Source organism: Phocoena phocoena, chromosome 5, assembly GCF_963924675.1.
Source record: "Phocoena phocoena chromosome 5, mPhoPho1.1, whole genome shotgun sequence".
NCBI classification, from domain to species: Eukaryota; Metazoa; Chordata; class Mammalia; order Artiodactyla; family Phocoenidae; genus Phocoena; species Phocoena phocoena.
Genome location: NC_089223.1, coordinates 2268529 through 2340617, shown reverse-complemented (window position 1 = coordinate 2340617; position 72089 = coordinate 2268529). Strand labels below are relative to the sequence as shown.

General features: G+C 41.6%; 1 protein-coding gene across 1 annotated transcript; it reads left to right on the top strand.

Annotated features, from left to right (window-relative positions):
• Positions 1-29963: 29963 nt before the first annotated feature.
• On the top strand, positions 29964-70964 carry GASK1B (golgi associated kinase 1B). Its single transcript, XM_065878166.1, has 4 exons — positions 29964-30873; positions 50687-50901; positions 67329-67555; positions 70757-70964. Exons 1-4 carry the CDS (start codon positions 29964-29966, stop codon positions 70962-70964), a joined length of 1560 nt encoding a protein of 519 aa, XP_065734238.1.
• The last annotated feature ends 1125 nt before the right edge of the window (positions 70965-72089 follow it).

The following is a 72089-nucleotide window of genomic DNA, read 5'->3' as shown; positions in this document are numbered from 1 at the left end:
CAAACCTGTGTACCAACTAAGTCAGCTTTTCTGACTCATTGCCATGTGGGAGACTGCACATCCAAGGAACCATGGGGAGTTTCACCAAAGAAAGGAAAAAAAAAAGAGTTACTATGGGATTTTGCAAGAGTGGCCTTTAGGTGCATTGTAAATGAAGTGGTGTTTTGATGGGCTCCAAGCAAAGTCAGGCTGTGTGTAAAGGGGCCACCATCAATTCTGGCCTGTGAAGTGAACCCACAGTTACGTTTTTCTTGGAAACAAAGTTAACGTAGATGTCAAATGCTGTGTCCAAGACCTGTTTGCTGAAGCTCTGCACATGGACTGCAAATCAAGGCTGCTTCAGAGTATCACAATGATTAAACTCCTCCAGACCAGACTCTGGTGTTTTATCTTTACTGAAATAATGCCAGACAGAAATGTTTCTGATAGTCCATGATTTCAGAGAATAAGAATGCTCAGTATGAAATCCATGGTCACCCCAAGAATTGGGCTGTTACTGCCTTTTAGGGCTGCAGCTTGTATTTGGGAGAATTACTGTTTTCCAATAAATTCTCACCTGGCTTTACTTGCAGTTCTGATTCTGCATTGGCGAATGGTAAGGAAGATATTTACTCTCTAAATTCAAACCAATTTTTAGTTTTTTACTCTATATTATTATAACATACTATAGCTCAAAATCTTGATGCATACGTCCTTCTCCCTTCCTGGGTAATCTTGGTCAAGACACTTAAGGAGTTTGTACCTCATGTTTTTAATTCATAATATAAGGAGGTTGAAAGAAGTCCTCACCAGTCGGTTTATATAAAATTTGACCTCTTTTATTTTTAAAGCTGAAATTACAATGCCTCCTGCAGTATGTTTACAAGACCTCAGCATCCAAGTTCCCACAATTACGTCTGCCAGTCCCCAAAGGGGAAGCCTCCCAGGTGATCATGGGGCCCGTGTGACATTTTCCTCTTCTTCTTTTCCTGTCCTAGTTTCCCTAGGTTACCAGCTACCAGCATCACAGTCGTCAGAAGAAGACCTCTTGCTGCTGTGACTGATGGATGTGGCACCACCGCTGTGCTCACAACGCTGCAGCTCCTGAGGTGCAGGGCACCGTTAGTTCTAGAAGAAGCTCGGAGGAAGTCTCTCCTCACCATGATGTCCTCTGGGCCTTGAAGTGGTTCTGCTCCTGCTGGGTGTCTCAGCAGAGCAGCTTCTGCCCTCTGGGCTTCATCACCTGCACGTGATTCTCAATGCTTCAAACAAGCAAGCAAACAAAACAGAATCAAATAAACCAATCAACCAATAATAACAATAAACAAAGGATGTCAATATTCTCAGAGATGGAGTTCATTCTACCTTACATGGTGACTGATCAAACCACAACACCTGACTTCAGCCTACAGGTCACTGCAACTTTGTCACAGACAAAGGACTTGTCTTAAGTGTGTGTAGTCAAAGGGCTCATTTGTTGATTTTCTAAAAATGAGGTAATTTAAACTCTCTGTCTTTGGAGACCAAAAACTTCTCCTAGTATCACATTTAATTATACTTGATTTTACTCATCAAAAATATAAAAGCTCTTGAGTCCAGGGCTTAGCCGTGATACCTGTTGTGTACATAATCTTTACCATGCCCGCCAGTGAACCTACATGGCCTCTCCACTTGCTTGTTGGTGTGAACGTGTGGTTTTTCTTCAACAGTGTTTCCAGTTGATGGATTCACGGGGTAAGAGGGAGGCAACACAACACCTGTGGTGGAAGGACAGTGGGGCAAGGTCAGGGGGGTGCTGATGGGTACTCTGACGAGAGCCGGCAGGTGCTTGGGAGGGTAGAAACAAGTCAGGAGAGAAGGTCACTAGTAGGGCCCTAAAATGAAGACTTCTGGATGGAGGATAATGATACTAATGATAAATAATAACTATGGAGTGTTTACCATAGGCAGGGACTGCATGGAGACCCTTCTCTGCATTATTTTGTTCAGTTCTTAGACCAACTGTGTGCGTTACACGCTATTATTACCTCCATCTGATGGGTGACGAGGCTGAGCAAGGTTCAAGGGGTGATTTGCTCAGATCCACACGGCACATCAGTTCTTAAGTCAAAATGTCTCTGATTTCAGTGATTTGGTTATTCATTGTTAATATACTTTCTAAAGTATTATGAGATCCATGTCTCATTCTGACCTCTGTGAAGATACCTGAAATGTGCATTCAAGTACCTGAAGCAGGTAAAAAACTATAATGTATCTATACACTTTGACATGTATGTTCAAAAATTCTCTAAGCCTGCTTCATCCACTGCTGATCACCTACAACCTTACTTGTTTTGTTCCTGACCTCTGAGTCCTTCTAATTTGACTCTGTTCCCACTATCTTTATACTTTTCAGGTGGATTCCTATTTTCAAACTTAACTTATGAATTCTCCCTTTAGGATCTCACTTGGGGGTTACTCAGTTTGGGGGGTCAAAACCAACAGTAAGAGACAGCTTTACAGTTGCCACATAATCACAAGAAAAAGAGTAGGTATGTTTGAAAAGAATTGTCAACAATAAGCTATGGATCTAAAAATTCTGCTATCGAGAGATTAGCTCAAGATGGTGGAGTAAAATGACGTGCACTCTTAGAGAACACCAAAATTACAACTGCTGAACAACAATAGACAAAAAAATGCTGGAACCTATCAAAAAAGATAACTTACATCCAAAGACAAAGAGGAAGCCACAATGAGATGGGAGGAGGAGTGCAATCACAGTAAAATAAAATCCCTTACCCACCGGGTGGGCAACCCACAAACTGGAAAAAAATTATACCACAGAAGTTCTCCCACTGGAGTGAAAGTTCTGAACCCCATGTCCAGCTTCCCAGCCTAGGATTCTGGCAACAGGAGGAGGAATGTTCAGAGAACCTGGCTTTGAAAGTCAGTGGGGTTTGATTGCAGGAATTACATAGGACTGGGGGAAACAGAACCACCACTCTTGGAGGGCACGCACCAGGACCCAGGTGAAAAAAAACAATGACCCCATAAAAGACTGGGCCAGGCCTACCTGCTAGTATTAAAGAGTCTCCTGTGGAGGTGGGGGGTGGCTGTGGCTCACTGAGGGGACAAAGACACTGGCAGCAGCAGTTCTAAGAAGAGCTCATTGCAATGAGAACTCCTGGAGGCTGCTATTAGCCCCATCCAATGGCCTGTAGGCACCAATGCTGGGCCTAACAATGAACCAAACAATGAACAGGGTGGGAACACAGTCCCACCCATCAGCAGATGAGTGGCTTAAAGTCTTATTGAGCATGGCCCTGCTCACCAGAGGGAAAAGACCCAGCTCCCCACACCAGTGGGCAGGAACCAGGCCTTCCCAACAGGAAGCAGGCACAAACCTCTTAGACAACCTCATCCACCAGAGGGTAGACAGCAGAAGCAAGAAAAACTATAACCCTGTGGCCTGAGGAATGCAAACCACAATCACAGAAAGTTAGACAAGAAGAGACAGCAGAGGAATATGTCCCAGATGAAGGAACAAGATAAAACCCCAGAATAACAACTAAGTGAAGTGGAGGTAGGCAAAATCCTGGAACAAGAATTCAGAATAATGATAGTGAAGGTGACCCAGGATCTAGGGAAAAGAATGAAGGCAAGTATCAAGAAGATGCAAGAAATGTTTAACAAAGACCTAGAAGAACTAAAGAACAAACAGAGATGAACAGTTCAATATCTGAAATGAAAAATACACTAGAAGGAATCAATGGCAGAATAACTGAGGTGGAAGAATGGATAAGTGACCTGGAAGACAGAATGGTGGAAATCACTGCCATGGAACAGAATAAAGAAAAAAATGAAAAGAAATGAAGACAGTCTAAGAGACCTCTGGGACAACATTAAATGCACCAACATGTGCATTATAGGGGTCCCAGAAGGAGAATAGAGAGAGAAAGGACTTGAGAAAATATTTGAAGAGATAATAGCTGAAAACTTCCTTAACATGGGAAAGGAAACAGTCACCCAAGTCCAGAAGTCAGAATAAACAAAAGAAGGAACACACCAAGACTCATAGTAATCAAATTGACAAAAATTAAAGGCAAATAAAAAACATTAAAAGCAATAAAGGAAAAGCAACAAATAACATACAAAAGAACTCCCATAATGTTATCAGCAGATTTCTCAGCAGAAACTCTGCAGGCCAGAAGGGAGTGGCACGATATATTTAAAATGATGAAAGGGAAGAACCTACAACCAAGAATACTCTACCCAGCAAGGCTTTCATTCAGATTCGACAGAGAAATCAAAAGCTTTACAGAAAAACAAAAGCTAAGAGAATTCAGCACCACCAGACCAGCTTTTTGACAAATACTAAAGGAACTTCAGTAAGCGGAAATAAAGGCCACAACTAGAAACAAGAAAATTATGAATGGAAAAGCTCACCAATAAAGGCAAACACACAGTAAAGGTAGGAAATCATCCACACACAAATATGATATCAAAACCAGCAACTGTGAGAACACAAATGCTGGATATTGGTAATGCATTTGAAATTAAAAGGCCAGCAACTTATGACAATCTTTTTTATATATAGACTGCTATATCAAATCCTCATGGTAACTGCAAAGTGAAAACCTACAGTACATACACACACACAAAAGAAAAAGGAATCAAAACACAACATTAAAGTTAGTTGTCAAATAACAAGAGAACAAAAGAGGAAGGGAAGAAAAAAGACCTACAAAAATAAATCCAAAACAATTAACAAAATAGCAACAAGAACATATATTGATAATTACCTTAAATGTAAATGGATTAAATGCTCCAACCAAAAGACAGAGACTGGCTGAATGGAAACAAAAACAAGACCTGTATATATGTTGTCTACAAGAGACCCACTTCAGACAGACTGAAAGTGAGGGGATTAGAAAAATTATTCCATGCAAATGGAAATGAAAAGAAAGCTGGAGTAGAAATACTCATATGAGACAAAAAGACTTTAAAATAAAGACTGTTATAAGAGACAAAGAAGGACACTACATAATGATCAAGGGATCAGTCCAAGAAGAAATATAACAATTGTAAATATATATGCACCCAACATAGGAGCACCTAATATATAAGGTAAATGCTAACAGCCATAAAAGGGGAAATTGACAGTAACACAATAATAGTGGAGGACTGTAACACCTCACTTTTATCAATAGACAGTTCATCCAGACAGAAAATCAATAAGGAAGTGTAAGCTTTAAGTGACACATTAGACCAGATGGACTTAACTGATATTTGTAGAGCATTCCATCCAAAATCAGCAGAATACACATTCTTCTCAATGTGCACATAGAACATTCTCCAGGATTGACCACATGTTAGGCCACAAAGCATGCCTTAATAAATTTAAGAAAATTGAAATCATATCAAGTATCTTTTCTGATCACAACACCATGAGATTAGAAATCAACTACAAGGAAAAAAACTCTAAAAAACACAAACATGTGGAGGCTAAACTATATGCTACTAAAGAACAAATGGATCACTGAAGATATCAAAGAGGAAATAAAAAATACCTAGAGACAAATGATAACAAGAGAACAATGATCCAAAACCTATGGGATGCAGCAAAAGCTGTTCTAAGAGGGAATTTTATAGCAATACAATCTTACCTCAGAAAACAAGAAAAATTACAAATAAACAACCTAACCTTACATCTAAAGCAACTAGAGAAAGAAGAAAAAACAAAACCGAAAGTTAGCAGAAGGAAAGAAACCATAAAGATCAGCACAGAAATAAATGAAATAGAGACAAAGAAGACAATAGAAACGATCAATGAAACTAAAAGCTGGTTCTTTGAAAAGATAAGCAAAATTGATAAACATTTAGCTAGACTCATCAAGAAAAAAAACGGAGAGAGCTCAAATCAATAAAATTAGAAATGAAAAAGAAGTTACAATGGACACCACAGAAATACAAAACATCATAACAGACTACTACAAGCAACTATATGTCAATAAAATGGACAACCTGGAATAAATGGACAAATTCTTACAAATGTACAATCTCCCAAGACTGAACCAGGAAGCAATAGAAAGTATGAACAGACCAATCACAAGGACTGAAATTGAAAGTGTGATTTAAAAATTCCCAACAAACAAAAATCCAGGATCAGATGGCTTCAAAGGCAAATTCTAACAATCATTTAGTGGACAGTTAATGCCTATCCTTCTGAACTATTCCAAAAAATTGGAGAGGAAGGAATACTCCCAGATATATTCTATGAGGCCACCACCACCCTGATATTGAAAGATATCACACACAAAAAAATTATAGGCCAATATCACTGAGGAACATAGACGTAAAAATCCTCAACAAAATACTAGCCATCCGAAATCAACTGCATATTAAAAGTACCATACACTATGAACAAGCAGGATTTATCCGAGGGATGCAAGGCTTTTTCAATATCCAGAAATGAATTAGTGTGATACATCAACAAATTGTAGAATAAAATCCATATGATCATCGCAATAGATGCAGAAAAATTTTGACATCATTCAACATCCATTTATGATTAAACACTCTCCAGAAAGTGGGCATACCTCAACATAATAAAGGCTATATACAACAAACCCACAACAAACATATTCTCAATGGTGAAAAATTGAAAGCTTTTCCTCTAAGATCAGGAACAAGACAAGGGTGTCCACTCTCACCACTTTTATTCAACAGAGTTTTGGAAGTCCTAGCCGTGGCAATCAGAGAAGAAAAAGAAATAAATGGAATCCGAATTGCAAAGGAAGAAGTAAAACTGTCACTGTTTGCAGATGACATGATACTATATAAAGAAAATCCTAAAGATGCTACCAGAAAGCTACTAGAGCTAATCAACGAATTTGGTAAAGTTGCAGGGTACAAAATTAATACACAGAAATCTGTTGCATTGCTATACAGTAACAATGAAAAATCAGAAGGAGAAATTAAGGAAACACTCCCACTTACCATTGCAACAAAAAAAATAAAATACCTAGGGATAAACCTACCTAAGGAGGCAAAAGACCTGTACTCTGAAAACTATAAGATGCTGATGAAAGGAATTGAAGACAACACAAACAGATGGAAATATATACCATGTTTTTGGATTGGCAGAATCAATATTGTGAAAATGACTATACTACCCAAAGCAATCTATAGATTCAATGCAATCCCCATCAAATTATCAATGGCATTTTTCACAGAACTAGAACAAAAAAATCTTAAAATTTGTATGGAGACATGTAAGACCCCAAATAGCCAAAGCAATCTTGAGAAAGAAAAATGGAGCTGGAGGAACCAGGCTCCCTGACTTCAGACTATACTACAAAGTTACAATCATCAAAAAAAAATATGGTACTGGCACAAAAACAGACATATAGATCAGTGGAACAGGATAGAAAGCCCAGAAATGAACCCACACACCTATGGTCAGTTAATCTATGACAAAGGAGGCAAGATGATACAATGATGGAAAGACAGTCTCTTCAATACATGATGCTTGGAAAACTGTACAGGTACATGTAAATAAATGAAATTTGAACACTCTTTAGCATCACACACAAAAATAAACTCAAAATGGATTAAAGACCTAAATGTAAGGCTGGATACTAAAAACTCTCAGAGAAAAACATAGGCAGAACATTCTCTGACATAAATCGCAGCAATATGTTTTTCAATCCGTTTCCCAGAGTAATGGAAATAGAAACAAAAATAAACAATTGGGACCTAATTAAACTCAAAAGCTTTTGCACAGTAAAGGAAACCATAAACATAATCAAAAGAACACACAGAATGGGAGAAAATTTTTGCAAATAATGTTACTGACAAAGGATTAGTAACCAAAATTTACAAACAGCTCATGCAGCTCAATACCATAAAAACAAGCAACCCAATCAAAATGTAGGCAGAAGACCTAAATAGACATCTCTCCAAAGAATACATACAGGTGGCCAAGAAGCACGTGAAAAGATGCTTGACATCACTAATTATTAGAGAAATGCAAATCAAAACAACATTGAGGTATCACCTCACACTGGTCAGAATGGCCATCAGAAAAAATCTACAAACAATAAATGCTGGAGAGGGTGTGGAGAAAAGGGAACCCTTCTGCGCTATTGTTGGGAATGTAAATTGGTGCAGCCACTATGGAGAACAGTATGGAGTTTCCTTAAAAAACTAACAGTAGAGCTACCATATGCTCCAGCAATCCGACTCCTGGTCATATACCCAGGGAACACCATAATTCAAAAAGATACATGCATCCCAGTGTTCACTGCAGCACTATTTACAATAGCCAGGACTTGGAAGCAACCTAAACGTCCATCAACAGATGAATGGATAAAGAAGATGTAGTACATATATACATTGGAATATTACTCGGCCATTAAAAAGGATAAAATAATGACATTTGCAGCAACATGGATGGACCTAGAGATTATCATGCTGAGTGAAGTAAGTCAGACAGAGAAAGAGAAATATCATACGATATCCCTTATATGTGGAATCTGGAAAAAAATGATACAAATTAATTTATTACAAAACAGAAACAGACTCACAGACTTAGAGAACGAACTTGTGGTTTCCAGGGGGGAAGGATGGGGGGAAGGGATAGTCAGGGAGTTTGGGCACAACATGTACACACTGTTACATTTTAAATGGATAACCAACAAGGACCTACTGTAGAGTACAGGGCACTCTGCTCAGTGTTATGTGGATGGGAGGGGAGTTGGGGAGACAATAGATACGTGTATATGGATGGCTGAGTCCCTTTGCTGTGCACCTGAAACTACTACAATATTGTTAATCATCTATGCTCCAATATAAAATAAAAAGTTAAAAAAGAAAGAATGAAATAAGGCCATTTGCAGCAACATGGATGGACCTGGAGATTATCATACCCAGTGAAGTAAGTTAAACAGAGAAAGACAAATATCATATATAACTTATATGTGGACTCTTTAAAAAATGGTACAAATGACCTTATGTACAAAACAGAAACAGAGTCACAGACTTAGAGAAAGAACTTATGGTTACCAGGGGGGAGGGTTGGAGGAGGGATAGACTGGGAATTTGGGATTGACATGTACACACTGCTATATTTAAAATGGATAACCAATAAGGACCTACTGTATAGAGGGAACTCTGCTCAATATTCTGTAATCACCTAAGTGGGAAAAGAATTTCAAAAAGAATAGATATATGTATATGTATAAAAATAAATAAATGAATAAAATTAACAAAATAAACTATGGATCTGATATGGGAAGTTTATTAATGAAAATTCATAATGGATCTAGCAATCCAATTTCTAGTATATTTCCAAAGAAAATGAAATCAGTACCTCAAAGAGATACCTGACCTACCATGCTCATCGCGGCACAACCAAGATTCGGAGACAACCTAAGTGCCCATTGACTGATGAGTAGATAAAGAAAATGTGATATTTAATGAAATGTTACTATATATACATTATAATGGAATAGTATCATCCATAAAAAAGAAGGAAATCCTGAAATTCGAGACAACATGCATGAACCTGGAGGACATTATGCAAAGTTAGATAAGCCACAGTCGCAGCAAGAAATAAAGGCATGATCTCACTTATATGTGGAATCTAAGAGTCAAGCTCGTAGAAGCAGAGAGTAGAATGGTGTTTGCCCAGGGCTGGGGGTGGGTGGGGAGAGTGAGGGGATGCTGGTCAAAGGGCACAAACTTTCAGTTATGAGTAAGTTCTGGGCGTCTAATGTATAGCACTGTGACTATCCTTTATAATATTGTATATTTGAAATTTGCTGAAAGAGTAGATCTGATCCATTCTCACCACACACAAAGAGGTAACCATGGAAGGTGACGGATGTGTTAATTAGCTTGATTGTGGTGATAATTTCACAACGTATGTGTGTAATCAACTCATCACAATGCAAACTTTAAATATGCACAATTCTATTTATACCTCCATAAAGCTGAAAAAAATTATAATGAAACTTTAATCCAATTAGGGTCAAAAACTTATTAACACAGGTGACAAATCCAACACGAGGATAAATAACGTAGTTCTTTCAGTTTTTTTCTGTAGCTGATTTGGTCCTTTTCCCCAACGGCTGGTAGGAAGGAAAAACATGAACTTTTATTTAAGGCTTAGTGTGATCTGCTCATTTAAGCAGACGTTTTATTTAACACTCAAATTCTCTTAATGAAATAGAAACAACACAAACATCGTTCAGTTATCAGGACCCTCCCAGCCCTGCTCATCTCCCTCAGGGGGTAGCCCTGTGCGTGGGGGAGGGGTGTGGCTTACGAGGCGTTATGAACGTGGCTGAGTCAGAGCCCGAAGGTGCTGTGTTGTAGGAATCCTGGTCCACTCCCCAAAGTCAAATATGAAAAACAGAGAAATCCCACAAAAAACCAATAATTCAATCAGAAATAGGAGACTGCCCAGATTGCTTTTCTGAAACCCAGTCCTATGTTTCTAATAGCTTCCTTGACCTCTCCACATAAACGTCTGAGAGAAAACTCAAACTTACCCAGCCCTGCCCTGCTCATAATCCTCTCCTCTGTCAATGGCAACCCCATTTTTCTAATTGCTCAGACCAAAAACCTTGGAGTCCCGAGGCTCTGCTAGCTTGTGATCTTGTTTCCAAGAGGGGAGAAACACAGATCCGGATTTTTTGCTCATGAGGTCTTGCCTCTTTGTGACTCACACCCCTTTCTTCTCTCTTACTATACAAGGTCCACTCTACTAAATCCCATAACCATTTGAGAGTGAGCAAAATTGTTTTGGAGACTAGAGTTCCAGGTAATCTTGGGGTAAAATTACACCCAGTTTACAGTTTGAATTTGAAGTTTAGTCTGAGACGACCTGTTTCATCAGAATCAATTACATGCATAAATTGTCTCCTACAGACGTGAGTAATAACGTTGACCATCCATACTTTCTTGTCACCCTCCATGGGGCTTCAACGTATTTAAAACATTATCCTTTCGGTAAGGAACACCTACGGCTATGTTTGCCCTTCTTCCGGGAATTGTACTGCTGTTCTTCTTGGAATTATTCCTCTCCTTCCTTTAACTTTGTGGTTTCCACGAGCATGGCTGTTTTCTTACGTGAGTCTGCCCCACTGGCCTCATTTGATGGGTTCAGGGATATCATCCTGGCCCAACCTAAGCCAGCGATAGGATTGCAATATCCTTGTGGTGATTGCTTGATCTATGACATGACATGAGGCAAGTCAATCAGAATCCTCCCTTAAAAATTTTGAACTTGGAAGTAAAGAGAGTAGGCAGAGAGTAAAACTGCCTGCCTTGTACTCTCTGCAGGTTCAAGTTCAAATACAGAGATAGAACCAAGTTCAAAAATAGAGACAGAACCTATGAAGAATAAACCCAGGGAGATGTTTGGTGGCCACAGGGCCAATGATGTAAATGAAAGTAGTCTGTAGTGGGAGACAATGACACCAGCATCCAGAGAGAGGTGCCGATGAACGGTGGGCCAGATTCTGCAGACAGGTCAGTCCCCAAATAGAGTTTTTCCTGAGGCCCAGTTGTAGCTCTGGCCTTCCAGCAGGTATTCGTGGAGAACCTAATACTTTAGATTCCAGAGACCCTTTGCTAACTAGCCAAAGGGAGAAAGAGGAATTTATTTCCTCATATGATTGGGAAGGATATTGAAATAGCTAATATGATCAAAGAAATACTGCATTACCCCGGCCTCTACTTATGCCTGGAACTCACACTGTCCATCTTTCACCTCCTCTTCTCTCAGCTTTTGAGTTGGTCTCAACTGAACTTCACGCAGTTAGACTCTTTTCTAGGTTGCTGAGGAAGGGGGTTGCAGGCTGCTCCAATTATTCATCCTGCCTGAACATTACCCCAAAGACAACAGCTGCAGGAGAAAAGTCTCTGCGGGCTTTACTGGAGAAGCTTCATGAATTGAGACTGATTGGCAAGCTCAGGTCTTACGACCACCTCTGAGCTGGTCACTCTGGCCAAAAGTGTGGAGCACTCTGACCGGCCAGTCTTTGCTCATCCACTTCTCCTGTGTCTGTGAGTACGTCAGATGTAGCTGTACTTGAAACCTGGAGACTGTGATTAGAAGGGATATGAAAATGCATTCTGAGAAGACAGCATAGTAGCTACCACAGTTCACGACATGGTTGCTGGTTCAAGCCTTTCTTTGATTCCATGCAACAAGAAAAGCCATTTTTTGTCTGAGCCAGTTGAGTTATTTTCTCTTATTTGCCACCGAGAGTCCTGATCTCATCTCTATTTTTCTTCTTAGGTGCTTATGTCCCTGCAGCATGCTGTTTCGCAGATCGCCCTAGCTGGAGGCATGGGGATCCTCTTCCATTTCTCCCTATTCCTCCTCTCCCTTTATCCAGAAATGTGAGAATTATCCTCCATTTCTCCCTATCCCCCCCTCTCCATATCCAATCAGATATCCTATGGCAGTTCTAACTCTGAAATGTCTCTAAAACCAACCTCACTCTTCCATTCCTATGGTCACAGCCATTGTTCACGCCTTCATCATCTTTTGTTTGATTTCCCCCTTGGTTAGTTTTCTTACTTCTAGTCTTGTTTCTTTGCACTCTGCCCACCATCCTTCTGTGAAAGTGAAATGATCATGTCACTTCCCTGAATACATTTTTCTCTTGGACCTATTGCCAAGAAGTTAAAAACTTCCTGGTGATGCGTTTGGGATCCTTGTGAACCCTTGCCGAGGGTGCCTCACATGGTCCTCGTGTCCAGGTCTCAGCATCAGCTCCTACCTATGTATCCTGCTACTTGGTTACTGTGTTATCTTGTTACCTGGGTCCTATTCCTTTCAGGCATTGCTGTCCTGGCCCTAAACTCTAATCTCATAATTAGGTGACTTTTATTGGCTCTTGGGATTCCTTGATATCCTGACTCCTTCTGTCTTTGGTACTTAACACATTTCCAAGCCTGATATTATCTATAAATGACTTAGGAAGCTTTTAAGAAGCACATAGTTCCTTGACTCAACCCAGATACACTGCATCAAAAATATTTTTTGAAATGAACTCCTGGAGATACAGAGGCAGACGGTTTGTAGAAGTGGTCATTTGGCAAACACCAAGCTTGAGTGTGTCTGCTGTTGCCTGCTCTCGGGGTCCTCTGATGCCTCTTCTCTATACTGACTGAGTTTCTTCCTTTACCTACTCCAGAGACTCCTGATTGGCCGACCTGCCTTGGAGTTCCCTCAGTTTACATCCTGGTCATCTCTGCTCTGGACCCTCATGCCATCAGCCAAGAATCAGTTATTTCAACCACTGAGCTCTCCTATAGTTATGTAGTCCCTTCATAATTCCACATCCTTGGATTTATTCTGTCTATTCTTGCTTTATCATCCATACTTCAACCTCTAGTTCAAGTCTAAATTACTTTTCCCATCTGCTTTGGCCATGTCTCCAACCATAAATTCTCTTCCTCATTTAGGGGCCCCAAATACTAGGTAGTTAGGTAGATAGATAGATAGATAGGTAGACAGATAGTCACTAGCACTTTAAAATTATCATAAAGGCTCCAGTTAGTGGTAAGTTGCAGCTGATGGGAGACTGTGTACATCTCTCTCAAACTCCATATTCAATAAAATTACATTGTTTGAAATTGAATTTGAATATTTACACAGAAATCAGCAAATACTCAGAAAATCCTACTCCCCCCTCCAAGGGACTGGGAAACATTTCCCATCATACCACTACTTCCAGAGTTAGACCAAGCTGTGGGAGCCCTGGTGCCAACCTGCAGTACCTAATACAACACTTGCAGGTAAGACATGTGTACCATGAAAGCACAGGCAGACTGAGCCTGGACAGGTGGGTGGTTAGTGTTCTCTAGATCTTGAAAAGTAGAAAAGCGAACTCCTTATATTGCTCCAATCTGTTCACCTCCTAGACGATCCCTCTCTGCTAATGGCAATTACATTCACATGTCATTTAAGCAATCTGTACATCAAGTTCCTCGTCCATAAATGGGGATGCTAATAACATTTATATCATAGGGTTGTTCCGACGATTACATGAGCTGTGATTGGCAAAGGGCTTAGAATAATGTCTGGAATAGTTGTGATTCCCTGAAATAGTATGTGAGTGTTTAAATAATTGCTCAGAGTAAAACCTGTGGAGTCAGGCTTGCTCCGTTCATTCTCTCATATCCTAGATTTGAAACTCCAGGAAATCCTTTTATTTTGCCTTTTAAAATGTACATCTGGATCTGACCTCATCTTACCACCTCTCCTGTGACTACCATGTATCAGGGCTCCATCGTCCCAATCAGAGCTATTTTGATTGTCTGCAGATCCACCCCCCGCCACAATCTGTTCCTGAAACAACAATCAGAGCGATGATTTTCAGTCATTTTTAGACTGCATCCATTTCTCAACTGGAAACCCTCCAGGGCTCTCTACTTCCCTAGGGTAAAAGCCAGTGTCTTTACAATAGCCTTGGCTTTGCTCTGAGCTCTCCTGGGACACGATACCGTCTCAGTCTATCCAGTCTGGCCGTCCTAGCCATACTAGAATGGAGGGGCAGTAGGGAGTACAGTAGGATTGTTAAAACAAGAACAGGGGAGAAGGAAGATGGACACAGTGAAGCAGTGGGGGCAGGCGTGAAGGGCGGGGTTTAAGTTGTACAGAGAAAACAAGTAAGAGATAGAGTAGGAGCAGGTCAGGAATTTTGTCCAAAGCAGATCAACTAAGAGCTTGATCTGTACCCAGTCCCTTGGAAATAGGCTTAGTATGAAGAAGGCAATATAGCAGCCACAACTAGTACCTGCAGAGAACCTGGCAACCCTGAATGCCCGTGAGTCCTGGGTAGACACGGGTCAAGTGTGGTCTGGCTTTGTTGTGCAGTATCGGAGCTGGGGACCCTGTGCAAGTCTGGACAAAAAAGATTTCCAAATCTGGTGGTATGTAGAATACACTCCGCTAAGAATATTGACCTCCTCCTCTCCTAGAAAAGTGATGGGAATTGAATGTTCCTTGGGAACACTGGGATGGGTTTAGGATGAGGGCAAAGGTTAACACAGCGAAGAACAAAACCGTGGCAACCAAGGCACTTGGGAGAATCAACCTTGATCCAGCTCATGGATAATCTTCCTTTTCCTTGAGACAGAGAAAACATAGACCAAGAACAAATATACTGTGTCATCTTTAAGGTCTCATCTTGATAAGGTCGGGATTATAAACCAAACAAGCAGATAATCAAAAAGAAAACAAATATAAAAACATTGCACTAAGGAAAAGATCCCGCAACAAAATCTACTGGGATTTCAGCACAGAATCAGGATGGGATCCTGTCTGTTTTCTTACAGACCAGCCTCATCTTCTGCCTTTTCTCCTCTTCTGGTACCGATCTCTGTCTATTGATCCTGTTCTGGTCTGTACATGTACCTTTTAGGCTTTGTGTCTCATCCATGAGCTTGCTGTTAGCTGCCAGTATCTAAGAGTCAATACCCCTATGATGACTTGGCTGTGGCTTGTCCACTGGCTACTTGCTTTGCTTAGATCCCCATGCTTTAGGTCCCTGATGGTACAGTAGGCTCTAGTGTTGTAATCTCTCTGCTGCTGCCTCTTTGTCCCCTGCATCCACCCCGTCCTGGTTTTCTCCAGACCACATCCTTGGGTTAACCCAGGGTACCCTCAGAGATACACCCACGGAGGTAGACTCTGTGCAAACACCTCAGAACAGGATAGAAAATTCCATCAGAGCACAGCCAGGTACCAGATAAAAGATTCTGGAGTGCTGACAAGCTCAAGGCTTGGTCTTGGAAAATTTGTTCCAACTGAGGGTTTAGGACTTGGTGATCAATCATTTCTACCCAGCAGCTGAGGCTGCTGGCTCCCCACAGAGTTCCCGTAGCCAGCGTGCCCTCCCCCAGCGGCTCAGAGTAGAGGAGCTCAAGCTTAGAACTACTACAGCTTCCTCCAGAGAACTGCCCTCGCCTTTGGCGGAGAGGAGCTGCCCCTCCCAGAGAGGCTTGGGGCCTTACTCTCCCCTCCCCCATCAGCCCACCTAGATTAGATTTCAGATCTCACTTTTTGTGTAGGTGGAGCTGGGGGGAACGAGGCTTCCACCACATAATCACCAGGTAATGTGGTTATGAGTCTGTGACTTTGTGCTGATTGCGTGCTGTCAATTAAAATGATCCTGCTTCCGACCTAGAAATAAAATCTACCTTGTGACTTGGAGGTTTTTTTGTCAATTCAAGCATTAATAACTTTCTCTAACTCTGATTAGGGAATTATTTCCAGATGAGAGCTCTGATACATCTTCTTGGACAAGCTGTCAAACCCACACTTCATCAAAGGTGCCTCACCCCTGTGATGACTTGCATCTTTTGGAGGTAATAGATCTTTAGACTTATAAAAGAGCGGTAGGAGGTGGTGTGTGAGTTCCTCTCATCAAACTGCATTGATGTGAAGCTCTAGAGAGGGGTATTGGAATCTGTTTCCATGGCAACTGCTTCACTGCTCAAGGGGAAAAACAGGACAGCAATTGAAGTCTGTATTAATAGCAGCTCTAAATATAATCAGTAATGTGCTGAAATCAAGTGAAAAAACCACAAAAAAGCAATAGGTAAAACTTACAACCATGCAGCGTGGGGTTGAAAAATGAGGTGTTGTACAAATATTATTGCAACTACAATATGCTTTAAGAATTACAGGAATGGGGGCTTCCCTGGTGGCACAGTGGTTAAAGAATCCGCCTGCCGATGCAGGAGACACGGTTTTGAGCCCTGGTCTGGGACGATCCCACATGCCGCAGAGCAACTAAGCCTGTGCGCCACAACTACGGAGCCTGTGCTCTAGAGCCCGCGAGCTGCAACTACTGAGCCAGTGTGCCACAACTACTGAAACTACGTGCCACAACTACTGAAGCCCACATGCCTAGAGCCTGTGCTCCACAACAAGAGAAGCCACTGCAATGAGAAGCCCGCGCACGGCAAGGAAGAGTAGCCCCCACTCGCTGCAACTGGAGAAAGCAGGCACGCAGCAACGAAGACCCAATGCAGCCAAAAATAAAATAAATTCAAAAGACTAGACTTAAAAAAAAAGAGAGAATTACAGGAATGGTGGGTGACAAATACAGTTTTGAGGAGAATCAACTATTATTTTATTTGCCCATTCATTCGGGTGAATGAATCTGAATCTGTAGAATCCTGATCGTATGTCAGCCACGAGTAGGATCTGAAGGCACAGAGGTATGTCAGGACTCTCTCTTTCTTACAGGCTCTCATGGTTTTATGCGGACAATAGAAAAAAACCTACTGTGATTATAACGATGCTTTATTCGTCTACCCAACACCATTCTAAGCATTTCCCACTGTGTAGCAGTCAGGAGGTTAGGGATTTGTATGGGATTAATATCACACGCAGCTCCAGGGATAATTCAAAGTCGTTTACTATAACTATAGTTATTGTTTCAGCAGTGAGCGGGTAACCGAGGTGTAAACCTATATGACATTCTTTCATCTACAGGGGTTGGCTTCTGCACGAAGCTCAGAAATCTTGTTTGGTGGCTGTGAGATGCTTCTAATTTGTTTTTCTCCTAGAGGTGAAAGAGGGGTCACGTAGAGTCTGTTGCTTCAGGAAGCCACCCACCTGGGGACCAGCCTGAGGAAGTCAGCCGTTGACAAGGGCACAGCCAAGAGAGTGACAGAGAATCATAGCCAGATGTGACCCAGCGACACTGAGGCCAGTTCTATCCCTGCCTGTTCCAGTGACACCAGCCAAGACCACTTTTTTTTGTGGATGCTTGAATTGGGTTTTTAGGTTTCCTGCTGTCTGGAAACAAAAAAAAGCATGGCACCAATGACAAATGACAATACCATGGAATAAGTAGAGTACTGGAAATAAGCAGAGGGGTTGACGTACAGAGGAAGAATAAATCAGGGAGAGAGAGGAGGGGACAACTGGCTCATCTGGCAGAAAGGAGTGCAGGAAAGATCAGAAAGGTCCTCTCCCGTGAGGGAGAGAATTCAGCGCTTCTGTCTGCGTAGCTCCCGACTATTGCTGGAGAAACGGGCCTCTCCCAACCCAGGCTCTATGCCTGGGGGGATGTGCCATGGACCCAGAGGGGCTTGAGCCCAGGTGCCCTTCACTTACACCGCCCTTTGCGGGGGCCGGGTGGATGTGCTAGCCCCAGCAGCACATCAGCACCTTGCCCCCTGGATGGAGGTCACTCTCCAAAGCCTGGTGGTGTTTCTGGGCCGTGGGCAGGGGAGGGGTGCCAACAGCACTGCTTCTACTTTTCCTGACCTCCAGTTCACAGCCCCTGGTGGACCCCATGGAGCACCTGGCCCTTATCTTTGACCCCGACGATGGATGCTGCTTCCTGCCCTTCTTCAGGCCTGCTCTGCACACTCACGGCCCAAGGTTGCCCAGCCACGTGCCCAGCCATGTGAGGGAAAGGCGAATGCACACTTGGGGTCACCGTCTGTGACGATCCTCTCTCCTCAAACCCAGCGCCTCTGGCTTCGCGGACCCCACATGTGTCTCGGCCCGTGATACCCCTGCCTTCTTCTCGGGCCCTTGTTGCCCTGGCCACAAGTTGGAAGATGCCCACGGGAGACTTCTGAGGTGGCTCGAGTCCCCTGTGTGTATCCCTTTCTAGGGATCCCAGCTGCTGCAAACCATTTGTGCTGGCTCTCCAAGGCCTTCAAAGGATTGCTTATATGTGTTTACAACTTTTAAAGTTATTTTTGGTAGAAGATTTCATTCAGTATAAGCTACACCGTTGGGCCCAGGGCTCAAAATTGTATCCATTGAGTTTTAATTTCTATTATCGTTTCTAAATGTTACTTTAAAATTTCTTTTAAATATGTGCTCAATCATTTTTAATCCCCTCTTATTGCATGCTCACTTTGTTGTCCCTTAAGCATTATTTATATAGTATATACTAAATTTATATTTGGTTTCTAATTCTAAAATTTCTCTTGTTTTTGAATATTGGTGATTTCTGATAGTCATCTCATATAAACTGATATTCTTTTGTGGAAAATTTAAATTTGAGAATTGTTTCTTTTTAGAGAGCTTGCAGACAGTGGTTATATGTTTTTCCTTATTTGTCCTGAGTCTAGGTTTAAAGTACGAAGGTCTTTGAGAGTAATGGCCTCTGACACAATGCTGAAGCAGAAGTTACACACTTTATTCTTGAATTGTGTTCTCCGTGGAAAACTTAGAAAAGTGATAAAATGTTTAGTGATGAACTTAGATTCACTAAGCTTCTCAGACAGTTAAAAGCTTCAGCTGTTGAAGTTCCATACTCATCTTTTAAATGTTTTAAAATTTATTTAAAAATTAATATATTTTACAGGGAAAGTTATTCACCTGTTAGCTAAAATTCGACTAATTTTAAAGGATTTTTTTTTTCTTAAAGAAAAGGACAATGTCTTGTTTTCCAAGGTCCAGTAAATGAATAAGTGAAAATAAGCTTTGGTTTGGTTTGAAACATACGACAGAGTGGTAGTTGAATTCTTCATCAAACTAAAATGAAAAATCTATAAAACTAATCAAGGCAGTCTAGTTCTGCCACTTGGCAGATGGCAAATTTGGCCTGATTAGAATTGTCATATTTGAGGCTGTGTGTAGGAGGGATCTGCTTAACTGTGCTGAGACCAGACAGGACGGGAAGAATTTGGGTCTGAAACCAGACATTATATCTGGGAAGGTCTTAAGGTGGTGGCTGGGGAAGAGGGTGGAGAACAGACAGAGCTGAAAGCTCCTGGGGAGTCTGGCCTGGAAGATGGGATCCCAAATTCCCCTTGACGGCGAGATCCTAGAAGAAGGTCAACCCTCTTCTCCACAGCTACATCCGAAGGGACTCGACAGTGCCTGTCCCAAAGTACTTGCTGCAAGGATATTTTAAATGAAAAAAACAAAATGACTAATGTAGGAGTCTAAAGATATGGCAACAGACACCTCAGGCTCTGATAACCCCTTACAAGTGTCTGCATAGGAGGGAGAAACCTGCCTGGAGAAAGACCGTTTAAAACCATCCAACAACTTGGTGACCCCTCCCCTGAGTGTGAGCAAAAGGCAGTGGTCAACTCTGAATCTCTTTCTGGCCGTGATAAGTAAACATTTCTAAGGTCTATTTTTCCCCACCACAGTGTCCTGGTAATGACTGAGTTAACTTCTTTTTGGTATGCTAAGGGCTTTTATTTATTAATTGATATAATCCTCACACCAACTCTATGAGGTGTTATTATTAAGAAAACTAAAATGAATATTAAAGTTTTATACTTCTACTGGCATCAGTAATTATTGTTCTGGTAATATTGTTCTGGAGGTCTAACCAGCTGGAAGATGTCAAATCACCCGGGGGGAAGTCCTTCCCGGTGTGATCCACACGTAATACCTTGTATGACAAATGCCCCGTGATGTCAATTACATTGCTAAAGATCTCCTGACTGTAGCCTCCCAGCGGTTACCATAGACTAATTCTAAATAAAGGCAAAAATCACTGAAGGTTTGAATCCAAAGTAGCCAGGAAAATGTACCTGATTATCTTTTTTTTTTTTTTTTTTTTTTTGCTGTACGCGGGCCTCTCACTGTTGTGGCCTCTCCCATTGCGGAGCACAGGCTCCGGACGCGCAGGCCCAGTGGCCATGGCTCACGGGCCCAGCCGCTCTGCGGCACGTGGGATCCCCCCGGACCAGGGCACGAACCCGCGTCCCCTGCATCGGCAGGCGGACTCTCAACCACTGCGCCACCAGGGAAGCCCACCTGATTATCTTTTAAGTCCTTTGCTAAGTATAGAAGGAAATAGTGAATCAAATTCTGGATAATTTGCTGGATTAGTAATTCAGTAAGATTGATGACTGTTTCTTGAACCTGAAACTAAGTGTTGATCACTGTTTTACCCACTGGTGTTTTCTTATGGTCTCCTTAGAGAATGCTCAGTCAGCCGCGTCATCCTTGCAAGAAAAAGAGAGCAGGTGAATAAGCCATGACTTCTGTGGATTGAGCACTGTGTAAGTGCTTTATGTACATATAACATAGAATTTAATTGTTAGAACAACACTTGAACTAGATACAATAACCCCAGTTTTTCAGATGAGGAAATTGAGCAAAATGAACTTTCTTGGTCTCTTAGTCCAGGCTAATAAGTCTATGGTAATAAGAAATTACCATAGACTGGGTGGTTAAAACAACAAACATTTATTTCTCACGGTTCTGAAGGCTGGAAGGCTGAGATCGGGGTGCCAACGTGGCCAGGCTCTGGTCGAGAGCCCTCACCCTGGTTGGCAGGTGGCTGTCTTCTGGCTGTATCCTCACCCAGCCCAGAGCAGAGAGAGAAGAGGCATGCTCTTCTGTCTCTTCTTACAAGGGCACTAACTCCACCACAAGTGCATCACCTTCATGATCTCACAACCTCCCGAGGGCCTCATCTCAAAACACCATCGCATTGGCCACTAGAGTTTCAATATGTGAATTTTGAGGAGCGACAACATTCAGTCCACAGCACCCGCCGAAAGCACCTCGCTGAGGTAAGAGTATTTTGTTTACAAGTTCCTCAGCTCCACTGAATTTAAATGCAGATTTATTGTCATCAGCTCTATTGTCTGGTTGTTTCTATGTCCTAAGTAATTAGTGCAAAGGTAAAGCAAAGAGCATTGCCTTTGAGCTGGTGATGACCTCAATCAAGGTTGTCTTCATACCCCAGAGACCTGCAAAATAATGTGCCTTTTGAACCAAAGCATTGGTTATTTCCTGTAGGGAAATAATTGGGGTGTGTTTTATTTACAGAAGCAACATGTTCATTCTTATAAAAATAATTGATTTTCTTCTACGTGTACTTTGTATCTGTTCACTTTTTCAACTGCAGAACCCATTCCAAGCTTCTTACCAAAGTTCTTTGGCTTGTACTTTTTGGCTACGATACACATTACATGTGGGCATGGGAACCTGAGGACTGCCTTTCGGAAACCACTGTGATTTTACCGTACAAGGTATCTTTATGGACGCAGAACTGGTGCTGGCCTGTGGAGGATCTGATTTCTTTCTGTGATTCTGTGATTCTCCTCCACACCCAGCCACGAGGGCTCCTGGTTTTCATTCCATGGATTGTGAATGGCAGAGTCTCTCTCAAATGTCTTCTTTTCCCAGTATTTACAGGTTATGACCTTGCTTTGAGCAAGGGCCTCGAATCATAGGGCTGGGTGGGGAAGGCGAGTGGCTGAGTATGTGATGTAACCTGTTCTCTGTGTGTTCTAAGCCAATGGATGCAATGTCTAGGAGGAAACAGAGCACTGTCCATGAAGGGAGAAAAGGTACGGAGCGGCCTCACATAATGTGGTTTCGAGTCTTCTGAACTTCTTACTTTATCCTTCCTCTTCTGGCATTTTCCTCTCTTCTTCCTGACCTGTCCCATTCTTTTTGGGGTTTGTCCAGCAGGGCAATGGGTCTCAAGCATAGGCATGCATCAGATAACTGGAGGGCTCGTTACCGTACAGATTACGTGGCTTCTCCTCCAGATTTTCTAATTTAGCGGATCTGGAGTGAGGTTGAAGGCTTGCATTTCTGATAAATTCCCAGGTGGAGCTGATACTGCCGGTCCAAGGCCAGAGTTTGAAAACCACTGGTCTAGGGATTCTCGGCCGCCAACTGGCAAACTGCCAACGCCTGGAAGTGGGACGGGGAGGATGGGCTCTTCCCTGACCTTGCACCCCATTTCCTGCCTGGAAACCAGTGTGTACTGCTAGGGCCTCTGTGTCTCCGAATAAAACATGAAAATCCCTCCATCAGGGTTTGCCTGTAGTTCTTTCCTGGGGCTTGAATGCATAGGGTGGACGGGCCAGATACATGACACTAACACATTCTGTCTTTTCTAATCCAGTTTCTTTATCAGTTTATAACCGTGTGTGCGTGTGTCTCAGCGCCCAACAATTTATCAGATGTGCCACACATGTCTGCACCATCGTGGGGAACACAACTGAGTCTCAAAACAAGATACCAGTGTAAAAACGACCCCAGATTTCTCTCTGTCTTCTTTTCCTGTCCTTTTAAGGTGTTTATTTATAGCTCCATTTGTAATGTGCCCAATTTAATCTAGGATCGCCAGGGGGCCTTCCTTCCTTTACTTGTACTTCACCAGCAGCTTATTTCTTTGACACCAACTTGCTTTCGGGGAGGAGAGGAGAGATCCTTCCTCTGCTCTGCACTAGTTTCCTGCAAGGAGCCTAAGGATTGAGAGTGTTTTATCCCATCTTCATCCCTCCACACAGGCTGAAAACCACTGCTGCTTGGGGCGTTCTGTCCTCAGACAAGAACGACCCAGGGCTAGTGTGTCTGTCCGTCCTGGCTTCCCTGGGAGTGTGGGTTGGAAACAGAGAATTGAGGCCTTCAGTATCCATGGCTGAAACAGAGAAGCTTAGCTGTCTAGACTGTCTGGGGCCTTTAGAAGGAAATTACCTCAGACTTAGCCCACTTTTTCTGTACTCCACAATGAGTCTGTGTGTTCTTGGGTTTTAGAATTATAAAACAGTTGCTGATTATTATCACATGCATAGATCATCTAGAAGCGAAATGACAACCTTACAAACATCTGTTGCTTCCAATATGTGTCAACTTGACTGTCATATATTTTACCTGTTTCCTATACTATGCTGTGTTTCTGGAAACATTGCTCAGTTTCTGGGCACGTGGTGGGACCATCCTAACACAAACACAACTTTAAATAAACGGAACCAATGTTCCTAGGGAGATGAGGCTAAAAGGATTGTTGTGGGAGATTTCTACACCGGGAAAAGGCAAGGTTACTCTTCACCAGATATAACAGTAGACAGAGGGGAGGAGACCCAATGCAGTGAAAGGCCAGCCTGTGCATCCCCTGGAAATAGGCCTATTGGTGCTCTCTTGGTCGCACGTGAGAGATGGACCTAGGACACTCAGCATCACTTCATAGATGGGTGAGTCTAGCTTTTTTTTTTTTTTTTTTTTTTGCGGTACGCGGGCCTCTCACTGCTGTGGCCTCTCCTGTTGCGGAGCACAGGCTCCGGACGCGCAGGCTCAGCGGCCATGGCTCACGGGCCCAGCCGCTCCGCGGCATGTGGGAGCTTCCCGGACCGGGGCACGAACCCGCGTCCCCTGCATCGGCAGGCGGACTCTCAACCACTGCGCCACCAGGGAAGCCCGGGTAAGTCTAGCTTTGAGAAGACATGGGGTTTTCTTTGAAAGCACTTCTCCTATTGAGACTAGGTGTGGTGGCATGGGTCAATAGGAGAAATCTCCTTAGCAGTGTGTCATCAGTGTCAGATAAAAGTGCACGTATCTCTACAACACATAACACAAAACCTGTAACTTCTTTATGAGGTTTTAAAGACAGATCTAAGCATTAAACCCCTTTGTACCAAAATTTCAAAGCTTATCAGGCTAAGAGTGTTTCAGCAACAGGTCAGGCCAGCTTGGTCCCGCCCAGGCCTGTGTTAGGATGGGTAGCAAGAGTACTAGCAAATTCCTCATGACAAGCAGGTCAGAGGTCAGACCCAAGAACTGAGGCTAAAGCCAGGATTATGATTCTAAGAGAGCTGTGGGTCCTACAGGTCAGGAGGGCGGTGGGCAAGTGTTAGGGACCCTGGGGGCGAGTCTGGACAGCACAGACCAGGGATAGAGTATCCATCTGTGGGTCTATAGCCTATGTAACAAGTCTGGGTCAACCACAGCAAGGAAAAGCTTAATACTTAGGTCTTCAGTGACTGGAGGCCTTACGTATCCCTCTGGTGGGTGAGCTTGTTCCCATGGTAGCAGCAAACAGCAAACAGTACACCTGACAGACGTGGGGAAAGGAGAGTCCTTCCTACTGTCGGCCCTGGTCCTGGACTTCTCCCAGGTTGAAGGAGAAACAGCCTTTCCACACGTGGATCTTTCCCTTGGAAGACCTGAAGGATTCAAAGATTATTTCCCTGACAGTAAAACCTAACGCGTATCACTTGACTGTGAAAAGCTGTTAATTTGCCTCTGAAACTAGCCATTTAACCTTTAGAAGAGTGAATTATAACCCGGCACATTGGACATTTTTCAAACTATGGATTTCTGGGCCCCTCCTCACAGCAATTCAAGGAGAATCTCTGGGGAGCTGGATGAGACCTAGGCGTCTATTTTTTAAATTTTCAGTGATTTCGTTGTTCTTCAAGTTTTTAATTTAATTCTTGAATGATGAAAGTATCAGGACCTCTTCATTGTAAATAAAAAAGATGTAAAACATTTTTACTCTCTCACTCCCTTTCTGTATGGGGGTATAACGGCTATATCCACAATATAAAGAATATAAATGAATATTTGTTTAACCACCACCTCTTTCAGTTTTATTAAAGGATAAGATATATACGGAAAAGTGCACAAATAGTAAATGGATGGCCAAGGAATTATTCCCAAATAAATATCATCTAGGTCAAGAAATAGAACATTAGGGAGTTCCCTGGTGGTCCAGTGGTTAAGACTCAGCTCTTTCACTGCAGGGGCCCAGGTTCAATCCCTGGTCAGGGAACTAAGATCCCGCAAGCTGCATGGCATGGCCAAAAAAAAAAAAAAAAAAAGAAATGGAACATTGCCACAAACCCATGTTACTTCTCCATAAGTATATAAAAAATGCCCGGGTTATTTTACTGGGCCACACCATTGTCTTATTGTCTACCTTTCCGCTTTGTTTTGCTCATAGATTTATTTTTTAATGGAGAGAGAATACTTTAGGTATGAGGTAATATTATCATATCAGTCTCTCTGAGCTAATAATATTCAGAGCAGTAACAAATATTTTGAGTGTTCTATGTGTCCTCACGTGGTGTATGTGAATGTTATATCGTGACAACAAATTTTCAAACCGTGACTCACTCAAGGAATTCAGGCTTATTTTTCTAAAATTGAATGGAACTTCGCTCTGGAGCCCCATGACACCTGACGGGAGAAAATACCTTTCTGTTCAGTTTCAGCCGTGACCTTGAGCAACAGATGGGAATGGTTGCACATTCCAAAGTGTGGTGTGGGATCGCTGTGCCTGGGACGGCGGCTGCTGTCTTGGGGAGCCTGAGGTTGCTGAGGCAGAGGATGTGACTGTGTCTGTTGGACCATTTGTGGGAGATGCACACAGGCCTAAGTGAGAAAGCCAGCCTGCTGGTTATCTCAAATGCTTTCCAGGAGAAGGGCCTGAAGAAACAAGGTGATCTCTGCAGAATAGTGGGCTGCCAGATTCCAAGGGGCTGAGCAGACATCGACAGCCAGTCAGAGAGGCCACGATCTTCAAAGTGACTGCACCTTCCCCCCTAAAGCGGACACGCAGGCCCAGCGGCCATGGCTCACGGGCACAGCCGCTCCGCGGCATGTGGGATCCTCCCGGACCGGGGCACGAACCCGTGTCCCCTGCATCGGCAGGCGGACTCTCAACCACTGCGCCACCAGGGAAGCCCTTGGCCATACTTTTTTGAGGAACAGCAAGCTGCCCGAGAGGGGAAATGCTTAAACATAAAAGAAATGTGAACATCTTGACTACTACATAGAATCTAACTTTTGATTCGTTTATGTGTGTGTATGTGTGTGTCTGCGGCTCAAATGATGGAGAACTTTTAAAAAGTCGGACTACAGAAATTATGCCTGAATTTTTATCCAAAGGAGTTGAAAAGGGCTACTAGTGCCCAGAGTGGGTTTGAATAGGCAGTGGGAAGAATGATTCAAATTGTTTTCTGATTCTATCTGCTGAGCCCTGTTTATCCAGTGTATTTGTAATATCAGTATATTAGTGACACCCATGATTCCATGAGCTGGTTCCTAATTCTACCAGAGACCTTCCCCTTCGGCAGTGGTGACTCCCTGTCAGATGCCAGGGCTGGGAGAAGGGCCTCCAAGAAGTTCAATGAGGTGTCAGGGACAAACATTTTGGGGGCGAGAGGAGGAGCCTACCAAGTTTACTAAGTCAGACAACTCTTATCTACTTCCTAAGCATTTTGCTGCTAAAGAAACCTGCTTTGGAAACAGCTAGCAGAGTCTTCCACTTAGTAGAACCTGGCCTCTGCCAAAGACTTACTTTTACTTTTTAAAGACTTCAGGTCAGTTATTCTTCTGAATACTGAAAATAACAAGATAGTTTTACAAACTGGCTTGGTTATAGTTTCCTTTCAAAAAGTTAATATTCACTATCTAGAAAACAATTCTGCACTCATGGAAGTGTGCTTTAAGAGTATTGCTACCATATGATCCAGCAACCCCACTCCTGGGCGTATATCCGGAGGAAATCATGGTTTGAAAGGATACATGCACCCCAGTGTTCATTGCAGTGCTGTTTACAATAGCCAGGACATGGAAGCAACCTAAGTGTCCATCAACAGTGAATGGATAAAGAAGATGTGGTACATATTTACAATGGAATACTACGCAGCCATAAAAGAGAATGAAATGATGCCATTTGCAGCAACATGGATGGACCTAGAGATTATCACACTAAGTGAAGTAAGTCAGAAAGAGGAAGACAAATATCATATGATATCACTTATATGTGGAATCTAAAAAAAAAAATGATACAAATGAACTTATTTGCAAAACGGACTCACAGACTTAGAGAATGAATTTATGGTTACCAGGGAGGAAGGTGGTAGGGAGGGATAGATTGGGAGTTTGGGATTAACATATACACACTACGATATATAAAACAGACAACCAACAAGGACCTACTGTATAGCCCAGGGAACTCTACTCAATATTCCGTAATAACCTAAATGGGAAAAGAATTTGAAAAAGAATAGATACATGCATATATATAACAATCACTTTGCTGTATACCTGAAACTAACACAACATTGTAAATCATCTATTCTCCAATATAAAATAAAATTAAAAAAAGAGTATTGGAGAACAAAGGAAATCAATTTGATGCTAAAGTTCTCATGCAGTTTAGCCAGAATCTATGGGTGCTTCTAAGAAGAATGGTCTGAGTTTGAGCGCTACAGGAACAGTTCTAGTATAATTTTTGGTATTTGATCACTTGGAAGTTTATCCTTTCCTTCTACACATATTCCAATGCCTTGATCTTTTCCGTATTGTTAAATATAGTCTTTTTACAATTACACACCATGCTCTAATTCCCACTCCTTGCCCCCACCCCCCATAACAACCTTCTTTTCCTGTGGGGAAAACATTCCCTGGCCCCTGCCTGCCTGCGTGCCTTCTAGACTCTATTTGCTGTAGAAGCAAAAACAATAAGTCTAAGTGAGACCCGGAGGTCATCAACCCCTGCCTTTGTGCCCGGACATGCAAGCCACCTAAAGCAATCACTAACCTGTTTTGAAAAGAAACCTCCACTCAGGGAGAATCCACAACTTCTTTTTGTGCACTCTTGCACCGAGTAACGGCACACTATAAATGTCTCTTCCCACCGATGTGTACTCTCGTCGGCCTGTTCTTTTTTCTCCCTCATTTGCATTAACCCTTTCTTGCCTTTTTACGAACTTCTGGGCCGCCGCTTCTGAGAAGCGGCGGGAGGCCAATGTTACTCTGGACACAGCCAGGATGGAAAGGTAAGTCCCTGGCAACGTTGCTGCTCTAATCCCCGGTGGCTGGGATGGACAGAGAGGAGAATGCATTCACCTCATGAGGTGTTTATTTCACTGCTGCTAAGCGAACACTCTCTAATGCTTTTTAGACTGACACTTCTGAGTCTGTTTCCATACAGGACACTAGAGGGCTCCCAGGAGTTAAAAATAAGTGGAAAAATACGGCATTTGCTTTTTTTTTTTTTTTCCAGAATTTAAAATTAAAGTTTATTTTTTACAATATTCAAAAAAAAGAAACCCTTACACATCTTAAAAGTGGGTTGTCAGCAGCCAGTGAACAAGTACCCGTTTTGCTTTGCAATCAGGAGTTTTCAAGGGAGCTTTGAAAGCAGAGCTGAAATATGGAACACTCTTGACCATGAAATATGTTCTACTTACATGCCTCAGCCTTTAATAGTTCTTTGCATTAGAGTGAGGGATTGCATTCTTCCTGGGGCCAAGCACGGGGCCAGCTGTGTAAGTAAGGTTGCTTTTTACCAGTTCTTCTTTTTAATAATGTGAAAAAGTAGAGCTAGAGGGCTTTTGGTTCTCTTCTTTCAGCTGACTTTGGTGAAAAGAAGAGGAATAAAAAGCAGTTAGATGTCTGTTTTGTGTTTACGTGTGTGTGTGTTTCTGTGTGTGTGTGTGACTGAATACATGTAATCGCTTCCAAGATACATGGGCATGTATGCCTTTATATTACGATAACCCTTAAAGTAAGATAATGGAATATATTATGAAGAAAAGACTGTACCATACGATTAAGAGAATATGTTTCTGAATTTGAATGTTAATACTTGGTGCTTCTGTCCAATTAGTTAAAGCAGGACTTTTAAAAATAAATAGAAGACAGCTACAGATTTCAAAAACCTGTGGTTACTTTTCTTAAATTATTTCTGAATTTCAAAACGAAAAGCCTGGATTTGTCCAATTTTAATGCTTTTCCTTCGGGATCAAATTAAATGACTCTAGCTACAAGTTATAAAATAGTCTTGGATTTTGGTGGTTGGTTTTCACTAATTGAAACTGAATATCAAATCTATACATCTATCTTGTTTCTACTTCTTTTAAACCTCACTTAAAAAATCATTTCGTGGTGATAGTGATGAAAGGAAAAGGTTCCGCGTTTTTCTTTCCTCTTCTGGAGGAACTGACCGAGTTTGAGACTGTGACTCAGTTCGTTCTGTTTCCATTCATTCCCAGGAACTAGCCAGACTTCTCCTCGGGGAGGCTGTCGGGGTTTAGAAGGTTTGTTGTGGCCAGTGTCAGAAGCCTGCCCGGCTCCATCACCAGCCCTTAACTTCCTCCTCGACCCACTGGAGACCACGTAGACACCTGAGTGGAGGCGACAGCTGCGTTCAGCAAACCATGCATCATGCCAGAAGGAGCCAACAGCAGACTTTAAACTCTGTGCAGCATGCGGACGAAGCTCAGAAATGAGCTGTCCGGACAAGCCAGGGCAACTCATAAACTGGTTCCTCTCCTCCCTGTGCGTCCCGAGGGTGCGGAAACTCTGGAGCAGCCGGCGCCCCAGGACCAGGAGGAACCTCCTGCTGGGTACGGCCTGCGCCATCTACCTGGGCTTCCTGGTGAGCCAGGTGGGGCGCGCCTCTGCCCCGCACGGAGGGCGCGCGCGCAAGGGGCCGCACTGGAGCCGGGCCACCGCCGAGGCCCCCTTCCCTGAGATACCCCTGGACGGCACGCTGGCCCCTCCCGAGTCCCAGGGCAATGGGACCACGCTGCAGCCCAACGTGGTGTACATCACCTTGCGCTCCAAGCGCAGCAAGCCCGCCAGCATCCGTGGCACCGTGAAACCCAAGCGCAGGAAGAAGTATGCGGTGGCTTCTCAGGCCCCGGGACCCGGGGCTTTGGTCGGACCGTCCCTTCGGCCTCAGGAAGCTGCAAGGGCAGCTGATGCTGAAGTGCCCGGGCACGTCTGGGGAGGAAACCTGGCCAAGGCTGGGGAGCGACCCTGGGGGTGGATGCAGGGTGTGGGAGCGCAAGGTGGGGACGCAGATGTGCAGCTGCCCCGGGCCGAGGGAAGCAACATCAGGATCTACAGCGAGAGCGCCCCGTCGTGGCTGAGCGGAGAAGACATCGGCCGGATGCGCCTGCTGGCCGACGGCACGGTGGCGGGTCTCCAGCCGGCCTGGCCCAGGAGCAGAGCGCGCCTGCTGGTGTTGCAGGGGACCGGCCGGCCCGCGGGGCCCGCCTGCGGCCCCAGCCCCTGCGGGCTGCTCAAGCAGCCTCTGGACATGAGCGAGGTGTTTGCCTTCCACCTGGACAGGATCCTGGGACTCAACCGGACCCTGCCTTCTGTGAGCAGGAAATCCGAGTTCATCCAAGGTAACCGTTTCCCGGGCTTCTTGTTTGCAGCTGTTGGATTGGGCTTGATTTTCTCTTTTCCCTCAGCCTCTTTTTCTAAATGATTTTCTCCACCTGCCTTTCCCATTTGGACAGCAGCAGCGCGTCTTTCCATACGCTTGGCATCCTCGATTTTCTCAGCTTTGGGAGGACACGAGAGTGCCCGGGGGGTGCCGCGCTGCACACGCGAGAGAAGCCCCCGCTGTGCAATCTGTGCTTTCCGTCTCCCTCGCCGCGCTTCCCGGAGGCTTATCACATCTGATGAAAGCCAGTGGCAATTGTGTGATCAGGAGAGCGAGCCGGGGTGGGGGCAGAGGGCTGGCTGACAGTCAGGCATATCAGTAACTGGGTTTGTATGGAAGTACGTAGAATCCTGCGCACTGGAAGTTTTTAAAAATAAAGGCAAAGAGGGTTATCTTTCTTCGGCAGATGGAATCTTTTTAAGAGGCCCATGTTAGATTCGACCCCTTCATCTTTCACGATGGACATAACCGCTTTAGTTTAGAAAATGAGGCCAAAAGAGGTGATTTGTTCAGTGTACATACCGACCAGCCACGTGGTTTCTCCAAGTCCATGACTATGGTTTATTAAGCCTGAGTGCCGAGAGATGCCGTCGGGTGACAAACACTGTGGCAGGTTCTGGGGCATGCAGCCTGCCGATTCAGCTGCAGGCATCAGGGCTGCTGTGTGACAGTGCTCACGCCACAGAAAGGATTTTCTCTGAATCCTAGGGCTATTCCAGCGTTCCAACACAAAGTAGGGTGGGTCCTTGGCTGTGTTTGAAAGCAGAGTGCTTCCAGAAGTTGCCACTCTGAACCCAGGCTGGTCCAAGAGGCTAAAATGGACCCCAAAGAGATTATAAGCTCAAGGGCTATTTCCTTACAAAACGTAGCATTTCAGCCCAGTTCCCATGGAGTCTGGACTGGAATGGATTAAAGCCTTGGGAGTGGCCAAAAGCCAAAGTGCATTTCAGTGGCTTCAGGGGTATACTTTAGTCTTAGAATGGGTACTTCTTGAAGTACCACTGGTTTGTTTAGAAGCACTCGGCATTCCCTACTCTTCCTGGTTCGTGGCTAAGTGCTGCAGAGTTACAGGTGTGTTTCGATGCCTCAGATTCACAGTCTTCCACCAGTATGATGCCGATGTGAGAAAGCCTCTCAGACATGCTATCAAATGGTGATACAAGTTCACTTCTAGAGGGTGCTCGCTATTTGCTAAGCGCTTTGCTGCCTGAGACATAGAGTCTCTATACATCTTGACTCCTGTGTTTCTCGCAGCAGTACTAGGAGGTGGGTGCGATTCTTCTCTCCACTTGGGAGATGAGAAAGCTGAGGCTTATTTAGGCAAAGTAACTGGCCTCATGTTTATGGTTAAGCTGGGTTTTGCGCCCAGGCCCAGCAAACTTCAAAACATCAGCTCTTAGCCATTGGGCTTAGGTGACGCTACCACTTCTGTCCAGACAGGTGCACCCTGGAGAGAGGGAGTATGTGGGTGGGCATGGAGAAGCAGGCACACACGGAGCCTCTCCTGGACCAAGCAGGGCAGAGGGTCCCCCTGGAAGGCTCCCTTGCCGTTCATTCATGTCATAAAGGCCCTGAGAAGAGGTGATGCGTGCTTGAATGTATCCTGAGGCATGGTACTCTGATCTGTCCTTCCAGCTTCCCTGGGAGCTCCTGGACGGAAGTTGAGAGAGGAAAGTAGTGGTCAGGAGCCTGGGCTCTGGAGCTGGACCCCTGGGTTTGAATTTACCAACCTGTGACCCAGAAACACTCACGTTCTCAGCTCTAAGTGACAACAGTACCCACCTCATGAGTTTGTCGCCAGTTAATACAGGGAACACACGTAGACCTGGTGCTTGACACACAGTAAATCTTCAGTAAATACTGCTATTGGTGTTACTACACGAAGCACATGAGGTTCCATGTTCACTGAGTTACTCGTATAGCCTCCAAGCCTCACCTATCACTTCTTTTTTTTAATTGAAGTCTAGTTGATTTACAATGCTGTGCTGTTTCAGGTGTACAGCAGTGATTCAGTTATACATATATATATTCTTTTCCATTTTGGTTTATTACAAGATATTGAATATAGTTCCCTGTGCTACTCAGAAGGTCCTTGTTGTTTATCTATTTTATATATAGTAGTGTGTATCTGTTAATCCCAAATTCCTAATTCCTCCCCTTCCCCTTTGGTAACCAAGTTTGTTCTCTATGTCTGCGAGTCTGTTTCTGTTTTGTAAATAAGTTCATTTGTACCATTTTTTTAGATTCCACATATAAGTGACATCAAATGATATTTGTCTTTCTCTGTCTGACTTACTTCACTTAGTGTAATAATCTCTAGGTCCATCCATATTGCTGCAAATGGCATTATTTCATTCTTTTTTTGGCTGACTAATATTCCATTGTGTATATACCACATCTTCTTTATCCATTCATCTGTCAGTGGACATTCAGGTTGCTTCCATGTCTTGGCTATTGTAAATAATGCTGCAATTAACACTGGGGTGCATGTATCTTTTCGAATTAGAGTTTTCTCTGGATACATATCATTTCTTCATGTGACAGGGCTAGGACTAAAACCTAGCTCTCCTGCTGGCTTAAACGTTTTGGTGTCAGGGGACCTCTTAGGTATTTAATTCTGTTCTCTGAATATCCAGCATCTTTGGGAATGAAGAAGGCAGTTGCATTAAATTTGAAGGAGACATTTATAATTCCAATGTAGACTGGTGTTCCTCTCTCTTTGCAGAAGTAAGTGATGATAGAAAGAAACCAACAAGGTTGTATTGACATGACTCTCAATATGATGAGTTAAATACCTAAGACTGTATCTCAAGTAATACCAGAACTTTCTTTATTCTCTCTTTGATACTTTCTACTAGAATGTAGTTACTGAGAGTCATAAAATCAGACCAGTTTCCTCAGGAGGCTAGGACATGATTTATAGTTATGAGCACCCTACACAATAGAATTCTACTCATGGAGACATTGTACTGATGCAAAGTACATAAATAGATCAGTTCTGGTCACGGTAGGGGATTAACAGTCTTAGGTCCTCGGTATCTCTCTTCACTCACCTACCTCTAGTCTTTTCCTGACTTGTGTCTTTCTTCCCTTGATTTCCACAGATGTGTGGATCTTCCCTCTAGGGTCCTCCTAGTCTTCTCTTGGTCCAAGCTTAGCTTTATTTGCGCCTCCCTAGGTACCTAAGGGGGTGATAGATCTTATCTTGTTACCCAGCATCTGTTTCTGGCTCATTCTATATCATTGCTGTATAATTATAATTGCTTATTTAATCATCTCTTCTTTCCCACTACGCTCTAGATCTGTGAAGGCAGAGACGTTTCCTGTCGTGTTCATCATTGAATGTCCAGATCCCAGTGGAGAGTCTGGCACATGGTAGTTGCTCAATAAATATTTTTGAATGAATGCAAGAATGCATTTTTGGTCTGTTTCACTGACTCCAAACAGTAAATCTGTACTTGCTTCTGGCTTCAAAAACTCAGGACAAGTGCTACCATTTTAGTCCCAAATCCAGGCTGGGATTTCTCCTTGAGATTCTTATAAATAACTCATTGAAAAGGTAAAGAAAAATATCCTTGGCAGCCTCTGTTTTATGCAAATAATAAGGTTTATGGAGCTTATTCTTGTGAGGACCATCAATATAATATGGTCTGTGGCTTCACTCTGTAATGTAATTTGATAATGAGTTTTCTATAGGAGGAAAAACAGAACTCAGCTTAGGTATGCATTTCTCTGATGATCTGGCTTGGTCTGGGAGGAGATCTTTTCATATCTGGGAGAGTGGGTAGTCAGCCAGTCCTGTAAATCATCTGCCTTAAGTGTTGTTTCTGTCCTCTGACTTTTGATGAATGTTTGTGAAAACAAATTCATGCTCAGTACCAAGAACATCGCTAGTCTCTTGTGAGTCGAATATAGATACTTGGCTTATCGCAGTTAATCTTTCAAAGAAACCTATGCAGGAGATACTTTCTTACCTCAATTTTGAGAAGAAAGAAAGATCAGAAGAAGGCAGCTCAAGGTCATACAATGAGTTAATTGTCCAGAAAGAATTCAAGCCCTTGTCTTGTAACTTCCAAGACTTTCCTCTTTATCAATCTGCTTTCCTCACCAAATCCTTTTGGGAGTCCTTAAGGTGTGTCTTCTTTCTCTATCACCACGACCTATTTGTATACCTGATTATCTAACGCAACTAGACATTGATGACTTGTGTACTGCTGCACAGATATGGGCTATGGGAACCTCTTATTTCTCAAGGAGACAACAACTGTAACCATAGCAAGAGTAATATTGAATGTTACCATGTACTGGCACTGTTTTAAGTACCATGCACCTATTATCTCAATAAATCTTCCTAAACTTTTATAAGGTGGGTACTCTACGAGAGGCCTTTTGTGGATGTGTAAGTAGAGGCCCAGTGTAATTAAATACCTTTGCTGAAAGTCATGTAAATTACCTGGCTGTAAAAAGGAGGCATATGATGCCAAGGGAGATGTAAAAGAGTGTCAGAGGCTGTGACTGAATGATATGTCTGCCCCAGCCTCTCAGATGAACTTTCTGTTCATCCAGTCCAAAGACAAAAGGTCCCAATGATAAAGCTCATCTTCAGGTATTTATTTGTTTGTTTGTTTGTAAAACTGACACAGGTGATCCTATCGGCCCAGAGCCACTAGCTCAGGTTCCTCTGGGACAGGTTCTTGGTTGTATAACTTGAATTCTAGATGACTCCCCTTGAATCCAAAAAAATATATATGAAATTAGCAGGTTTACTGGCCCTGAACTGTATACTGGACCATTTTCTGACAGGTGTCACTCCAAAGATATCCCAGAAAATGGGAAGGTTGTACTTGGGGAAGGACAAGGCTGTAATTAGGTAGGGAGGGCCAGGAGGGTACCACCCTACAAAATCCAGCCATGACCACTAGACCAGAGTCTCATCCTATGCGTATCTGTGTGGGAAATACAAAAGTGAATTGAAATATAGCATCAAAGGCCCTGTAAAGAAATCCATGTTTGCAATAATGATGTATTTGTCAGTTGTAAACTTATAAAGAACCTAGTATTATGCCTCACAGCGTGTCTAGGCTGCATTTGCTGTCATTTGACTATTGCATTACTTAACAATTCCACACAGCAGATAGTATTGATACTTTATATATGGGACTCCTGGGGCTTGGCGAGGTGTGAAATTTGCTCAAGGGCGCATAGCTAGTGAGCAGTGAAGTGGAATCTGTACCCAGTTCTGTCTGATACTAAAGTATCCTCATGTTGCTTCTCTTAACCTACATTACCTCTCAAATATAACTCGATATAATCATGCGACAGTGAAAACAATGTGCAAATTTTATCATGGTGATTTCTGATTTACCATTATGCCGATCTTTCTATTTAACTTCTTTTTTTCAACTCAACCACTTAACATTGTTAAAATTTTCACTCAAAGGAAGTGTGGCCATACTACCCTGAGCGCGGCTACAAGGGCTGTTGTTGTTGTTTAAATACAAGCCAACGCTTCCCAGATTTTCTTGTTTTACCGTAAACAATCGTGTATATGCAAATATGACTGAATGTATTAGTATGTTTTCTGCCAAACCGTCCTTGCAAAAATCGTCAATCATGATAGAGGTCACCAGATACTATGTGATACTGATACATTTAAATACTTTTTTACACAAAATATTTAAAAATATGTATCTAAGACAAGACAAAGCAGACTCTGTCTATGTAGAGAGCAGAAGAACCCCAGCCCCCCTGTGATCTTCCACTGACCACTTTGGCCAAGCTCCCCAGCAGTCTGCACAGAGATGCACATGAACCCCAAGGGCTACCATTTTGGTAGCACTTAAGCATCGGACTGTTTTTCATGCCCAGCGTGGGAGATGCATTATGTGTGCTTTATTTTTAGGATGCCGCTTTACGGCCATAGAGCTGTCAAACTGCATCAGGTAGCCTCGTTCCAGGAACGCTGTGTGTCAGGGCTGCTTGGATGACAAACTGCAGGCCCCTCACCCACTTCCATTTAAATTCAGTGTAGATTCCAATGTGCTTACTGTTCTCTGACTTGTACTGCCTCGTCTCATCATAGAGCAGGAGAAATACAGTGGGTACTTTCCTCTCTCCTCTCGAGCCCCTGCGAGCAGTGCTGTGAGCTGCATGCTGGTGGTATGGCTGCCAGAGCAGGGGAGTGGCAGCTGCACAATTCATGTTGTCCCAGGCTCTCAGGTAAGGAGTTACGAGAATAACCCAGATGCCCTCACAACTTGGAAACACACTGACTTCAAAATCCTAGAAGTCCTGGACATGGGTGCAAACTTTCTTAAAATATTGCCTCAGGAGTATAGGAGTCATGTCTTGTTTCTGAAAATTTGGATGGAGAGCACATTGTGTTCTTTATCAGAAGAGCCCCAAGGGTATTATTCTTTAGCGATCAAGTTGAGCTGGTCAACTAAATACATTCATAAGTGGACAAAAGTTTACTGAGCATGGGCTGCAAGCAAGCAATGCTGGGCTTCACTGTTGTCTTGTTTGCTCACTACATACCTTCTTCGGTAAATTGGGGGAACTGGGGAACCTTCTCTGCTGTGTCTCTGGAAGGCGTCCCCAGATCTCACACGAGGCTGGGATAGAAGGGACAGTGGCTAGTAGTTGCCACGGTGCTCACAGCCTGAAAGATGCATGTTCCTCAGCTCCGTGCAATCCATTCCCTTCTACAGCATCATATTTACCTTTTCTTCTTTTAAGAAATAGTTGTTGAGCACCTGCTATGTGCCAGCCACTCTTCTAGTCATTAGGGGCTACATCAGTGGACAAAAGAGTCAAGAATCCCTGTCCCCCTTGGAGCTGGCACCATTGGACCGTGTGACAGCTCAGTGGCCTGGAGGGACTCTTCTTATAGCCACTGATTTCAAGGTTCACTCAGCACCAGCCTGAGCCCAGGGTCATAACCTTTCCATTGGGACTGAATCTGTCGCCATCTCTGGGTGGGTTTAAGGACAACACAGGTGCTGACCTCAGTTAATGGGCAAATATTGACGTTTCGGTCGAATTTGGTTGTCACTGACAGCATTTAGTTTCTATTTGTGACTCTAAACATGGGGAAGGAGCTGTACAGTTTCTAATTCAAAGAGCTTTGCAGTTCAGATTGTGGACTGGCATATCTGCTTGCTAGGGCTACTATCACAAAATACCACAGATGGGCGGCTTAAACAGAAGACATTTATTTCTCACAGTTCTGGAGGCTGGAAGTCCAAGGTCAAGGTGTCGGCTGGTTTGGTTTCTTCCCAGGTCTCTCTCCTTGGCTTGACGATGGCCGTCTTCTCACTGTGTCCTCATAGGCTCCTTCCTCTGTGGCCCATCCCCCTCCTGTCTCTCAGTGTGTCCAAACTTCTTCTCATTAGGATACCAGTCAGATTGGATTAGGGCCACCATAACAGCCTCATTTTAACTTAGTTGCCTCTTCAAAGGCTCTTTCTCCAAATGCAGTCACGTTCTGAGGTGCTGGGCGTGGGGTTTCAACGTATAAATTTGGGGGAATATCGTTTAGCTTCACAATGACTGTCAGTCTAGATGCCCTGAATTTGAATCCTGGTTCTTCTGTGTGACGTGGGTGAATTCACTTAATCTCTTTCTACCTTATTTCTTCGAGTGTAACGGTATTGATAACAGTACTGACCTCATCGAGTTGTGAGAATGCAGTGAGCCGATACGGATAAAATATCTCTAACAGTGCCCCCCGCATAGGAACACGCAGTGATTGCTGTGTGTTATTTTCATTCAGTTTCTAAGCTGACTCAGCTCTTGGTGATCTATCACCTTAGATTTCCTTAGTTTGTTTCTCTAGATTGATGTTCACGTGAGCTAAATACACAGGCACCTCAAATTGTCATGTAAAGAAAGTGCCTGGAGTGGGTGGTGGAGGGTCCCAGTCTCTCCCGCTTGTGGAGGGCGAATCGCTTTACATTCAGCATCTCACCAAACCGCGCAACAGCCCCGCACATCAGCTGTTCTCGGACAGATTTCCTGTGGGGAAAGTGAGGCTCAGAGACTAGCATATGTCCAGGTCGTATGCAGTGGGGCTGGGATGCATACGTGGGTGGCAGGGCCCGCCAGGCTCCCCTCATCACTGTCTGCACCATCATCATTATTCTCTCACATCACCTGGACCCTCGGTGGATGTGGCGGCGTAATCATGCGTCCCCATGGAAACCCCCTGCCTCCGCAGCCTTTCAGTCTGATTCCCGAGTGCAGCCACGACGCCTTAAATGTCCGCCTTCTTATGACGGTGATTTGGCGTCAGGAGGAGTGAGGCAGTGGTGTCTCCACCACCCCTGTGTTCATCATTCCCGAGTCTCAGAGGATTATGGAGACATGGTGGTGGATGGTAGAAGGAGGGCCTGGAAACCCCCCTGCCCCCACCTCTACCTCTCAAGTGTCTCAATCCTTCTTAACCCACTTAGAGTGAGGACAGTGGCATCACTGCTTATGAGGAGGTCACACCAACCAAACGTTTGTTCAGGGCCCATTGACCATTGCTTAGAACCTAAGGGCTGGAGGTGAAAACTGGGGGGTTCTGAAAAATTCACTCATTCATTCCTTAACATTGTTGAATGCTTGCTTTGATCAGGACTTATGGCAGGAGCTGGAGAACCAAAGATGATTGGGAACCAGTCCCTGCTCTCACAGGGCTCCCAGCTTGAGGGCAAGAGACAGCTAACCAAACCTGTCCTACAAGAAGGGTAGGATCTGAAAGAGAAATTAAGGACACACTCCCATTTACCATTGCAACAAAAAGAATAAAATACCTAGAATAAACGTACCTGAGGAGACAAAAGACCTGTATGCAGAAAACTATAAGACACGGATAAAAGAAATTAAAGATGATACAAACAGATGGAGAGATATACCATGTTCTTGGATTGCAAGAAGCAACCTTGTGAAAATGACTATACTACCCAAAGCAATCTACAGATTCAATGCAATCCCTATCAAACAATCAATGGCATTTTTCACAGAACTAGAACAAAAAATTTCACAATTTGTATGGAAACCCAAAAGACCCTGAATAGCTAAAGCAATCTTGAGAAAGAAAAACAGAGATGGAGGAATTAGGCTCCAGGACTTCAGACTATATTACAAAGCTACAGTAATCAAGACAGTATGGTACCGGCACAAAAATAGAAATATAGATCAATGGAACAGTATAGAAAGCCCAGACATAAACCCATGCACATATGGTCAGCTTATCTTTGGTAAAGGAGGCAAGAATATACAATGGAGAAAAGATAGGCTCTCCAATAAGTGGTGCTGGAAAAACTGGACAGCTACATATAAAAGAATGAAATTAGAACACTCCCTAACACCACAGATGAAAATAAACTGAAAATGGTTTAAAGACCTAAATGTAAGGCCAGACACTATAAAACTCTTAGAGGAAAACGTAGGCAGAACACTCTTTGACATAAATCACAGTAAGATCTTTTTTGACCCATCTCCTAGGGTAATGAAAATAAAAACAAAAATAAACAAATGGGACCTAATTAAACTTAAAAGCTTTTGCACAGCAAAGGAAACCATAAATGAGACAAAAGCGCAGCCCTCAGAATGGGAGAAAATATTTGCAAATGAAGCAACTAACAAAGGATTAATCTCAAAAATATACAAAGAGCTCATGCAGCTCAGTATCAAATAGAACAAGCCACCCAATCAAAAAATGGGCAGAAGACCTAAATAGACATTTCTCCAAAGAAGACATACAGGTGGCCAAGAGTCACATGAAAAGATGCTTGACATCACTAATTATTTGAGAAATGCAAGTCAAAACTACAATGAGGTATCACCTCACACTGGTCAGAATGGCCATCAGAAAAATCTACAAACAGTAAATGCTGGAGAGGGTGTGGAGAAAAGGGAACTCTGCTGTACTGTTGGTGGGAATGTAAACTGATACAGCCACTGTGGGGAACAGTATGGAGCTTCCTTAAAAAACTAAAAATAGAATTACCATATGACCCAGCAATCCCACTACTGGGCATATACCCTGAGAAAACTATAATTCAAAAAGAGTCATGTACCACAATGTTCACTGCAGCTCTATTTACAATAGTCAGGACATGGAAGCAAGCTAAGTGTCCATCGACAGATGAATGGATAAAGAAGATGTGGCACATATATACAATGGAATATTACTCAGCCATAAAAAGAAATGAAATTGAGTTATTTGTAGTGAGGTGGATGGACCTAGAGACTGTCATACAGAGTGAAGTAAGTCAGAAAGAGAGAAACAAATACCATATGCTAAAACATATATATGGAATCTAAAACAGAAACCAAAAAAATGGTTCTGAAGAACCTAGGGGCAGGACAGGAATAAAGATACAGATGTAGAGAATGGACTTGAGGACACGGGGAGGGGGAAGGGTAAGCTGGGACGAAGTGAGAGAGTGGCACGGATATATATACACCACCAAATGTAAAATAGCTAGCTAGTGGGGAGCAGCCGCGTAGCACAGGGAGATCAGCTTGGTGCTTTGTGATCACCTAGAGGGGTGGGATAGGGAGGGTGGGAAGGAGACGAAAGAGGGAGGGGATATGGGGATATGTGTATATGTATAGCTGATTCACTTTGTTATAAAGCAGAAACTCACACATCATTGTAAAGCAATTACACTCCAATAAAGATGTTAAAAAAAAAAAACAAAGACGGGTAGGGTAAAGACCTCCAGGAGATATGTTTAGGGAAGCCTGCAGGCACAGAGAGTGATGTGTGTGTAAGGGGGGTGGGTAGGGGGACTGCAGAAGGTTCTAGAAGCAGTAGTGTCAGACTAGTTCTTCAAAGTCACTGTGGGTGGGTACAGAAGGGTGGAGAGAACCCATGTGTGAGAAGCTTGTGAAGGGAGTGTGTGCGTGGAAACTGCAAACCGTTTTGGAAAAAGGAGAATAGGGGCTGGCGGTGGTGAGTGGAGAGTGGGTGGGTTTATGTTATGGAAGGGCATGGACTTCATCCCGCAGATAATGAGAAATCATTGAAGGGTCTGAAGAAGAGAGGTGATGTGATGAGCTTTTGACTGTAGGAAGCTCACTCCAGTCAGGAATTCATGGCTTCTTCATCTACCTTAATCAACATTAAACGGCCCAGGACCAGGTCCCCCTGATGTAACCAAGACTTTACTGGCAAAATGTTTGTGGAGTTTGGCAGTGACTCCATCATCACGACCCTCTGAAGTCAAGGTCGGTTCCTGTTTTTCTAAAGGGAATATTGAGACAGGAAGTGTCTGGGAGCTCCCATTTTTATAGCGGAAGTCCAGGGCAGACCTAGAAAGCAGAAGTTCCCATCCATTAGTCAAAGGTTCAGAACAAAGAAGGACACTTTGTTTTTATTTATTTATTTTTAAATGTTTATTGGAGTATAATTGCTTTACAATGGTGTGTTAGTTTCTGCTTTATAACAAAGTGAATTAGCTATACATATACATATATCTCCATATCGCCTCCCTCTTGCACCTCCCCCCACCCTCCCTATCCCACCCTTCTAGATGGTCACAAAGCACTGAGCTGACCTCCCTGTGCTATGCGGCTGCTTCCCACTAGCTATCTATTTTACGTTTGATAGTGTATATATATGTCCATGCCACTCTCACTTCGTCCCAGCTTACCCTTCCGCCTCCCCTTGTCCTCAAGTCCATTCTCTACGTCTGCGTCTTTATTCCTGTCTTGCCCCTAGGTTCATTAGAACCTTTTTTTTTTAGATATCATATATATATGTTAGCATATAGTATTTGTTTTTCTCTTTCTGACTTATTTCACTCTGTAGGACAGTCTCTAGGTCCATCCACCTCACTACAAATAACTCAATTTTGTTTCTTTTTATGGCTGAGTAATATTCCATTGTATATATGTGCCACTTCTTTATCCATTCATCTGTCGATGGACACTTAGGTTGCTTCCATGTCCTGGCTATTGTAAATAGTGCTGCAGTGAACATTGTGGTACATGTCTCTTTCTGAATTATGGTTTTCTCATGGTGTAAGCCCAGTAGAGGGATTGCTGGGTCGTATGCTTTTAAAGTAGAGCTGATGGTTTGGGTTGTTTCAATCGTCTGTGACAGAGGGAAGTCACAAGTGCTTCATGCTTAGCTAACGCTTGAGGAAACGTGGAGATTATTTTAACTCAGTCCAACCTCGAGAAAACCAGTTAGTGAAACAGTTAGGAAAGTAACTAAATACATTTCTATTTTTGTTGGAAGAACGGTTTTCTAAATCACCCAGAAATTGGATTCCTAAGACAAGCCCTTGTATTGAGGATTTGGTTGGCTGCATGGAATCTACACGTGTAAAATCTATGGAATTCTGCTTCTCTGCCACCTTCCCTTTTAAAACCTAATATAGGTTGATTCTTTTTAATATCTGACAGTGCCGTATTTTCAGTGTCTCTGGATCTCACACTTTTCACGCCTTGGGGAGCCCGTTGCCTCAGTCAGGGTGGCTGGAGGACTGGTCTTGAGTCCTGTGGAGACCAGAGATGCAGCGTCAAGTGTAGAATCAACACTCGTGACTTGGTTTTCCACCCAGGCACTCAGCTCCTCTTCAGACATGGCTCTTCTTGTTCATGGCCATAGCTGCTCATTTCGCTATGCTGGGGCCCGGCAGTTCTTCATTGCTTGGCTTGGCTCTGAGAGCTCAGCCTTTATTTTAGTCCTTCCTTCACTTGGTCCCTTTAAAACACTCTTCAACTGGCAGACACACAACCTGATCGTCATTACACGCGTGCTTGTCTGTTTCCATTAAACTCCCAGCTGTGGCCCAGGCCTTGCCTGGGACTGGGATTTTGCAGGGCCTCTGTTTCTGGTATGCCTCACTCTGAATTCTTTCTATCCCAAACACAGGAACCAAATGCGTCCAGATATTGGGGGACAATGGTAAATATGTGCTTTGGGAATAAGTGAATTAACAATGTTTGAAAGCCTGAGCATCTTATCCTCCACATTTCCTCCCCGGCCAGACTGTCACAGAATCCTATTTCACCCGCCCTCACATTGACTGACTTGTCCACGTTCGCTATCCCTAAGCCAAGAGATCTTACCTACTTTTTCCACTTTTAATCGCCAGAACCCTACTGTGAGAGGCACCGTAGAAAAATAGAGCAGATAGTACTTAAGGGATCATTAACAACCAGACACCTGCTACCTTCTCCGTGGAGGTACGCCCACATCAACACTTGCTTTTCGATTAGAGAGCTGCAGCATTCAAGTTTTCCTTCAATGCATTGGAAGTTGCAATGGAACATGACAATTTGTTTCCCATAACAAAGGTGAACCTCACTGTTTGGCCGGTCTTTGTTTTCTTTAGAGGGTTTGGGAGTTATTTTTAATGAAGGGCTCTGAGCTGAACTGTCACTTTCTTTTTTGTCTTGTTCACGAGAAGCTTGGAACTTGGCCCATGTGATAAAATAGGCTTGTGATTTCAGAGCTCAGGATGTTTCTACTTGGTTTTGCCCAGTGATAGATGCAGACATTCACTGATAACTCCCCCTGTAGTTCAACAAAACGGGTCACTGGCTCAAGGTGAAGGGCACCTGATAAACCAGAGCAGATTGTGTAGAGCATTCATTCTTAGTGGATTTTCACGTTCGTCTTCTCACAAGAATGTCTTCTTTGTGCTTTTGAATAAAGAACGACTTGGGAGAACATCAAAATTCAGGGGAGATATTCAGATTTTGGAAAAAATAAGTTTTACTGGCAAGTCTCAGTTTTTTAAAAGACAGTTATATAACCGTTAATTCACATGAACACCCACGTTTCTTTTAAAACCCCACTTCCTCCCCATTCTGACAGGTAGAATTTTCTCTCTTCACCGTTAAGATTTCTCTAGAGAGCCTAGTACTGCCTCATTCTGACAAATCCAAATGCGAAGAGATGAATGCCCTTCATCTCTGAAACACTTCAGGTAAGTTGCTTTAACCTGTTTGCTGCTTTCAAAGGGTATTTTTCTGTCATCCCTTCAGATCTATCAAGCTTCATTTGATTCTGTTATCAGCCATATTTTATACAAAGTGGAATGCACCTCACAGTAGTTGCTCACAGCTCTGAGCTCTGGAACCAGCCTGGGCAATGTGTACAAATACTCTGCAAGACCTGCTGGCTGGAAGGAAGGGCATCCAGCCTGGCTCAGCCTGGGAACTGCCTCTTACCCTGCTCTCTGGAAGCCCCTTTCCCTGTGGTGACTGACGCCAGGCATGGCAGGACAGAATGTGTTTCTGTGGCAGTCAGAATATTTTGCTGAGGGGAGATGCATGTGGAGGAAAACAGAGGATGTTAACTGAAAACCAATTATTCCTATCCGTTGAAAGCTCCCTGCGGCAGTTTGAGAACCATTTAATAGAAAATGTATCATTCAAAAAAATTTTTAAGATTTAAAGGAGAGAAATGGTAAATGAAACACAATAAACCCACACACTAGATTAGGGATTGATTCACTACAGTCTGTGGGTGAGGGATAGCCCACAGCCTGTTTTGTGTGGCCCCTGAGCTACCAATGGCTTCCACAATTTTAAATGGTTGAAAAAAATATCCAAATAATAATAATACTACTATGACACTTGAAAATTACAAAAAATGTAAATTTCAGGGTGTGTAATACAGTTTTATTGGAACATAGTCACCACCATTTGTTTATATACTGTTTTGACTGCTTTCGTATCACAATGGGGTTGAGCACTTGCTAGTTGACATTGTGTGGCCCTCAAAGCCTGAAATACCGTCTGCCCTTGACCAAGTTTGCTGATCACTGGGTTACATTATTGTATCACAGTTAAAGTGACACTGGTTAAGAATATTTAAGTGTAAGAGAAATGTTTGCAATGTAACATTTAGTGAAACAATTATGATAAACTATATATATAAGGTGATTCCAAATAGTTTATTTCCCTTGTGTAATTTTTGCCTCTTTTCCCTGCTGGAAATGTAAACTCTATGAAAGCAAAAAATCCCACAGAACAACAAACAACTGAAAACCTTGCATGTATGTCTATATGCTTTAGGCCTAGAATAGTGCTTGAGACATAGTAGATGTTCAATAAACAAATAAGGGCTAGAAGGCTGATGAATTATGTGATTGTATAACGCATGCATATAAAAATAGTCATAGCAGGGCTTCCTTGGTGGCGCAGTGGTTGAGAGTCCGCCTGCCGATGCTGGGGAAGCGGGTTCGTGCCCCGGTCCGGGAGGGTCCCGCATGCCACGGAGTGGCTGGGCCCGTGAGCCATGGCCGCTGAGCCTGTGCGTCCGGAGCCTGTGCTCCACAGCAGGAGAGGCCCACGTACCGCCAAAAAAAAAAAAAAAAAAAAAAAAATAGTCATAGCAAAACCTTTCCAGGATATGCATATATGTTAGGCACCAGGCTGAGAACTTTAAACGTATGATCCTGTTTAACAAAGTTTGTTTTGGAAGGTACAGTATTGCCCACACTTTACAGAGGATGAAAGTGAGGTTTGAAAAGGTTATATAACTTGTCCAATGTTACAAAGCTAAGAAGTAGTAGGATCAGAATTCAAAAGGTCTGTTGGGTTCTAGAGTCTGAACTCTAACCGAAAGCTCTACTCCTTAAATTTCTAAAAACAATTTACTTTTTCATGTGTGAAAGAAAGGGATGGGAAAATACCAGATGTAAATATACGAATAACAGAACCGGTTACTAGGGTAGGAGATTGTAGATGATTGCTGTTTTCTAGGCTAGACATTTTTTTATGTTTGTTTATTTGTTTTTTGTATTGAAGTAGAGTGGATTACAATATTTTATTAGCTTCAGGTACAACATAGTGATTCAATATTTCTGTAGTTTTACATTCCATTTAAAGTTATTAAAAATCACAGATATATTTTCCTGTACTGTATATCTTTGTTGTTTATTTGTTTTATACACAGTAGTTTGTGACTCTTAATCCTATAGCCTGTATCTCACCCCTCCCCACTTCCCTCTCCCCACTGGTAACCACTAGTTTTTTTTACCTGTATCTGTGAATCTGTTTCTGTTTTGTTATATACATTGGTTTGTTTTATATTTTAGATTCCACATATAAGTGATGTAACATAGAATATTTGTCTTTCTCTGTCTGCCTTATTTCACTAAGCATCATACTCTCTAGGTCCATCCATGTTGTTGCAAATGGCAAAATTTCCTTCTTTTTTATGGCTGAGTAATATTCCATTGTGTACATATACCACATCTTCTTTATCCATTCATCTGTTGATGAACACATAGATTGCTTCCATATCTTGGCTATTGTAAATAGTGCTACAATGAACATTGGGGTGCATGTATCTTTTAGAATTAGTGTTTTTGTTTTCTTTGGAATATACCCAGAAGTGGAGTTGCTGGGTCATATAGTAGCTCTGTTTTTAGCTTCTTAAGGAAACTCCGTACTGTTCTCCATAGTGGCTGCACTGATTTACAGTCCCACCAACTGTGGAGGAGGGTTCCCTTTTCTCTACAGCCTCACCAACATTTGTTATTTGTAGTCTTTTTGATGTTGGCCATTCTGACAGGTGTGAGTTGATATCTCACTGTGGTTTGATTTGCATTTCTCTGAAAATTAGCAAGGTTGAGCATCATTTCATGACCTGTTGGCTGTGTGTAAGTCTTCTTTTGAAAAATGTCTATTCAGGCCTTCTGCCCATTTTTTAAGCGATCTTTGGTTTTTTTTTGATATTGAGTTGTATGAGCTATTTTTATATGTTGGATATTTACCCCTTGTCAAACATATAATTGGCAAGTATTTTCTTCCATGTAGTAGGTTGTCTTTCCATTTACTTTATGGTTTCCTTTGCTGTGTAAAATCTTTTAAGTTTAATTAGGTCCCATTTGTTTATTTTTGCTTTTATTTCTTTTGCCTTAGAAGACAGATTTAAAAAATATTGCTACAATTTATGTCAAAGAGTGTTCTGCCTTTGTCCTCTTCTAGGAGTTTTATGGTTTCAGGTCTTACATTTAGGTCTTTAATGCATTTTGAGTTTATTTTTGTACATGATGTAAGGAAATGTCTAATCTCATTCTTTTACATGTAGCTGTCTAGTTTTCCCAGCACCAGTTATTGAAGAGACTGTCTTTTCTCCATTGTATTTTCTTGCCTCCTTTGCTGTAGATTAATTGACCAAAGGTGTGTGGGTTTATTTCTGGGCTCTTTATTCTGTTCGCATTGATATATGTGTCTGTTTTTGTGCCAGTACCATGCTGTTTTGATCACTGTAGCTTTGCAGTATTGTCTGAAGTCAGGGGGTGTGATTCCTTCAGCTCCCTTCTTTTTTTCTCAGGATTGCTTTGGCAATTTGGGGTCTTTTGTGGTTTCATATAAATTTTAGGATTATTTGTTCTAGTTCAGTGAAAAGTGTCATGGGTATTTTGATAGAGATTGCATTAACTCTGTAGATGACTTTGGGTAGTATGGCCATTTTAAAAATATTAATTCTTCCAATCCAAGAGCATGGGATATCTTTCCATTTCTTTGTATAATTTCCAAATTCCTTCATCAATGTTTTATAGTTTTCAGCAAATAGGTCTTTTACCTCCTTTGTTAAGTTTATTCCTAGATATTTTATTCTTTTTTATATGATTGTAAGTGTGATTGTTTCCTTAATTTCTCTTTCTGAGAGTTCATTTTCAGTGTATAGAAAAGCAACAGATATCTGTATATTAATCTTATATCCTGAAACTTTACTGAATTCATTTATTAGTTCCAATAGTTTTTTTGGTGGAGACTTTAGTGTTTCCTATATATATTATCATGTCATCTTTTAGCTATACATTTTAATGTTATATTTCCTAAAATGAGTAGATTTACTCTTAATTACTTTTAAAATATGAAACAAATGTTTCTAAAGGGAAGGAAAAACATCACAGAAGTTAACTGTTTCAACTGTTTATGTGCATAATTTCCTCATTTCTCTGAGGGCCTTGTGTACTGAGGAAACTGGTGCTTTGTCTGTCTTGTGTATTGATTTGTGTTGTTGAATTTCAGTGTTTTTCAACTCCCTTTGAATACTTCCCAGCCCTGAGAATGCAAAGTGCTAGCTGTGTATCAGTTTGTTCCAAAGACACTGAGTGATAGAGCCTCTTGGTGTTGATATTTAGAAGTCTGAAGTGCCCATATCTTTGAAAGCTGTGTTGTGTCTCTTACATGTATTTCGTTACACTGGTTTATGTGTGTCTCCCACTACATGATGGCTTGTTTTTACCTAGAATTTATTATTATTATTTTTTAAATTGGCATAGTATTTGGAGCATATACATTTAACATTATATTTATCTAATACCTAAGAAGATAATTGGGTCCCAGCAGCCCCAAATCATTTAGTACAGTAAAAGGAAGTAAAAAGGAGAGAGATAACAATTAAGTTCTTTATATATGGTTCATGTTTCTTTGTCTATTTTTCTTTCAATTGTACATCAGTGACTGTGACCTATTTTCCACAATCTAAACGACTTGCTACTGGCCCTGGCCTAAATTGCAAGGCTAAAAGGAGAAAGATTTTTCTTTTGAACAAAACTGGAATGTAGGTGATTAGAATGAGTAAGTGAATGTTATTAATATTATTAAGGTCATTGTAACACCACATTCAGGAGTGGTTAGAGGAGTGACTGTCCTTGCATTAAAGACCAGAGTTTAGAGCTCTACATGAAGGCAAATAAGCAAGGTGGGAAAATAAAAGTCTTTAACAAAAAACAGTTACAGATTGAGAACCTCTCAGGTCATTTGAAAGAGCTTTAAAAATCCCTGCGATGTGTCTTGACATTCCAGCCATAGTTTCAGAGGATTCGAATGCCCAGGCCTGTGAACAATGTTAAATGGGATTTTTCAGACCTTTGTGACTTACTCATTTTTCTTTTTTTCCCCAAGAGATCATTCTGATTTTTAAGTTACAAGCAAAGCTGCTCTTCATCATCTTTCAGTGACTTTATTTGACAGACATGGGAGCTTGAGAGGGATGCTTTGGCTTTAAGCTTACAGTGTCATTTAATGTACAGTTGACCAATGAAATTTCTAAACTATCAAGAATGAGACAAAAACATTCGAGTGACAGACTTTTTTGGAAAAAATATTCTATGCACAGGAAGTTGAAGAAATGACATTTGCTTAAATACACTTTGTGAGGTTTTATGTGAATAAATGACCCATTACCAGAAGTGCTGTTGTTTCTATCAGAAAAACAAACAAAAAAAAACCCCTCTTGCTTCCTTTTTCTTTCTTTGGAGATTATAGTGACTGGTGCGAAACATACAATTTCACTTTTAAATTTGCAACTTCTAAAAATTCTTTTTCTTCCTGACATCATAATATGGCCTCAGAAAATCAGACGGTTGTTATTACAAATAGAGAGCCACTCCACTCAGACACTGAATAGATAATTATAAATGTCTGGATTCTTTCTTTTTTCATGGTGACTGCTTTTAGATGTGGAATAAAACCACATTAACCAGAGGACGTAGTTATTGGTGGTTAGTGGCCTGTTCCTGCCACATCTATAAAGTATCTGTTTAAAAAAATCTTTTCTTTCCTTGTCTAACAATAACTTTCCATCTTATAAGACTGCTATCAGGAAGCATCACTGAGGTATAAAAATAGTAAATATTCAGAAGGGAAAGTGATCATAAATGTCATCTAATCAAACTCTCACATGTGACAGATGAGAGTGTGAAGCTGTGAAAGACTGAATGACATCCAAGAGTACACACTGAGTCAGTGACATTCTAAAAGTGTTTTTTTTTGTGTGTTTTTGGATTCTATAGATGGCCGCCCATGTCCTTTCATTCTCTGGGACTCATCCTTGTCTCCAACGAGTAATGAGACCCACTCTTCTGTTAAGCTCACCTGGGGAACTTATCAGCAGTTGCTGAAACAGAAGTGCTGGCAGAATGGCCGCGTACCCAAACCCGAATGGGGCTGTACTGAAATACATCACCACGAATGGTCCAAGATGGCTCTCTTTGATTTCTTGTTACAGGTAAGTTCAATCAAGTAAGTGGTTATCTGAGACTGACGCAGAGTTACAGAAGTCTGCCACTAAGGAATTTCCTGTACCTTGGGGTTTTATGAAGCCAGAGTTTAAGTTCTATAAAGCTGTATTTGGCAAGCCCGGTGTTCTATAAGGTTGTATTTGGCAAGCCTGGTACCACATCACGAGATGCTATATCTTTTTGGGAAATATTCAGAAATGTCCCTTGGCCCTCATATTAATTTCTGAATAGGTAATTCTTCAGTATTTTACTCATGGAATAGTCATACCCATCATAGATACAATTTACTGAGATAACCCATCAACAGCTCTTCAAGGTAGAGAATATTACCCCACTTGGGAGGTAAGTAAACCAAAGTTTTTTGAGGTTAAGTAACTCACCCAAGTTCTCACAACTACTAAAATCTGGGACTTGGAATCCTGGGATCTGTTGACAGTAAAAGTGCCTTTTTATCTATTATTCCATACTGTTTCAATGGTCACTTGGCCACATACCTTACAGCCACCATTTCCCCTGTTTTTTTTTTCCAGTAATTCTTTGCAAATATGTCATTAAGATTAGACATTGGAGAATAATAAATATTGGCCATCTACATAACTGAGTGACTTGATGTTTTATAGGTTTTGTAATAACTCTTACCTCCTTGTGATGAAGATCTCATGACTCTCCCTACCCCCTCATTCCAATTACTGCCTTCCCCTTCTTCCACCTTAGAAAAACTGGTTTTCTGTTTCTGTATTGTTAATTAGTATATTTGTGGCAATTTAGGACTGCCTTTCTACAAAAACATGGGAAGAAAACCAGTTTAGTGAAGGTTGAGATTTAGGAACTTTGAGAAGAAGAGATGATCTCTGGTGTCTGTGCCTCAGAGCCACCATTGAGAACTGAGCCGAGAGCAGGCCACTTGGTTTGGCAAGGAGTCGCCAAATACTGATGAAAAGGGCAGCTGTGAGACTCAGGCTGGGCTCTGTATATGTATAGCCTCATTATTCCATTTAATTAGCACACTATCTCTCTGAGGTAAGTGTCCTCTTCCATTGCACAGGTAGGGAAACTAAGGCATAAAGAAGTTCCTGTCAAGAACTGTGAAGGGTCTGAGGTCTTACCCTGCTTGCAAGTTAACAAGTTAGCCAGCCATAGATGCTATAGCAGAAGACAAGAGCCTCCCGGGTCAGCGACAAATGACTTCATCACTCACGTTCCTCTGCCCTCAGGTCCCACTGGGGCGATGTGAAGTCACCCCACTGAACGCTACACCCAGTGAGGTTTTGTACCTTATGAGGAAACCTCCAGTCTTATAAGAGGCTGCTGACACAACTGTCCAGCATTTGCCCCAGAAGGAGACATTATCGTTATTATCCTGGTCAGGAGACAAATCTGTCTTCCACCCCAGAGGGAGACACTCTTTGTATCTTCCAAGACTGTTTGCTATACTGACATCCTTGAAGAGATAGTGCAGAAGAAAACTTGATATAAGATGTGCAGAAATGCCATGGAGAGCTGTTTCTCAAGAGTTACCTCTCTTGTTTGCTGTTACTTAGCTAGTAAGTTCCCAAATAGAGATTTTAGCAGGTTTGGCTAACTGTATTTTTCATATTTTTAACTATTATTACATAACAACTACCAAGTTTTTCTTAGTTTAATGGAAGATGTTGGTATGATAACATGTAGTAGCAATACAGTGGAGAATGGAAGAAGATAGCTAGGGTGAAGTAGGTAAGGGTATTCGCTATGGGGAGTGGTCAGCATAGATGTTGAAGGTCCTGAGGTTGATGACCATGGTAGGGCATGGGGGATGGAGAGGAGATTCATGGACCTTGTGGTGAAGTCTACGAGAAGGGATAGACCTTGAGGTTTGCAGCTGATGAACGGAAGAGCTAACCTATAATGATTAGATGGCAAACCCTGTTAGAAGTTGTCTCTGGTGACATTTGTTTTAATTTTGGAACCTTCAACTAAATCTCAACCTACCATCTGTCTTTATCATTCTCCTTTCTGTTAAGGGAAGCTCCAACTATCATTCAACCAATGAAGATATATTTGTGCGACATCTGCTGTGCATTAAACCATGGAAAACCACCGCAGGGGCGGCGAAGTAGTATGAGATGGTTATCCCAATGCTGCGCGCCAAGTTTCATTTTTAAAACGTTACTTAGGTAGGAAACTATACTGTATAAAACAAAAAGATAGATCCATGTAAGGATGGCCGGCCGAAAATAATATAAGTTCTTGCTGTTATGCAGTCAAAAGAAGAAGAACCTTTTGCCATAAAATAGTGAAGGAGAAAGTTCGAGTGGGATCGTAGGCTGGGAATGATAAAGAGGTTGGGAAACCATGAGAAAAAGAACATGGATTGGCAACGTTCCTATGATACTTAGTGCATCCTAAATACAGGCATACTTCGGAGAGATTTCGGGTTTGGTGTCAGACCACTACAACAAAGCCAATGTCACACTAAAGTGAATCACACAAATGTTTAGGTCTCCCAGTGCATATAAAAATTATGTTTATAGTATATTATGGTATATTATAATCTCGTAAGGCTGCAATAGAGGGAGGAGTCTTTCTCATCCCCCATAATTCATGAGGATGAGACCTTTGCAAGACTTTAACCTGGAACCGTCCAAGGTAAGACACCAATATTGGAGTTCCCAGTTTTGGCTCTGGTTAAAGCACTGAATGTAGAAGTCAGAAGTTAGTCTGACTGTTAAGAATTCATTTGGTCACTATTTACAAAAGTAGATCAAACTATATATACAAGGGTGGCATCTGTGAGAATGGATTTACATTTTTGACTCATCCAGCATTTATTTGTCCCAAAGTCACAGACAAAGGCTATTTTTCTCTAGATGTTGCAGTGTTTCACAATTCTACAAGTAATGTGCGAGAGTGTCTGCTTCCTTCTCTCTTACCAACTTTGGGAAGTGGAAAACTAATAAATGTTTTTGCTGATTTTATGGAGGATGATGGGGTCTTGTATATATTTCCGGGTCCTTCATTACAAGTGAGGTTGAGGATAACATATTTTCATACATTGATTATTTGTGTTTTTTTCCTGTGAATTGCTTGTTCAAATCATTGATGTTTTTATTGCATTCCATAACTTTTTTCTTATTGATTTATAAAAACATTTTTATGTGATGAAAGTTAGCTATTATTCAACCCGAAACATCTCGAATAATTTTTCTTACTTTGTTGTTTTTCTTTTGACTTTTTAAAAAATTTATCTATTTTTGGCCGCATTGGGTCTTCATTGCTGCGCATGGGCTTTCTCTCTAGTTGCGGAGAGCGGGGGCTACTCTACGTTGCAGTGCGTGGGATTCTCATTGCAGTGGCTTCTCTTGTTGCAGAGCATGGGCTCTAGGTGCACGGGATTCAGTAGTTGTGGCATGCAGGCTCAGTAGTCGTGGCTCGTGGGCTCTAGAGCGCAGGCTCAGTAGTTACGGCACATGGGCTTGGTTGCTCCGCGGCATGTGGGATCTTCCCGGACCAGGGCTCAAACCCGTGTCCCCTGCATTGGCAGGTGGATTCTTAACTACTGCGCCACCAGGGAAGTCCTCTTTTGACTTTTCTAATAGATTTTACTCCAGAGAAATTTTACATTTTTTGTAAGATCTTATTTTATTTATTTTTTGCTTCTTATATTTAGCATCATACAATGTTTATAGAGAGATGTTTATTGAAAATGTTTACTGAGCAAATAAATGAATAAATGAACAAGCTTAGGCCATTTTTCATGAGAACCATAATAAATGGTTATTTTTTATACAATAATGCTTCTCATCAATTACACTGAAATTTTTATTTTAAAGTCAAATATATGCCTTATTTAAATGGTGTTTGGGAATATGTTGGATTATACTGGGTGGATTTTGTGAGCAGTCTTAGGAAAGTTATGCCTGAAGCAAACTGAAATCACTTGCTCTGATGCTACGGCAAGGGCAAGGGAATACAGAACACAGTTGTTAATTTTCTGTACACAACATTCTTTCTGTTTCACTCAGTTAAAAAATCTACATTCCCAAAGGCTATGGCATTTTACTGGGTCTGTTAACTATGACAGAGGCACAAGTAACCTTTTATTCTTGAAGCGTGGGTATCTGAACTGAGTGGATAAAAATTCTCCCCCATTAGGATGACAAAGGGTAGTATTCTAGAGAGCATTTGAGTTTCCAAGATTTGGTCAAATTCCTTTCAAAAGATTAAATAAAATAACAGAAGAAGATTTAGGAGGTATAAAACTTGCTTTTTGACCTCAGATATAGTCTGTTTAACAGTTAGAAACTGAGATTCTGGAACCAGTCTGCTAAGTTTGAATTCCAATTGCCAATAACTAATTTCTGAACATTGAGAAACTACTTAACCTCTCTTTGCCTTGGTTTCCTCATCTGAACTTAATGCGACAGATACCACATTAGTGCTTTTGGACTCTTTAACATTATATGAAAGACCATGTTTGGCTTCATAGGTGTTGTATTTAAATAATTTGCTTCGCAACCATTTGTTCTATTTTTCCTATGAGCATATGTTAGTACTTTTCATTTTACTTTATAAACAAAACTAGGAATTATAAGCATACAGGATACTGCTTACAGGGTTCGATTAAATTCAACCAACTTGGACTGAGGGATTTCTGTGTTCTAGTAGATAATTCCCACCCAATCTGTGGGCCTCAGGTATCATTTCAGATCTTGTGTCTTGGCTCTCGAATCTGACACAATGTCATCTCCAGGCCTGGGAACTATTGTTATCTCATTTCTCAGTGTGATTCTTTCCCAGAAAAGATGGCCCCTTGGTTGACTCACACACCCAGCTCCATCTAGGAAGTTGGTAAAGCCTTCTCCTGCAGAAATTGACCCGTTAGATCATCCCTCCTACTAAGAAGTTAGGCCAACTCAAAACCTCGTGGAGATTAGGAAACCAGCACTATTTCAAAAGGCGAATAGTTTCACGTTTTATGGCCCTTACATGGAATGTACTTCTGCTGCTAAAAGTTCTCTACAAGAACATGACAGGATGGAGAAAGTAAACACAAAGGCCCTGACCTTTGTCAGTCTGTCTTTTGGCTTCGACATCTTTTCTCCGGTGGAGACCTTTTAAAGACCACATTCTCTCACTCCACAGAATTTAAGCTATTTATTTGATTTTTCAAGGATGCAACTTTGAAGATAAAGAGCTGCCACACCAACCCTAGTCCGTGACAGAGGTGTAGCTTACTGGCAACCTGGCCTCTACAGCAGGAAGGTATTTCTCTGGATCCTGGCCTACTTCCTGTTAAGGGTTCTCTGTGTCTCAAAGCATCTCCTTCCTGTGAAGAAGCACAGAGTTGCTCAGACGTCTGCTTCCAACTTCAAAGCCTTTAGAATTTTATGTATCCTTTCCACCTACTGTCTAGCATTTATTCTCAGAGCTTTCTGGCATGGATTATGCTAAAGCCTCATTTGTGTAAAATGTGGGCGGGTTGACATAAGTCTTTGCTCTTGTATCTGTCGGAATCAAAGGAGAAATATCTGGTCAAATACATTATATTCATAAACCTCATTGCCAAGTGACAACCAACTGAGCATTTCTGGGTCAATTCTAATGTAATTGTTAATCAAAGCACAGTCTATTTTCCTTAATTACAGGTCATCTTTGCTTATTTCAACCCTTGCCATGGAATTTTTAGGCTGTGCTGAAATTGGTTAGTGCCTGGTCAGTACACATCAATCCTAAATCTTGTTGTATCCATCGCTGGGCTGGAGAGATCAGGGATTAGAGGAAGCCTGTGTAATTCCATAAATAATCTTTTGAGACTCAAAGATTGTTTAATGCACTGTTTGAGCTAGCTTTTGGGATTGGCTTTGCCACTGATCCTATGCCCTGGAAACACAGACAGTTTGAAACCATCCTTGACTCTGCTGTTTTCCGGGAAAACAGGAGGTCTAAGTGTTGAATCTAGATAAATCTACCAGGAGGTAAATAAGGAAACCGTGGAAAAAACAACCCAACAGTATTGCCATAGCAACAATGAGAGGACAAGCAACTATTTATCTGGCTCAATATATATATGTTTTGTATGTAATTATTTTTTAAAGATTCAAGGTTTGTTTTGCCCAAGGAAGTAGACTCAGAGAGATTTAAGGGAGAGCTGGTCCATAAGGATTCTATTAGTGACAGGCTCTTTCCAACCATATTCAAAATGTTTATGGACACAGATAACTAAGAGATAAACAGGACTTTTCACATTTGTTACTGATTATGGTCACATTGAATGGGACTGTTTGGGGTGATGGCTTTTCTGTGGCCCTTTCAGGGGAGTCTGTGAGGTCACAAAACTCAGAGTTTTTGCTTTTTTCTTTTTTTTACAATATTTACAAAATTTGCAATCATGGGTGAATCTGTTGGTGCCTTGGGATGAATCGAAGCTGGCACCAGACTCTACCAAGAGTTGTTCTCCTTTTGTGGCCAATGGACTCATGTGAAAAGACCCATGGAATGAAGGCCTGATGCACTTAAGAAAATCCTTGATGGAGCAATAAAAACGGTTAATGTTCTTAAGTCTCCACCTGTAAGTGTACATCTTTTTAATATTTTGGGTGAGCAAGTGGAAAGTGTATATAAAGCACTTCTATTGCTTCCCACTGTGCAGTGGTTGTCTTGAGGAAAACCACTTATACAATTGTTTGAATCAGGAGCTCGACTCATTGCTGTTTTTTCCTTTAACACCATTTTAACTTGCAAGAACAATTCCATTTCTCTTATTATTTTTTTAGAGATACAGCAATTTCTTGTAAAAATATGTTATGTTAACATGTCATGGGTGTATCAGTGTTATTTTTAAATGAGTTAATATGTAACTATTCAAGTTTTTTCAGTTTTAATTTCGATATGATAAATAACCCACATAAAGGAGGATTTTGGGGGGCTTCAATACCTTTAAGAGTGCCAAAAGGTTCTGAAATAAAAAAGTTTGAGAACTATGGCTCTAGGGTAATTTTTCTGAAATAAACTCACTTTTGCCTGTATAGTCTCTGGTAACTTCAGCGTTATGACGTTTCTGTAATTCTAAGATTCTTTGATTTTGATTTTAACACTCTGAGCTTTTTACAAGATACTGGATCAGGAAAACGTGGAGGTCTGCCCTGATTAGAGAGAGGTCTCTTAGTAGTTAGCTATCTGCATTAGACAGATTTCAGTAGGAACTGGCGTTCATTCCTTCATTTTTTCCAACAGACATTTATTGAGTATTTGCATTGTGCAAATCGTGGTGTTGGTTGGTGTGGAGGATACACAGTGAATCATACTTAGAGGCATTCGATTGGAATCTCTGTGAAAGCAAGAATCTTGTCTTCTCCATGTTGGGAGGCAGTGTGGAAAAGGCGGAAGTTGGTAGAAATCCACATCATTCTCTAGCTGTGTCTCCTTGGGCAGGTTACTTAGCCTCTCTGAGCCTTTTCTTTATTTGTAATGTGATACCTAACCTTTTGGTTTATTTTGATAATTAGTAACTGCATGATATAAAATGCTTTTGCAGTATCCTGGGATTTCATATCTAAGCTACATAAACGGCTTTACTTTATAGCTATTTGCCAGCCCAGGGAGCATAGAAACAAATACATTTTCAAACAGGAAATTCTATACATGTGTGTAAAAATAATCTTTGTTTTTAAAGTCTAATTTAGTAAAGCAGAATTTGTTTATTTATTTTCTCTTTTTTTTCCCTTCTAGTTTTATTGAGGTATAATTGACAAATACAATGCATATACTTAAAGTGTACAATGGGGTGATTTGAGTTACATATATGTTGTGAAATCTTTGCTGCAGTCAAGCTAATTAAGACCTCCGTCACCTCACAAAGTTACCGTGTGTGTGTGTGTGTGTGTGTGTGTGTGGTGAGAATGTGTAAGATCTACTCTGTTAGCAAATTTCAAGTGTACAATACAGTATTATTAAATATAGTCTGATCCTCAGAACGTATTCATCTTCTAACTGAAAGTTTGTTCTCTTTGACCAGCATCTTCCATCTTCCCGACTCCCCAGCTCCTGGCAATCTCCATTCTACTCTCAAGCAGCATTTATTTTTAAAGAACCAGAAAATAATCAGTCTATCTTTCTTATAAAGAGAGCTGATTTCCATAAAAAATAAGTTTCAATAACTTTGGGGTATTTTTACTTAGGTTGTGTTAATCATTGTTAAAGTGCTTGTTAACGATGGTAAGTCAGCCTTTGTTCAGGATCATCGAAATAGGTGTAGGGATCACTGCAGTGGGATTTTACAATGGGGAGAGAGGTGGGGCTGAACCCAGAATACAGCAGTGCAGGTGGGAACGTATAGCTGGGGGGGGGGGACAGAGTCGGGGTCATGGGGTGAAAAATGGCTAAGAGCAAACATCTGGGGGAAGGGGAGTTCCAGGTAAAGTGACCTAACCAGATTCTTGCTAAAGACAGGTGCTCAGACATCACCTTTGGGATGGTGGAAGCTGAGGACGCAGGTTAGGTATTAAGCGTGATCAGGTAGCTGTAAGGGTGAGGGCTCCTGGTTAAACTGACTTTGCAGGGTTCTTGCTAAAACTTGATTTTATAAGGAAGGGCGTGAAAAGCCTCGGAGCAAGTCCAGGAGCCTGACTTTGGTCAAACACAGAATCTTTGTCAGCAAAATCAGCATTGTGTTTTACTACAGTCATTTAGTTTATCTTTACTCATTTTTGTCACTATCCTTATAATAAAATACTACATAATAGAGGAAAATAAAACAGAAATTCCATAAGCATGCTAAAAATGAATACACGTCAAGTCACGCAAGGGGAAAGCTTTGAATGAACTGTTCCCTGAGATGTAAAATTATTGGCAACCCTGTTTAATGTTAAATCATTAAAATGCTGTTTCATTCCATTGAAAGTATTTTTAAGAAAGTGTACTTATATTAAGGTTATTTTATTGCTGTTTTAAATATTTGCTTCAAGTAAATCCATTCTATAAATCAGAATTCCATAAAATATTTACTGTTTTTCTTAGTCAAGTGCTCTTTGTAAATCTTTACAGGAAGGTGGGTGTGCCTTTGACAGGCTTTTTTTTTTTTTTTTTTAAACATCTTTATTGGGGTATAATTGCTTTACAATGGTGTGTTAGTTTCTGCTTTATAACAAAATGAATCAGCTATACATATACATATGTTCCCATATGTCTTCCCTCTTGCGTCTCCCTCCCTCCCACTCTCCCCATCCCACCCCTCCAGGCTGTCACAAAGCACCGAGCTAATATCCCTGTGCCTTGCGGCTGCTTCCCCCTAGCTATCTACCTTACTACGTTTGTTAGTGTGTATATGTCCATGACGCTCTCTCGCCCTGTCAAAACTCACCCTTCCCCCTCCCCATATCCTCAAGTCCGTTCTCCAGTAGGTCTGCGTCTTTATTCCTGACAGGCTATTTTCACGCAGCTCTGCTTGTGCAAATTACAGAACGTGAATTTTCTTTCTCTAAAAATAGATTGTCACTTGCCTGGTGACAAGTGACTCTTTCCAGAGTCTTTCTGTGGCAGAATGATGTTTGACTTCTGGTATTTATTCAGAGGTACATGAATTCAAATACTGCATCTGTAGAACTAGATCCAAATGTATTGTAGCATTAAAAAGTTTTACTTATATATAAAAAAACACTGTTACTCTTTACTTATGATTCAGTAATGGGACAGAAACTGGAGAGTCTGCATGGAATTGGTATACACTGATAGTTATTTTTAAGTGTGGAATTCTGGAGGATAGGCGGTGTAGAGCCATGACTGCTGTTTACAGAGGCCGAGGCACGGGGGAACCGATGCCCATAGTTAGATATATGTACCGCAAACGATTTTTACTTTTCTCATCGTTCACCAGCTACTCTGCTGGTCACATTTGCATGCATACTCATCTAACAGGCTAGCTGCTACCATGGTAGCACAGAAGAAAAATGAAACCTATTATTTCATGAGATGAGAGTTCCCTAGCTCTACAGGTGCAGACTGGTGAGAAGGATGCTTTTATTTTTGCTTTGTTGAGCTCCCAAGGTATGGGCCTAGGTCTGTGATCACAAGTACCATAGGGGCCGGGGTGCTTGTCTGAGGTCGCCCTTCTCTGTGATCTAGTAGAGATCCACACACCACTAGACCACAGGGATCCAAATCTGGTTCCACTGATAACATGGCAACAGTGCGTTGATTGACATCAAGACAAATCCAAGTACGAGGATTTTCCAACGTGAGTTATTAGCTGGCAAATAAGTAAGTCCATATGCTTGTGTTTCTCTTCCTAGGGTGGGGCTGACAATTCTCACTGTTTTTTTGCCTTTTTGAGATAAAATATGTACTGAAAGTTTTCTCTCCGTGCATTTTCTAAAAACAAATGAGGTGTCAAGTGAGACCACTGGAATTCAAAGGAATCTTCCAGAAAACTGCAAATGACAATACTATTGTTATTTCTGTCACATGTGCGTGTTGTTTTTCAAATGCCTCTTGCATGCAGGGTGTTCCATGGACTCCCCGTGGGCTGTGAGACTCCGTGGTCCACAGTTAGTGAAACTGAACCACGTAAAGACGCCAGTCAGAAGCAAACGAGGAGGACAGGCAGCCCTGTTCTTTGTTCCCTGCCCATCTTTCCCACTCCATCCACTGGATGCTGTTCTAAAAAGACCCACGTCTTACTCTGCCGGAATCATTTTGTTTATTTGAGTCTTCCCAAAGAAGACAATGTTTTGGAGGAGCTTTGTAAATAGCCAAATGCAAAGTGGATGCTCTCGGGAGAATTCTGTCAATGGTACACGTAGGTCAAGTGCCTGCTCTGTACCAAGCGTTGGATGAGTTACTACAGTGAATTGTTCAATTCCACTCATTACATGTTTTATTGTGTAATTTCAACTTTCTTTATAAAACGCAGTTTTCTTTGTAAAGGGGCAGTTTTAATGTTTTAAATTTTATTTACATTTTTACATTTTCTTTATTTTTTATTTGAAGTATAGTTGATTTGCAATGACTCAGGTGTACAGCAAAGTGATTCAGTATTTTTTTTTAACATCTTTATTGGAGTGTAATTGCTTTACAATGGTGTATTAGTTTCTGCTTTACAACAAAGTGAATCAGTTATACATATACATATGTTCCCATATCTCTTCCCTCTTGCGTCTCCCTCCCTCCCACCCTCCCTATCCCACCCCTCTAGGTGGTCACAAAGCACCGAGCTGATCTCCCTGTGCTATGCGGCTGCTTCCCACTAGCTATCTACCTTACGTTTGGTAGTGTGTATATGTCCATGCCACTCTCTCACTTTGTCACAGCTTACCCTTCCCCCTCCCCATATCCTCAAGTCCATTCTCTAGTAGGGGTGTGTCTTTAATCCTGTCTTACCCCTAGGTTCTTCAGTTTTACGTATATATGTTCTTTTTCAGGTTCTTTTCCCATTTAGGTTATTACAAAATATTGAGTATAGATCCTGGTGCTCTACAATAGGTTCTTGTTGTTTATCTATTTTATACATACTATACATAATAACATAATATATTTTAATCCCAAATTCCCAATGTATCCCTCCCTTCCTTTCCCCTTTGGTAACCATAAGATTGTCCTCTGTGTCTGTGAGTCTGTTTCTGTTTTGTAAATAAGTTCATTTGTATCGTTTTTTTAGATTCCACATATAAGTGATATCATATGATATTTGTTTTTCTCTGTCTTACTTCGCTTAATACGATAATCTCTATTTTATCATCTTTTAACAAAGCAACAGGCCACATGGAATATGGGGCCTGGGGAGAGAAAAGGCAAAACCACTAGGTTTTTCATGGCAGACCACTTGAGAAGCATTGGTCTAACGTACCCTCAGGTTCTCTAAAGATGCCTTTGGATTTGCTACCTTCACGCCTTTGCATGTTTTTTAGCTAATACTGCCTGTCTTTTAAAACCCAACTATAATATCCACTCCTTTATGAATTTTCCCTGAACTCTTGCACTGAAGTTCTTTGCGTTTCTGCTGAAACCTGTGACCAGTACTTAGTGAAGTGGGGTCAGTTAACATTCTGCACAAACGTACTCACGTCTCTGCAGCACCGTGTTGGAGGATGCCCCTGAGAAGCACAGGGCGATGGACATCTGGGTTGGAAGCCTGACTTTTGTCATGTGTCAGCTGAGGGACCTTGAGTCAGTTCTCATTCATCAAATGGGACTCTTGTTAGCACTTAGCTCTTGGGGTTACTATGAGGATCGAATAAGCCACGTAAGGAATTAAGTGGACAATTCCTGGCACACACCAAACACTCAGTAAATGACTGCTATTATGTTTTTCATTATTTGTATTACCAGCATGTTTAGAATATTTTTATTGCCTTTGTTCAGGCAATAAAATTAATCATTTAATTGTTTTGCTTTGAGGAAAAAGAGATAAGAAGAAACTCCCACAGATCCCCTTTTTGAAGACACAGGTAGAAAGGGTGGGGTGCAGAAGTGTGGAGAGTGATTGGATTTCTGCAGGTTTCTACTGGGCCTTAGAGAGCTAGTCAGGGCAGCTGAGACATCCTGGTCTGGGCTCTGTGCACATAACTTGAGTCGCTTTTATGATACTTTTTCTTACAGACAAAACTCACACTACCAAAAGGAAAATGGGGTTAAAAAAAGAAACTTGAGAAGAAGGCAAGATATCTAAAAATATCCCCAACAACAAAATATCTGGCAGGAACACCTGAATTTTCTGAGTATAATTTTAGTTAGGTAAACATTGAAAAGATAGATTTTCCTAAAAGAGGAAAGAGTCATTTTATAGAAACTCATCATTGGCAGGAATCTTCACGTTCGGAAGATCAATTTTGCAAAAGATTTTCCTTGTTTTAAAGAGTAAGAAGATGCGAATTTGAACAAGTTGCAATAACGGTGATCAACACCTAACTGCTTAGCTGACAAGATTTACCCTCAAGCAGTCTTCTCTGTAGGACTATTACCGAAGAACATAGACATGTAGATGGTAACTATGGGGTCTGATCATGCGACACTTAAATGAAATGATTGTTTTAATGTGTGGACCAAACAAGGACATATATTAAAACCATAATTATGGAATATAGATGTCTAGGATGTGCTTTATTGGGCCTGAAAAAGTGGGTAAACTCTGCTCAGTGTAAGTGGAAATATATTCAATATATAACTAAATTAAATGCCAAGCAAAACGGTGTTGAATTTAAGGGAGTGGATTATGGTTTTGTGGTCAAATTATTTTGGGTATATTGAATGTCAATTTGAAAGGGAGACTATAAACAGAATTCTGGGAAGGGCTAGGAACAAGATTTAAGAGCTGCTTAAGCCCTTGCTAGACAAGGTTATTAATACAAAGACATAATTTACTATAGTTGGATGCTAAGAAAAACAAAGTAAAACTCAGAGTATTTAAAGCCTTGCAATCTGATTCTCTATCCGTAGGTGTACACGCACACACACCACACACACTCAACGTGTGTTAACATACCCACCGGGTACATGCATAGATCTGAAAAAAAGGAACGATAAACATTTTTGGAAGAGAAGTTAACCTGAACGCACACACCCCGTTTCAATAACAAGGTCTGTGAGACTTAAGAGCACAACAGTCTGACAGGGAAGTGGTGAAATCATCACAGACTGTTGAGTGATTCAAAATGAGATCAGACAAAACACTTTAAAAGTGCACTGTTCGAAACAGTCCAGTGTTAGAAGATAGTAAAAAGGTGCCCTAAGTCGGTCTGTCCCACTTTTAACTTTTAATGCTTTCTTTTAGCTTAAAAATAGAAAAGTATAATATTTGCAGAAGTTCTAAAAGTTAGGCCTGAACATTAACGTGCTTGTTATTTAGCAATAGCATGTATGATACTCGTGTCCTTGTTGTAGAAACAACAGAAATATTGCTATATGTCTTGGTCCTTTCCCGCTACTAGAAATCAAAAAGGAAGAAAGAGCTTAGGGTTCAGAGCACCATTTAAGACCTGGCTGGTAGATCTGTCGTTAAAATTTAAGTTCTAAACACACATATCCAACACAACACGCCTTGATTTTGTAGCCAAAATGAAAGAGGATTAAGTTTTCCCCCCTGTATATAATGTCATTATAATCGGATAAAAACATATGAAGATGATGGGAAAAGGATTCTTTGAGAATTATTAGCTAATGTATATAAAAAAGAGACATTGGCAATATAATTTTATAGACAAGCCCTCAAAAATAGTCAGCCCACTCTCAAAAATCCTCTCGAGTCCAATAAGCAAATTTTAAAACCCCACCCCCAAAGGGGGGACATCGGGTGAGAAGCATTCTCTAGAAGAGTTAATTTTACCTTCTCCCTGACCCCCCAATGGTAACTCAAAAACTGGTGAGCATATACAATCTCTCTGTATCATTTGGTTTCTCTTATAGTCAAAGGCAGTCAGGGTGCTACATAAAATAAATCAAATTGAGAAGAAAGGGCTCAGTACATTTTTCTAATCGTTTCCAACTTATGCTTTTTTTCATTTAACCTGCAGTCCTGTGGTTGGGCATTCTTGCCCACCTTTGAGAAACTTTGAACCAGCCCCGGGAACTCACCATGCCCTGGAGTCAGCCGATGTGACGTTTTTGGATAAACCACTGGTTAGGTTCATGACCCTATGGATCAGCTGCCTGGAGCCAGTTCTGCCAGAGCCCTCCCTGATCTGTAGACTGTTTCTCGACCAGCACTGTACCCTCCGAACTGTCCAAGTGCTTGTGGTTCATGGGCCGCCCCATCCCATGTAACTGCTTTTATATAAACCTCATAGAAAATTGGCCTATGCTAACTTCTCTTATAATTCCTGTTTCCCAAAGTGTGCTATTTGATACCAAGTCTACTTACCTGCAGAAAACAGAGAGGAGGGTCCTTTGTCCAGTTCTCAAAGTTTGCTGTGGTAGTGAGACAAGATTAAACCACTTCATTTTCCTCAGGAAGTAGTGCTGGTGGAGGGGTGCTGGCCATGGGTGACATTTGCCTTGGTGCCTGGCCCACTGCTAGAGGGTAGAAGATGTTACATAAACATCTGTTGCATGAATGAATGAAGAGTTGTTTCAAAGTAGGCTCAATTTTGGTACTACTCTTTCTGCATCCGTTCCTTAGCAAGTGGCCACAGCCCCACAGGATCTGCAAAAACCCAGGAAGAAGAGAAAGGATGGGAGTTTAGTGACAAAAGAATAAAAATGACACTCTGTGTTGAGCCATCTTTTGAATTTTGAGCGTATGTACAATCTTCGACTAGCCTTAAACTATTCAACGTGACGTATTGGGGGAAAATCGTGGCATTTTGAAGACAAACACAACTGTGTCTGAATCTTAAATTTGCTACTTACTAATATTTAAGTAGCAGAGCAGATTATTTAAACTCTCTGAGGCTCAGTTTTCCTTCACTGAAATGGAGAAATTACCTTTTGCCTTGGAAGCTTTTTCTGAGGTAAATCACTTCATATCGTGTGTGTGTTGTGTCTCAACAATAGTAATGACAGTTTTCTTTTTTTTTTTTGAGTATCTTCTAGAAGCCTGGGTCAGGGCTGGTGTGTATCCAGATACTTTCATTAATCTTCCCACTAAATGCGCAAGGTGAATAGTTTCATTCCCATTATGCAGGTAATTAAACTGACAGTCAGTAACGTAAAGGAATCTATACAAGGTCGCAGAGCTGAAAAGTGTGAGAGAAGAGACTTGAGTTTAAATTTATCTAACTCCGAGCCTGGGCTTTTCTTTAACCTGACTAATAAATATTATTTCTTCCCTTGCCCCAAAGAAATGGAAGTAACCCAATTCTCCCTTTCCTAGTTAATCTGTTTGCCCTCTTCTAGAGGGTAGGAGCCCTATTACCCACAATAAACACCAGTAGGCCCAACTGTTCTGCTCACTCTGCTTACTTATTTAAAATCTAACTCTGGGCTCCATACATAGAGTGTTCTTGGCTATCATTACTGGATCGCGCATCTTTTCAATAGACTTCTTCTCTGTTATTTCGCGTTAGACACTGCAATGCTGAAATCCAGAGAGGTTAGGGGATGCAGTAAACTTTTAGAGCCTCTGAGATCACTCAGGTTTTCTGGATGTGTCGAAGTACAATGGTTTCTATCTTCTGTCCCGAGTAGCATCAGAGCAGAGATTCTTCTGGCCACGCATCGGTGTATGATGTCAGTGGGAACTCTGAATATTAAGGGTGGAGATGCTTAGCTTGGATGACCTGCCTTTGGAGCTGTTAGCAGATCTGGCAATGCTTAGACCCATCGCTGAGTGAGAAGGATATGAACCTTGGACTTTAAGTGTTGCCTTTAATTAAATGAGCCTGGCCCCAATTAGATTCTGGCAAGTCAACTATTTAGAAAGCGCTCATTCTTTGGAAATCTTCTGACTTTCCCAAGTTTTGTTTTTACTCAGCGTCTCAGAATTGTTTTTGTTTTCCCTTTTAAGATTTATAATCGCTTGGATATAAACTGCTGTGGGTTCCGACCTCGGAAGGAAGATGCCTGTGTACAGAGTGGACGGAGGCTGAAGTGCGACAACCAGGATGCTGTGGCTCTAGCCCACATTGTCCAGCGAAAGCAGGACCCAAGGCACTTGGTCTTTATAGACAACAAGGGTTTCTTTGACAGAAGCGAAGATAACTTGAACTTCAAACTGTTAGAAGGCATCAAAGAGTAAGTTTCTTGAGGTAGTAACATCTGCAGGACATTACATTTCTCTTGAATAAGTAGTAAGGTCTGGAGAAGACCCACATCCTGTGTCTGATAATTTAGCCCTTAAAGAGAATCTGGGAATGGAAGCCCAGAGAAGGGAACCAAACCCAAGGGGAACAGAATAAGGGTGCCGCCAGGTTTTACCATCACTGACCCGTGCAACCTACAAAGGTCCTACTGAGTTTCACCTCCATCACGTGGCTTGACCCTCACTGTGAAAATCCACGTGGGTGGAGTTGGAGTCACATGGAGGTCTGTGGAATAGGAAGCAGCACAGCAGGGGTGAGCAGGTGACAGGGGCTCCATTACCAGGGCACAGGACCGGAGAACTAACAGACGAGCTGATATTGACAAGGCAGGATGTCCAAAGGCAGAATAAACTCAGTGACTTTGATCAGCGCATGGGAAGTCAGAGCCAGTCGGCTGAGTAGGACATGGTAGCCAAAGACAATGGCTGTTTAATTCAAGTAGGAGGGTTTCGGAGCATTTGAAAATCCTTCCATAGACATAGATTATGGGGAAAAGTAGCTTGAGCTTACACTCAAGAAGTATTTGGAAATATAGGAAACGAAGACACTCCATAGTGGCAGGAACCTCACTGCAGGGTCTGAGCTGTTCGCCCCCAACCATGGAGGTTGAGGCTACATTTCAGTGCTTCCCCCCAAAAAGCACACTTCATAGTCTTTGTCCCTTAGTGAGAAATCAGGGTCGCTAAGAAACTGGGGTGTGTGTCTGAACCTGAAGACAGAAGGGTGCTTCAGTGAAACAGTCAACCGGCCTTTTGTGAAACTGAGTGACTGCTGGGGACACAAGAGCGAGCCTAAAAGAAGCCAGGTCTTCCAAGTCCAAGTCCAGTAATTTTTCTGCAGTGACTCTTGGTGTTTCTGCTGTTCCTATTTCTCTTGTTAATAAAACTCTGAAGCATATTTCAACAATTCTTCCTAGCTCCATGAATTAGGTAATGTGGATTTTATGGTCTTTTGACACTAGAGACAATGAGAGTTTCAGGAGCCCCACTTTCTTGAGTTTTATGGTCTTTTGACACTAGAGACAATGAGAGTTTCAGGAGCCCCACTTTCTTGAGTTTTATGGTCTTTTGACACTAGAGACAATGAGAGTTTCAGGAGCCCCACTTTCTTGAGTTTTATGGTCTTTTGACACTAGAGACAATGAGAGTTTCAGGAGCCCCACTTTCTTGAGTTTTATGGTCTTTTGACACTAGAGACAATGAGAGTTTCAGGAGCCCCACTTTCTTGAGTTTTATGGTCTTTTGACACTAGAGACAATGAGAGTTTCAGGAGCCCCACTTTCTTGAGTTTTTGTTGTGTCTTTCCCTGTTAATATTCATTCTTCACATCTCTTTGTGGACTGAAGGTAGAATATGTGGATTCTCTTAGATTCTCTCTTCTAAGTGTCTACGTTCAGGAAATTTTATGTGTAGGCAAATTTACATACTAGAGACATCACTCACTGAGTTGGTATTATGGGGTCTTCTTTAAATCCCTGCATTTCCTCTTAGAATTAAGTGTGTGCCTGGAGAATCCATCTATCCTATACCTTCATAAAAATATGAATAACGTTTTATTTATGGTTTCAAAGAGGATTTAACCTTAAATGCATTATGAGGAGTAATGAGTTTAAAGTTAAATCTTCTTTGAATATGTAATTTACCCATTCAACAGCAAAAATGAAGACTTTGCTAAACCAGATTTATGCATAGAATATTTCTATTAATCAGTGTAATGCAAAGTCAGGTAATTTTTTTGATTTTCCTTTATGAAAAGGATTAGTCGCTAAAGAGATCCATGGTTTTAGCAGTTTCATCTCGTACATTCCGCCACAGCTAAATTAGTTCAAGGGCCATAGAATTTATAAATCGTGGATTATTAGCACTTCATAGAGCAAAAATTCTTACTTAATTAGTACTATGGTCACTAACTTATATAGGACATGTCTTCGGGAAGCTCCGAGCATCTGATTAGCATCCTTTAAGCACGTCCACCTCTGTGGCCTTTGGTCTCTCTGCAGCATCAGAAATGCTGGAGCACGTGGATTGCTGTATTCACGCTCCCTCAGTGCTATCCCCAGCTTGCTCCACTGACTTTTGGAGAAGGTGCTTAGAGGCCTGAAACTCCTGGCAGACTGTACTCTTGAAACAAGTATATGTTCTGTTTTAGTTTTTATATGTTCTGTTTTAGCTTTTAAGGAACAACCAAGTTTACTATTACACCCCAAAATTTGTACTGTGCTTTCATCAGCATTTTAATGAAAGCTTGGAGAGAGGCCAAATTGGAGATTCAGCAAAACATTGCAGGTAATTTTGAACCAGAAATTTTACTAAGTCCTTCAGATAATGTATATGCTAGACCCCTGGCTTTATTCTTCCTAAATGAAGAGCGGAAATCACAATGCACTCTCTTTAGGTAATTCAGCAAGGATCCTTCTAAATTGACCTCGGGTTTTCCAGAGAGATGCTTCATTGTGGAATGCCCTGGGTCTCAAACTTGAGTTTTGCTAAATTTATTTGAAAACAATTTAGTATTCCGGTTTAGTAGAATGTTCCCAGATTCTTAGAAATCCTGAAGTATTACCTGAACCAAAGGCAGCTCTTTATTTAATTGGGCATTTTGGAATGATTTCTTTCTTTTTACTACATACATTTTGGATTATTTCTCATTAATTTCAGTCATGCGTCTTCTTCTCTAGAAGAGTACTCTACTGAAATTGTCAGCATTTTTCTTCTCATATTTCCTTGCATAAAACCCCATGTTGACACTTACAAGGTTACCATTCTACTTGACTGATTCAAGTGGTTTCTATGGGTGCAATGGAGCTTAAGATTGAGGAAAGTATTTTTCCGGGTTATCGGAATCCATTCTCATTCCATGCCTCTCTTTGCCTACATATTATAACCTTAAGTTAGACATTGGTATTTATGTCAAGTTCTCAATGGTATAGAAAATGCAGTTCCCTTGAAACCTATTCTCCTAGTATGTAATTATTAAGAGATGTGTCAGCTTGACAGTGACAAAAAACGTTTTGATTCTCAAGGTATTATCTGATAGTGTGATTTCTGCCAGATTAATGAAGGGCAGAGCCATTGGGTAAGGCATAATATTTCCAAGCAATTACGAAGAATGAAATATCATTTTCTCTTTTTAGGTTTCCTGAATCTGCAGTTTCTGTTTTGAAGAGCCAGCACTTACGGCAGAAACTCCTTCAGTCTCTGTTTCTTGATAAAGTTTACTGGGAGAGTCAGGGAGGTAGACAAGGAATTGAGAAGCTTATCGATGTAGTTGAACAGAGAGCCAAAGTCCTGCTCACCTACATCACTGCACATGGGGCCAAAGTGTTACCTATGAATGAGTAGCAAAAGGTCTTGTGGCTAGAGTTCTACATATATTTATGCATTTTTGTTTTGGGGTCAAGTACACAAACCTCAAGTCCTTTCAGGGATGAGGCAGTAGCGATGAATACACAAAATAAATGAATTTAATCAAGTATATATGATGAACCCGAACACTATAAGCAGACTCTAAAAGCTTTTACAGTTATACCGCTACAAAAGGTGTACATTTTCCTCCAACGCCATGACCTGTGAGTCGCAACATCTGGGCACAGAATGGTTGCAATTATCATCCCAGCTAGCCGTGTTAAAATATCTGTCGTGTCGTTTAGTGTGAATCAGACGTAGTGACTCCTATAACAATTTGCTGCTCTGATGGGAACGGTTCTGGATGTCCTTCTGTTGCTAATTGTTAGAACATAGAGCAGTCTCAACACTTTGCACAGGCAACTCTATGTTGGAAATTGGAGGCGTATGATCTGCAGAAACCTCAGAGCTTACAGTAATTCTTAGGAGAAATGGTGGTTTATTTGTAAAACCCCCAGTGTATATTCTATTGTACCTATAAATGATCAGCCAGCTCTGTGATCCTGAGCTCAAGAATCGCATTTTCCATTCCTTTTTAGAAAGGTATTTGTTGCCAGTATAGAAACCATCCATATCCGAAGATTTATACGTTAAGTAGTTTGGCTCTCTCAGTTTCGCTCCAACTTATGTCTAGTGGCTTAGACATTCAGCAGTTATAAGGTATTTACACATGTGAAACTATACTTATAGAGTATCTTTTTGTTAAGTGGATGCTCTTTTTACACTTTTTGCCATCTTTACTGAGGATATGCTATAATTTCTGTATATTTCATTAATAACAGTGGGTTTCTTCTAATTTGTTCTGTGTAATTATATTTAAGCTGAATTAATTGATATTGTCCAGATATTGACCATAGGACCGGACACTGAATGTGTTTAAATATATTGTTTGGCTTATTCTAATATGAAAAATATGAACAACATCAATTAAAACCCAACGCTGATCAATTCTCCTCAATGAAAGCACATGACTAGAACTGAAACAGCCAAAATTATTTAGGCTCAAATAATTCTCTCCAAACTCTACCAACTTTTTAATGAGGTAGGAGGACGTGAACACAT

What these genes read in the sequence shown, in the direction of transcription:
- GASK1B (XM_065878166.1), top strand. Translation starts at nt 29,964, where the DNA reads ATGAGCTGTCCGGACAAGCCAGGGCAACTCATAAACTGGTTCCTCTCC. An exon ending in TCTTTGATTTCTTGTTACAG is followed by an intron (nt 50,902 to 67,328) that starts GTAAGTTCAATC and finishes TTCCCTTTTAAG; the next exon opens with ATTTATAATCGCTTGGATAT. An exon ending in CTGTTAGAAGGCATCAAAGA is followed by an intron (nt 67,556 to 70,756) that starts GTAAGTTTCTTG and finishes TTCTCTTTTTAG; the next exon opens with GTTTCCTGAATCTGCAGTTT.